Source organism: Zootoca vivipara, chromosome 6 (genome assembly GCF_965207765.1).
Source record: "Zootoca vivipara chromosome 6, rZooViv2.hap1.1, whole genome shotgun sequence".
NCBI classification, from domain to species: domain Eukaryota; kingdom Metazoa; phylum Chordata; class Lepidosauria; order Squamata; family Lacertidae; genus Zootoca; species Zootoca vivipara.
This window is the reverse complement of record NC_142589.1, coordinates 31829824-31890771: the sequence shown is the minus strand read 5'-3', so window position 1 is coordinate 31890771 and position 60948 is coordinate 31829824. Positions and strand designations below refer to the sequence as shown.

General features: G+C 42.5%; 1 protein-coding gene across 10 annotated transcripts; it reads left to right on the top strand.

Annotated features, from left to right (window-relative positions):
• The first annotated feature begins 1970 nt into the window (after positions 1–1970).
• CYLD (CYLD lysine 63 deubiquitinase) lies at positions 1971–36736 on the top strand. 10 transcript variants are annotated; one of them, XM_088671921.1, is made up of 17 exons: positions 1971–2025; positions 7587–8268; positions 8595–8762; positions 10144–10249; positions 13501–13596; positions 15366–15482; positions 17474–17853; positions 20015–20180; positions 21239–21380; positions 24267–24389; positions 25406–25497; positions 26687–26753; positions 28056–28188; positions 28281–28389; positions 29897–30015; positions 30197–30413; positions 30824–36736. In XM_088671921.1, the coding sequence occupies exons 2-17, from the start codon at positions 7795–7797 to the stop codon at positions 31006–31008; spliced, it is 2694 nt and encodes an 897-aa protein (XP_088528047.1). In that variant the 5' UTR covers positions 1971–2025; positions 7587–7794; the 3' UTR covers positions 31009–36736. The 10 variants fall into 10 exon arrangements, with proteins under 10 accessions (XP_088528047.1, XP_088528045.1, XP_034974356.1 ...); XM_088671919.1 differs by having other exon boundaries at positions 8595–8897; positions 13501–13578; XM_035118465.3 differs by having other exon boundaries at positions 8595–8897.
• The last annotated feature ends 24212 nt before the right edge of the window (positions 36737–60948 follow it).

Genomic DNA, 60948 nt, shown 5'->3' with positions numbered 1-60948 from the left:
GGCAGCCCTTCAGGCCTCTCTAGGTGGCCCTGGGGACTCTTCCCAGGCCACATCCCTCCTATTGCAATGGTCAGCAGGACATAGAGACCTAGGAAACATAGGGAGCCAGACCATTGGTTCATTGAACTGTAGTCCCTTCTAGACAAGCTGTTCATTGAAAGATTGCCCTGATTTGCTTGCACAAAGTTCTCAGGGAAGTTAGGCAGCACCAGCTATTTATTGAGCATTCATCCTGATTTGTTTAGATCACATTTGCATCAAGCAAATGTTATCCTACACTTTGCAGTGCAGTTCCATCACTTTCCTTATTGCAAAAGTCATTTTTAAAACAATAAATAAATAGGGGAAGCAGGTTTGTTGTGCAAGGAGAGCTCAAAATCGACTCCAGTTGCACAATGTGAATTTGCTGGTGTGTGATTGAATGTCATCTGCAGAATAGCAGTAGTCTGGAAATGCCCTCAGTACTGGGACTTGCAGCAGCAGCTTTCTGGGGTTCACCTGGGAATCTTTCCCCAGTCCTACCTGGAGATGCCAAGAACTGATGTTTTCTGATGCAAAACATTTATTGGGAGACAGCTGTTCATTTGAACATAGGAAGCTGCCTTATAGTGGGTTCCACCATTGCTCTTCTTCTTTTTATTATTTTTCTGTTACAGAATTGTACACAAATCATAAAACATGACATTGACAGAAAATGGATCCCTGTGTTGGGGATAAAATATTAAACATATTGTTTTGCAATACAGAATAATGAGATGATTACAGTAAACCCACTTCAGTGGATTCTTCAAAAAATCAACCCTGAAAGCATAGCATAATAAGAGTGAACTAAAGAGTATTGCCTACTCATTTACACCATATTGCAATGCCAGTTGTAGGAATTTCTCATCCATGTGTTGTTTCATCTGTATATTTAACCATACCATACAGTGTAAAAATGATATTGTTTTTTCTCTCCCCTTGCCACTTCCAGTTTTTGCAACAACTTTTCCAATATGGCTGTTTGCCGGAACAGTGAACAATATTCATTCATTGCAAGGTTTTCCAAGTTCTGGCTATCCCTATTCTGGCTGAAGTTAATAAATGTGCCTTACTTCTTAAAATGCATTGTTCTCTCCAGCTCAGTACTGTCAGCAGTGACTGGCAGTGGATCTCCTGGGTTTCATTCAGCTACAGCCCTTTGCAGTGTGTCACATTGTCTAGGGTAGAGAGATGGGCTGTGGGGAGGAAACCTGGGCATGTAGAGGCATGACAAACCATTATTATTATTATTATTATTATTATTATTATTATTATTATTATTATTATTATTAAAAACTCTCATTATTAGGCTGCCTGGCTTGTTCTTTTAAAGTACTGATGTTCAGGTGTAAAGAGTTGTAAAAGCAGTTTTTTTAAATCAATCTCTCTGTTTCTTTCTTTCTTTTTTCTTTTAGAGTTTGGAACTGGAACAAATAAAGAGCAATCCGTTTTCGCACCTGTCTATCAAGAAACCAGCTGTAAGTCCAGCTGGAGAAACGGCACAGACGGAGCTCACCAGCCATGCCCTTTACGTACTGAAAGGCTTTCTATGCCTCCCTATTGCAGCCAATCGCTAGCGGGGGCTAGGCAACATTTTATCCAATGAAAAACCACCCTCGGCTCCCCACTCCCCACCCCCGCCACTCTGACAAAGACTAATGGCAAAGGGACGTAGGCGGGAGCACGGGTGATTCAGCCAATTTAACCTTCGCATCTTTCCGCTTATAGGTGGGAGAGGTGCACCCGCCTTCTTTCCAAACAACCACTGAGCAGGCAAAAACCCGCCAGCTCAGCCAATCCGAGGGGGCTCTTTGGTTTTTTATTTATTTATTTTGCTGCGCCTGCAACCAAGCTTGGCCTTGGAAATTCCCTCCGTCGGCGGAGAGCAGGGGGCGGGGGTTGGCTTGGGCCAGTCAGCCAATAGGCAGGAAGAACCGGCGGCGAGCGGCAGGAGGCGGGAGGGAGAGCTGGAATGGCAGCATCAGCGGCGGCGGCAAGAGCAGGGTAGGGTGCGCGCCTTGAAGCCGCTGCCTGCGCCTCTGAGGGGACGAGGATGGGGAAGGCGAGGAGGTGGAGGAGGCGACGGCGGCGGGTGAGGAGGAGCCTCTGAGGCGGCGGCGGGGAGACGGGAGAGGCGAGGGGCAGCGGCGGCTGCGGCCTGAGCCGCGAGGGAGCAGCAGGAGGATGGTAATGCCGGCAGCGCCGCTGGGCCGGAGGCGGAGCAGTGGTTGGGGTGGCGGCGGCGGCGGGGAGACGATTGCAGCCTCTTCTGGGGTGGGGCTCCGGCGGCGAGTAGGAACGTAATGGAGCGCCCATTGCGGGTCCCGGCAGGGAGGGAATACCTGCGCTCCCTCCCCCTTCATATTTCCTTTCGCTTTCTGTATTATCCTTCTTATTACGGGCCAATGTTGGTCCTACTCAGCGTAGGCGCATTGGACGCGGCTGGCAGAGAGGCTCACGGACTCCCGCTCTGGACCAGATTCTGCTCTTGAATTTTAGCCAAGTGCAAATGTTTACCCGTGATGCTGCTGCTGCTGATTATAACATTATTATAGGCTTCTTAGACGGTCTTAATCCTACTTGGCCTAGCCCTAGACCATAAATGGCCATGGTTGGCATAGCAGGTTCATTGATTTCAGGGAGTCTTCTCTGGAATAGAGAGTGGTTGGGTACATATACTGTACAGTACTGGCCATTGTTATTTTGTTATTACCAGTATAAAATCATTATTGGATGTAGACCAGACTAGTTTTATTACCAGTATAAAATCATTATTGGATGTAGACCAGCCTAGTTTTACTCAGAAGGACACCCATTGAAGTAAATGGCCATGACTGCCTTAGGCTTGTTAATTTCAGTGGGTTCATTCCGAGCTGGAATTGAATAGTTGGGTGTGGATATTATATATTACAATCAAATTATTATTGCTTGTAGACGATTTTATTCCTGTTCAGACTTGTCCCATTGAAGTAAGTGGACATGGCATAGGTTCATTAATGTCAGTGAGTCTACTCTGAGCTAGAACTTAGTTGGATACAAATACTACCTATCATCCTCACCATCATTGGGTATAGACAATCCTAGTCTTATTCAGACGACAGAGGACGAGATGGTTGGACAGTGTTCTTGAAGCTCCTAACATGAGTTTGACCAAACTGCAGGAGGCAATGGATGACAGGAGTGCCTGGGGTCCATGGGATCACGAAGAGTCGGACACGAATAAATGACTAAACAACAACAACAAAGTCTCATTCAGAGCAGATCCATTGAAGTAAATGGACATGGCTGACAAGTTTTATTAATTTCAGTTGATCTGCTCTGAATAAGAACATAGTTGGGTACAAATACTACTCATTATTATGTAATTAATATTGGCTATAGAAAATCCTTGTTCTACTCAGCCTAAACCCATGGAAGAAAATGACCACCAGTGGCATAAGAATTTAGTTGGATACCTCAGCTCCCACTTCCCTTCCGTAGTGTTGAATTTTAAAAAATTGTACTGTATTTAGCACATTAGCTGGCCGCCATGTCAACAAAGGCCTCTTAGTGGTTCACACAGGCTTCAGGCAATGTACAATTATAGCATTAAAATGCTAAAAAACACTTTTAAATGGAGGCATCTCAGGGCAGGGACCTGCCCTCTTGCACTTTGTAAAGTGCCATGCACACTGATGTTGCTGCTTCATGATCATTGTAGTAGTCATATTGGCAACAAATATTTGTTGTTTGTGTTCTTATTTGAGTTTTATTTGGGGAAGAAGTTCCTTATTTTTTCTTATGTAGTTTGGCAAATGTGTTCTTATATTCATGTGCTTTTTTGGGGGGAGGGGGTATTTTTCATCTGTCTTCTGCAGTATTTAGTTATCTTACTTTGGCAGCTGATATCAGAATTAAATGAAAAAGAATCACCAAACAGCTTTTTCCATACAGCATGCATAGTTCACTTGTTTGAAGGGGGGTAGCTGTATTTGCGTGTGTTGCAGAAAGCCCACAAAATCGAGTCATTTTTCACTTCAAAAGTCTGACATACCAGTACTTGTTGTGGCAGAAGCTTTTGTGGACTGGTCCAGATCCCTCTTTGTAGGATGTGTGAACTGTTTGTCTGATTTGTTTATTTAGTTTGCATTTATATTCCACCTTTGCTACAAGGAACTCTCCATTCTATCATCACAACAACCCTGTGAGGTAGGTTAAGTCATGGCTGAGTGAGGATTTGAACCCTGGACTTCCAGGTTCTAGTCCAGCACTCTAGAGCAGGTATAGTCAACATGGTGCCCTTCAGATGTTGTTGGGCTACAACTCCCATCAGCCCCACCAATTTGACTAAGGGTGAGGAATGTTGGGAGTTTTGATTTTGAATATTATAGCCTATGGGGCTGAATGTTTCCATCCTCTCCGAAGGTGTGCATCTATGTCAGGGGTCCCCAGACTACGGCCCGGGGGCCACATATGGCCCCTGAGGCTTTTTTATGCGGCCCCCGGGGACCCCCTCCGCCCGCTGCTGCCGCCCGCTCTTACCAGCGCGGTGCGGTGCGGCTGCCGACTTCCAACCTGGAAAAGCGAGGGAAATAGCTTGTGTGCATGCACAAGCGTCATTTGTGGTGTACTTTCGGGTCGGAGGAGGCTTCTGCACATGCGCACAAGCTATTTTCGGCGTTTTCCAGGTCGGGAGTGTGCCAGAAATAGCTTTTGTGCATGTGCACGCACAGCCACATGCTCCCACGCCTGTGCGCGCACTCCCCCACCCTCCGGCCCACCACACAATCGGCGCGGCAGGCATCCGGCCCAAAGCCGGGTAAGTTTGGGGACCCCTGATCTATGTATATGTGCATGCATGTTATACATTCACTGATAATGATACTTCATTGGATACACAAAGTGAGTTATTCTGCTATACCACAGTGGTGCCTTAGTGTTGCAGCTCGGGCTGGGAAGACCTGGGCTCTGATTTTGCCCTCAGCTGAAGAGCTGACCTTGAGACTCGGCATCTTTCATGCCAACCTCCCTCACAGGGGATAAAATGGACAGGTGGCTATGTTTGCTGCCTTGAGTTCTTTGGGGTGAGGAGAAAGAAAGGTTATAAATGTAGCTAAAAAAATAAATAGCAAAAGTGTATGCCACACAGCAAATCTTTAAGGAAATAAGACTCTCTGAGGAATTATATCCCACAAGGTGTGGTGATGGCTTGCCTAAGTGGTTATTTTTAAAAATTAACAAATAAAAATAGAATTAGGCATATTCATGGAGGAGGAGGAGGGTAGATTTATAACTGGCTGTTAGCTGTAGTAGCTAAATAGAGCTTCCATGTTCAAAGGTTGTGTACCTCTGAATAGCAACTGTAATGCTAATAAATAAAATGAGGTTGGGCTATTGCCTTCATGCTCTGTTTTCAAGTCCTCCTCTGGGTAATGTATGATATAACACAAGAGGGTGATGAAACCACAGTACAATTAAACATGATTCCAAAAATAAATGGAAGAAAAATATTAACGTAAAGCCTGTATAAACATCAAATTGCCAGCAAACAAAAGTTAAAAGGTAACTTTGCTGTACACTCCCAAATGCCCGTTGAAATAAACTTTCACCAGTTTCATAAAACTAACATTATGTCTGGCCTGCTAAACGTATATAAGGGAGAAAAATCTATAGTGAAGGTGCCTCTGGCAAAAAGCCTCATTCATACCCCACCCCCCACCCCCTGTCACTTGTGGTGTTTTCTTTTTAAACTCTTCTAACATACATGACAAGGGGAATAAAGAAAGAGTCTACTGTACTCACTAAACCACTTTATCAGTATGAGCTGCCCATATGTCCCAAATGCTCCCCAAACGAAGAGAGAGAGAAAGTCATAGTTCAGAGGCAGAGCACACACTTTGCATTCAGAAGACCTGAGGTTCGTCACCTGGTGAATCTGGGGAATATTTCTGTCTTAAACACTGGGTAGCCGTGGCCAGTCAGTTTACAGCACTGATGGGGGACCTTTGGCCCTCCAGATGTTACTGATCTAAACTCCCATAAGCACCAGTAAGCATGACCATGCTTGCTAGGGATGATGAGAGTTGTCGTTCAGCAACATGGGGGGGGGAGAGCACAGGCTCCCCATGTTTTGTACAGAAAATATTGAGTTAGATGGAACAGTGGTATAGGGCAGTTTCCTACGTTTAGAAAGAAACACACAGTTGAGTAGTATTTCTGCTCTAGATTTTCTCTGTTTCTTGTGTCAAAAGATTAAGAACTGTCTTGCTGTATCAGGCCATAATTAAGCATCCTCCTTCCAACAGCAGCCCCACCAGATGCTTCTGGGTCACTCAGAAGCACAGTGATGACCTTTCCCCATCATTTGTTCTCATCCTGCAGCCTTCAGTGGCCTCTGTACATTAAACCACCATGGCAAATTGGTGTTAATACGTTTGAGCTAGTGACTATGCACATTTTGTCATGTCCTGAGCTTGTTGGTGGAAGGTTAGGATGCATATGTAACAAATAACAACCAACTTTCCCTCATATAGCTCGCTACTACCCAGGGACATTTTGGGGGGAAGGAGCAAGTTGAAGGGCCAAATTTGACAGGTGGATGGAGCCACCCACTTGTCAGTCGCCAAATACCATAGTGATAGCAGGTGATGCTGCCCTTTGAAACCTTGACTGTTAGGTCTTCAAAGCAAAGCATGGGGTAATTGAAAGCCCTTTTGCAAACAGCCCCGCACAGCAGGGGAAGAGTCGCACAGACAAACTGAGCAGTTAAATAAGCATGTGTGTATAATTTATGCATGGTAGTGTGTGTTTAACAGTCTTGTAAGTTGGTGGGGGGGGGATCCAAACCTCCCTTGATTCTCATCTTAGAGGATCCTTTTACAGCCAGTTTAGCTGGAAGGCACCTAGAAAGAACTTTGGTGCCCTTTTCAATATCAAATCCCAATTCAAATAGTTGAGTATTTCATCTCTGATTTATTTTGTTCTGTGCTTGTTTGGGAAACGTCATACTAAGAACAACTTTTGACCGAATCTGAGGATGACTGTTGAGTTCACTGCCGCCAAGCTATTTCTGGAAATGGTTAATCCACTTGCTGCTTTTGTGACACTGTATTGTGAATTGCTTTTGTGTGCAAAAAAATTGAGCTGTACTTCTGTGAACTTGCATTGTAGTCCTCTGTGCGGTGATATATTTCTTGTTGCCTGTCTCTTTCCAGAACAATAAACAAATGAATCCTGTATATTGGGTTCATTCTTCTTAAAAATGGGGAAACTATTCTAGTCTGCAGTAGCACAGCAGAAACAGGTGTGCACTTGTTCAAGTTTTAAATAAGGATTATATAAACCAGATATCTCCAGTCACAATGAAGGTGAGGCTGCAAATAAAGCATTAGGTCAGTTTTATTATGCAAATGAAATCTTCAGCACGTTGTGGCTACCCAAGTATCTCTCTCTTGCCAGCTGGTTGCTGTCATAGATCTATAAAAACCTGTGTTGTTTCTTTTGAAAGTGGTTTGTTTTCTTTTGCTTTGTTCTTCCTATGACATCCTTCAGCTGCCACTGATACTATCTTTTATTTTTGTGTCCAGGTCATCCGTTCTGGATTTAGCTCATTAGGACATGGATGAAGAATCATTAACTCACGATGGGAAATCGAACAGGGGCCTTTTAGTAGGAGCATCTAATTCCTTTGCAGTTATGTTGGCAACTTGGCTTTCTTGAACGTTTCTTCTTTGTATTCATACAAAGCTTGAACCATATTGAATCTAGGTTTGTGGAATTAAAAAACAAGGCAGCATGTCCTATTGGGAAGAGCGTATATTTTATTTGCTTCTCCAGGAATGCAGCATTGTAGACAAACAGACTCAAAAATTGTTGAAAGTACCCAAGGGAAGCATTGGCCAATTCGTTCAAGACCGTTCTTCAGGAGGACACACCAGAAGCAACCCTGCGTCAAAAAGCAAAAAATTGCAGATAGGAATCAAGATTTTAGAGCAGCCCCATGTGGTCCTCTTGGTGGATGAAAAAGAAGTTGTTGATATAGATGAGAAACGAGCAGAACTGCTGTTGGCAATTACCAATTGTGAGGAGAGATACAGTATATTTAAAAGTAAAGGTAGACTGAGCAAGGGTCTCCACATTGATGTCGGCTCACCGGTGAAAGTACAGCTGCGATTAGGAGATGAGAAATATCCTGGAGTTGTTCGCTTCAGAGGACCATTAATACAAGAAAGATCACTCTCTGGGATATTTTTTGGAGTGGAGCTTCTGGTAAGTTTTCTTATTCTAAGGCTCTATGCATTGGGTCAGACACTGTTGCTGAAAAGGTGCACAGTATAAGTCTTTTTACTTAGTATATTTGTATCCTATTTCTCCTCTGAGGAGCAGAGGCCGAAGTATATTGATCCCCACACCATTTTATCTTCTCAACTAACTTGTGAGGTAGGTTGGGCTCAGAGTGTTGAGCGACCATCTTAAGATCTGGATGAACCTCCTGACCAAGCATAGGTTTTAATCTTGATCTCCCTGAAGACCAACATTTTAATTACTCCTATGACAGTTCTTAATGAGCTATGCTTTTTTCTCCTGAAACCTAGGAAGAAGGCCGTGGTCAGGGTTTTACTGATGGACAGTACCAAGGCAAACAGCTGTTCAGATGTGACGAGGACTGTGGAGTGTTTGTTGCACTAGACAAACTAGAGCTGGTGGAAGATGATGACAATGAGCTGGAGAATGACTATGCAGCTCCAGTTGACTCAATGCAGGTAGAACTTCCTCCTTTGGAGCTCAACTCCAGGGTTTCTGTGAAGATAGGAAAGAATATAGAGTATGGGACAGTTATATTCTGTGATGTCTTACCAGGAAACGAGAGTTTAGGATACGTTGTTGGAGTGGACATGGTAAGAAATTAACCTGATTCTTAACTTTTTGCATGTGTGTTAAATAGAAGTACATGCAATAGTGGTGGGGAGAGGTGGAATATTGGCAAGCTACTTATGGCTCTCGATTGCTATGTATAATTGCCGCCCAGCAGCTTTTTAAAGCATTGGGTAAAAATATATTGAGTTAGGCTTGGGAACAGCCACTTGCCTGATCATGCATGGCAAGAAAGAATCTCCTCCAGAGGATCAGATGGTGCAGCTTTACTAAAGTTTTATTTCTCCCTTGCTGAGCCATAAATGGATTGCCCATGTGTATCCACATTAGGCAGGCTAGTAAATTTATTGTATGCACTAGTAACTTATGTGGGCTTATTTACAGGGCCTTACTAAATCTTACCGGACACTAGCCAGGCAAAATACCCATTTTCTTGCTTCTAATGACCAGCCTGCTTTGCTAAATAATGTTCCAGGGTTGGCACTACTGATCTTTTATAGTTTTCTTCTGAAAATACAGCCACGTCAATTTTTGCCTGCAAGGAAAATGCGAGGCTCTGGCGTAATGTAATTCTGTATGTTGAGTGCAATTCTCAAGCACTACAGTAACATATGCTGATCCTCGTCTTTCTCCTACTTGTGTTTTGAAACCAGAAGACTTACTGAGGCTTGAAATAAAGAGAATGAAACTGAACTATTACATCCTTAGAATATTAGTAGGCATTCAACATGAAAAAAATTGCACCTTAATGTACTTGTTCACCCTTGCTCTTTGTTAAGGAAGTAGGCAAGTCTTCCCAGTGCTGGAAGCTGCCTCTTAATGCCAGAGAGATGAAATATATCCTTCAGGCATGAAAGCCATTTATGTACCTGTTGTGAATGGCTTCAGTTGTGAAACTTCTGGCTTCAGTTGTGGAACTTCTGTGCTGCTGACAAAACTTTGCTTGGCTTTTCTCCCACCACTTGGGAGGAGTGTTTTTTGTTTTTGTTTCAATGTTGCCATCATCAGTGTATTAATGTCTGTGGCACATTTGTAACCAAACAACATTGCAGAATGCAATCTGTTTCTCTAAATGTGGAAGACGAAATGACAACACTACAAGTGTGACACTTGAAATGTTGTTGCAGAGCAAGTGTTTGCATTTCTTGTGAAAGCTCGTGCTTCCTGTCTGGGCTGCATGTAGCCAAGAACTTTAATTGAACCATGTAGATGGTTTCTTGAATATCTTCACTTGGGCAACGTGTAATTGTGTTTTAAAATGATTTTTAGGATAATCCAATTGGAAATTGGGATGGAAGATACAATGGACAACAGCTCTGCAGTTTTGCAAGTGTTGAAAGCACACTTCTCTTGCATATCAATGATGTTATCCCAGGTACAATTTGTTTATTTTGTCTTTTAAAAAGAAAAGTGAGCAAACCCCAGTTCTTAACACACATCCTTGCATCTAATCATAGTTTTAATGTTGCCCAGGATTCAATCATTTTGCTTTAGTCTTAAACATATATGGGGATGGGGGTGAGTCCACTAAACTATTGATTGGTTATATTGTTACTTTGCTGCCTTGTCTTGCTTTATTTCTGGATATGCTCCTGTGACTCCTATATGCTTCTGTATATGCATCTCCCTTCTTTCCCTCTCACTATGATGTGCCATAGTGCTGTCTTTTGGTATTGGTGGTTCCTTGGTCTTTTCCTGGAGTTAGAATTTAAAGATTGAAGGCTTATGGTCACTGCAATGTGGCACTGGGTTTTCTCAGTTGATGAATTTTACTGCTGTATTGTAGTACAGTCATATCTTGGGTTACAGATGCTTCAGATTGTGCATTTTCGGGTTGCGCACCGCACTGAAGCTGGAAGTACTGGAACGGGTTACTTCCGGGTTTCGGTGCATGCACAGAAGCGCTAAATTGTGCGGCGCTGCGGGTTGTGAATGCTGCGGGTTGCGAACGTGCCTCCCGCACAGATCACGTTCGCAACCCGAGTGTCCACTGTATTGTATGTGGTAGGGAATAGGCGTAACAGTTCTTATTTGCCACTAGTAACTGAGTCTACATAATTCTGTGTCTGCCTGTCAATATTTTAAAGGCCATATATTGATAGTGAAAAATAGCACATAAATGCCTTTCCAGGTGGTTCTGCATTTTTCATGCAGTAATATTTGCTTAATCAGAAGGGCACTGTGCACTGGATTGTTTTCTTACACTTTCTTCAAAGGAATATGTTCCAGCGATGCCCACATATGCTCCGACAAAAGAATTGGCACTTGTGAGCAGTGCTTGGAGCCACAGGCAATCTGTTCCTTCTTCCCTGTTATTAGAGTGCTGCATTTTCTGTTCAGAAGCTCTTGCTGCATGGTCACTTCTATGCTGCGTATGGGGCTACAATATGGAAGCTTTCACTGCTTGGCATTTTTACCATGTGGCAGGGTTAACAAATGCCCTCCCTGAACAGGGAGAGATTTGGTGGTTTGCCCAGTCAGGATCTACTAAGGGACGAATAAGCATAATGCTAGTTTGCTGGACAGGCCTTGTTTTGACCCTTGCACTAAACAGAAGTCATGGCTAGGCTGCCTCTGAGGTTCACCAGGGAAAGGGGAGTTGGGATTTACCGTATTTTTCGGCCCATAAGATGCACCGGACCATAAGACGCACCTATTTTTAAAAGGAGGAAAACAAGAAAAAAAAATCTGCCTCAAACCTGGCGGTGGCGGCTGCAGAAGAGGAGAAAGCAGCTTTTGGGCTGCACGTTCCTCCTCCGCAGCCGCCAGCAGCAAAGGGGTGGGCGGGACGTTCCTCCTTCCTCCCCTGCAAATCGCCCTTATGCTGTGCACGAAGCTAGCGGTTCTCCCCCCACTTACTTTAAAGCCAGCTGGGGAAAATGGACAGACCATAGCGTCCTCTCCTTCTCCCCAGCTGGCTTTAAAGCAAGTGTGTGTGTGGGAGAACCACTAGCGCTGTGCAGTTCTCCCCTTCCGGGCCGCTAGGTCCTGCCTCCCGCCGCCTCCTACCTCTCGCTGCGTTCAGTGAGAGGCGGGAGCGGGGGACGGAGGAGGAGATGTTGCTGGCTCCTCTCTGCTGCCTCTGTTTGCAGAAGCAGGTTTTTGCAAACGGAGGCAGCGGGGAAGAGCCAGCAGCATCTCCGCCGCCGCCCACTTCTCGACACTTGCTTGACAGGGAGACTTCGCTCCATAAGATGCACCAACATTTTCCCTTCGTTTTTCGGAGGGAAAAAGTGTGTCTTATGGAGCAAAAAATACGGTAAAAGGGAGGCCAGGCTGCTGTCTGAGCAGAGTTTCTTTCTTGCAGCAGGAAGTTGCAGGTGCAACTAATGCTGTTATACTTGAGCTAATACCTCTTTGAGTTAACTGAGGTGGATGGGTCACTGTGGTGTATTACTCAAGTGATAGGATGCAGCAGGATCTGTGATGTACATGAACTTTAGAGAACATGAGAGCAAATATTAACTTGGAAGGTTTTTTTTATAAAAAAAATGAAATAGGACTCTTAATTGTAAGGCAGATGCTATAGACGGGTTGCCATTTTAAGCATAATTGTATTGTACAATCTTGAAGCAGTGCTTTGCTCCTGCTACTTCTCTCTTAAAAAAGCCTACTAGGACATTTTTTTTTCTTGAAAGATCAGTCTTTCGAAAAGACTAGAGATGAGCTCCAGCGAAAGTAACTGAAGTGTTTTAATAGAGTTATTCCCCAGGGGCAACTTGGTTAAAATGTAATTGAAGAGCTATATTCTGATTATGAAACATAAGGACCCATTTCATTTGAACTCTTTAATGGATACATGGCATGGTTAAAAATCCTCAGATGTTATGGAGAGGAAATGGCAATCTTCTGTGTGTATGATAACCATACTATTTTGGTGAGGAGTCCAATTTAGCAAAAAGCACAATATTTTCTATTTGAATTACTGCTTTTAATGCATGCCTTTCTTCTCCCACCCGCAATCTTTTTATTATTGTTGCTGTTATTGTTGTTCAATCTCATCTCCAGCAAAAAGGTTTTTTTAAAAAGTTTCAGTATTGGCTGCTTTTTATCTTTTTTAAGTTTGATAAGTATTTGCTTCTTCCAAACCGCACATGAAGCAAATAAACTTAACATGAAGCTAAAGACCACTTTGGAATTTTTCTTTGGCTGCGTTATTTCTCAGTACAGCATTTTACAATGTTCACCATAATTGATTGGGGCGGTGTGGGAGGAAACATATTCTAAAACTCCTGTGAGAGCAAATCCAGCTTTTTTGCTTCAGTGTCAGTAAAATTGAGCTATGCCCTGAGATTTTGGAAGAGGAAAAAGGTTAGGCTAGATGTCCCATTGTGTTTTAAAAAGTATATATTAATAGCCATCCTTATTTAACAGTTTTGTATGTGTCCCAAGAGATGCTCTCTTCCATATTATGGTTCCTACTTATGTGAGTGTTCCTGCAACTGATTAGTTTTGTCCAAGTGACTACCTGAAAGAAATTCTGGATTTCACAAGTATTACTGTGACTTGCTTTATATCCTAAAGGTGTGTCTTTTTTTGTACTAAACTGATGCTTTAAAGCTAATGCTATCTATACTATGTACTGTGTGGTGGTGTAAGATATCTTAACCTTCTACTCTATTTTAGAGGCTGTGTCTCAAGACAGGAGACCTCCCAAACTTGCCTTTACATCTAGAAGTGGCTGTGACAAAGGATTCAATCACAGTAAGCCAAAGCCTACAGGTACTTTTACTCAACTGCTATTTAGCAAAATGCCAGGTATTTCTACTGTCCTTGTACGTGAGAATTGCGACATGCAGTCCCTTTGAGTTGTGGGTTCAGAGGCGGGTTTCCACAGAACTGATCCCACATGTTTTGTAGAACAGTGGCTCCCCTATAAGTGGAATGTGTAACAAGATACTACATTTGCTTGCATAGTTAGCATATGAAGGAGGTTAGATTGTACATCTTGTGAAACATTTCTGAGGATTTTCCTGTCTTGCACTTGTTTTGTAAAACTGTGGGAGGGATTTCTCTTCCCCCAGACTGAGTGCATGAATAGCCTACACATGGCTATGGAAGTAGAATTTTTTGCTTGGTTTCAGTCGGCTCTGACCACAGTGACATATGCCTTAGTTAAATATTGTTTGTATTACTGTAACATGCTACCTGCAACTGCCTTTAAAGAGTGTTCAGAAATCAGCTGATTCAGAATGCTGCAGCTCAGCCTGTTGACCAGGGCTGGGTATAGGGAGCATGGAATTCCCACGCTACAACAATTTTGCTGGCTACTTGACTGTTTTCTGGTCACAATACACAGTGCTCATTGCTACATATAAAGCCCTACTTGACTTGGGGACCAGATACCTGAACGACCGTATTTTCCTATTCAAGCATGCCTGGTTTTTAAAAGATATTTGGTAGAGGTCCCTCTTCCTGTCTTACCAACATCTTAAGCACATCCGTTGGTAACTCAAGAGAGTGCTACCTTGGTGATTGGTTCTAGACTTTGGAATTCTTTGCCAAGGGAGGCCTGACTAGCCCTTCTCTGGTGACCTTCTGCTGGGAAGCAATACACTTTTATTCAGACATAACATTTAGCCTCATAAGTTGACTGTTATAGCCAAGGTAAAAGTTGCAGTTTGAGCAACTGGCTGTTTGTGTTGGTTTTAAGGGATGTTTTTAAGCTTTGTATTTTTTCTTGTTAGTCACCTTCAGCATCTTTTGATGGAAAGGTGAAATATTAATTTAACAAATAAAGATAATAAATGGATAAAGCACTTTGTTCCATTGCTCTGGAAAGCATTAGAAGTGGTTATTACTGCAATTTGCAGCATGTTAAAGGCTAACAAATGTATTATGGCAGGAGCTTATGTGGGCTAGAGTCCATTTCATCAAATATGTGAACCTTATTCTCACTTAGGAGGTATATGGAGGAATCTACAGAAGCTGATACATTAAGAAATGTGTTCATTCCATCGCAGCAAAAAACCCACAAAACTTTGTAGCATCTTAAAGACAGCTACTTCTCTAAGAGCAGAAAGGCCAAGTAATTCTAACCTAAAGTGGCCAATTTAATTCTCCATGTACCTTCCTTTGGAAGTAAACATTCTGAAGTGAAAGCTCCATATTTTTGAATTGTTCCTGCAAGTAATAAAGGGAACAGAGTTCCACTGAATAGGAGATGGAGGAAGTTAAAAGAGGTACAGTTAATTGTTTGCAACTTGAAAGGTTCTCTCTGTGTAGCTTGAAAATGCAAGCTGAGAACATTAACAATATGGGTGCCAAAGGTTATACCTTTGTTGCAGAGATTGGACCAGATGATTGGCAGGTTTCTTTCTTAAAGTTGTACAAGTTAGACTCTGGTAATGACATTTTTACAGACCCTTCTCTTAATAAGCTTAGCAGGAAGACTTGGTTTAAGGACTGTAAGGCTTGTTTTTTCCATAATGCAGCATTTTTTATGTTTTTCCCTCCCCTTTGTCTCCTTTATGACATGGTTTGTGTCTTAGGTGCACTCTCAGACCCTGGAAATAGAAACAGATCAGAAATTTTCTACACTTTAAATGGCTCTTCAGTAGATTCCCAACCACAGATGAAATCAAAAAACACATGGTGTATTGATGAAGGTAATGAGAGACTAGACATTAAGTTTGATCACAGGCGTAATAACAAATTATATAATGATGAAATATACTGCCTTCAGATTATTCTGGCCACATTTTGTGTGTACTCCCTAACAAAATACTTTTTAAAGGGCTTACTTCAGTTGAGATGTGTATTATTATCCTGTGTAGTGGCCAGAATCCAAAGAACTACTTAAGCTCACATGAGGGGCTTGGTGCTAGCCCAGGGGAATTTATTTTACTGTCTCATTTGCACAGCTGACCCCTATACAAACTGCTTTTGAAAACTGTCCTCTTTTTCTGAAGCAGTTTGCTCTGGTTGGGGGCTCTGAGAAAAATGAGTGGGCTCATAATGTTAGTTTTCTTTCTTCTTTAGATCCTGGCCTAAGTTTATTGAATAACTCAAGGCATTTTACTTGGCACATCTCACATAGTAACTTGAGCTTTTCAGCCATAATAGATAATTCCTTAGGCTACATTCTGTGCACATTTGAGCCTAGCCTTCTTATTAGACCAGCTGGACTGTAGGCACAGGATGCAAGATGCTTATAAATAGTAACTTACCACTATCACAGCTTGTGACCTCATATGCTGAGCATTGACTCATGATTTATTTACATATCTTCAGGTAGCGTTGGTGACTTTATTATTTGGAACCTCTGAGTTGACAGGTCCTGCCTTTGCTAGAATTAGGTTGGGGTGCAAGCTTACGTTTTTGAATTACAGACTTTTCCATTACAGAGTGGCAGCATTCAGTTTTTTCAGACCCAGGACCTAGCTAAGTCTAACATGCATAATGAAATTCAGTTTAAATCTTTCTGTTGTACATGTTTTCCCCAGTTCCTTCATTTTCTTTCTCTGAGAACATTTACACTGGACACATGCTAAGTTTGCTTCTCCCCAGGGAACTTTGGGAATTGTAAATTGGGGATGGAGGAAAGAGAACAGTACTTTCTAAGTGAATTATTGTTGGCTGTGCTGAATTACAATTCCCAATATGTTTTAAGCCACAACAGTTAAGCAGGTGTGTAACCAGTGTAAATTTGTAGTATAAATGCATTGTTTTCCATCTCTTCCCATCTGGGATTGTAGTTAATGAGTTGCCCAATAGTCTAAAATAAATAAATAAATAAATAAATAAATAAATAAATAAATAAATACTGCCAACACAAAATGCAGAATCCACCCTGGAAGTTACATTTTGAAGAACATAGAACAGTGGTCTCTACACTTCCTACGTTCAGAGAACCCTTTCCGTGCCAGCTTGTCTTCTGAGGAACCCATCTGCCATAGGAACCCTGTGCACTGGAGAGGAGACTGGAGAGTTTTATAGGGTGTATGTACAGTTCATACAGAGCAAAGGCCAAACTTGTATGGTACTTATGATGCCTGCATGAACGGAAAGCAAGCAAGAACCCCGACAAACACAAACATTGACGTGCAGGTTGGGATCAACACGGAAGATTGGTAGCAAGAACACCAGTTTCATAGAATGTAGTTCAAAAACCACTCCTTTAGTTATAATTAAAGTAACATCCTTACATTGCAGCTAAACGTTCATCAGTTTTGTTGACTGGCAAATTAAAGAAAAATCTGATTTCCTTCTGATTTTTCTGCTTCCTCTGAAGTTTTCTGTCAGAGCATAGATATTCACTCGGGAGTAGGTTCCATTATATCCAATGGGGCTTACTCCCATAAATGGATGTAAAGGGTTGTAGCCTGAGTCTCTTCTTTCTCTCCCCCATCCCTCCCTTGGAAAAATGATTGTCCCTCGTTACCTCATCTCGCTTGGCTTTTTCTGAGCAATTGCCAGAGTATGCTGTTTTAAATATAAGTAGGTCATTCTTTCAGAATAGAATTTGGTGCAAGAGAGAGATGCCATGCATATTTTACTCCTTTTGTGTAGAAAGAACACAACATTAGTTCAGACACTTAGTAAATATTATTCTAATTCATATGCTTATTTACTGTTTTTTTAAAAAACAATCCAACAGTTGCTGAAGATTCTGCAAAGTCCCTTAACGACTCCTCTACTGGGTTTGGGCACTCTTCGCCGCCGCTGCAGCCTCCCCCAACGAACACTTTATCTTCCGAAAACAGATTCCATTCCCTGCCTTTCAGTCTGACTAAGATGTCCAGCGGCAGCAATGCTATTGGACACAGTCCACTCTCTTTATCTGTACAGTCGGTTATTGGAGAGGGGAACGCAGGGGCCACCCAGGAGAGCACACCGCCGATGGTAGCGCCCATCAACATGCATGGGCTAGAAGCAGGTTCCTTGGCGGAAGTAAAGGAGAACCCACCTTTCTACGGAGTAATCCGTTGGATTGGGCAGCCTCCGGGAGTCAACGAAGTGCTAGCGGGGCTTGAACTGGTAAATAACATTCGTTTCAAAAGTTTGCCACTCCTGCCCATTTTATGTCTGGCTACTTCTTCTTTTCTTTTAAGAGACCCCTGAGCCCTATTCAGGTGTTCCTCCCTCTGCGCAGTTACCATCACGTGGCGATTTGGAGAGCAGGGCGTGCTTCTTGTTCCTGCCAACTCTGTCTCGCAGTCACCACTTCCACAGTCCTCCAGATCATAGTTCTAAACTGCATGGAGCCCTCATGAATAGAAACATCTCCCTGCCGCAGAGGCTTGGGGGCTGTTGGCAGAGTGGGGTGGGACACAGAAGCACTCCCCTTAAAAAGGGTGGAATTGTGTGGGGAGGGGGACGACACCTGCAAAGGGCTCTTGTTTCTGCTGAACTTTGTAGTTCAAACTTGTGGCAACAGTAGAATCTGATTCTTAGCAGTGTGAAAAGTTGTAGCGTGGTTCACAGCACAGATTTACCTTGCCACTTCTCTCTTCAGATAGATGCTCAGTTTACCTCTTGCCTTCCTTGTCAAGTAAGGCAAGTAACAATTGTGTTTCCAGGCAAGTAGAAAAGTGGCAGAATTGCATCTCTCCTTTCCGTGCTGCCCCTTTGGCTTTGACTGGAAATAGTAGCATGAAATATCCAGGCCTGTCACAATGATAAAGAGGTGAATGAGCAACTGGAATAGTATGGATCTGGTGTGTGTGTCACTCAGTGATTCCATGACTATTTGAAAAGCTGGGATTCTTGCCTTGCTTAATTGCCTTGAAGTTGGAGTTGTCTGACTTTTACTGTTCATGTGGCAAGAAAGTCTAAAGGAAGTGCTTTATGCCAGGAATTCTAGGTTAAAGAACTGCATTTTAAAAACTTTTCTACTTGAGGGATCCCTTTCCACATCAACATTGAACCCCTTGCATGCTGCAGAAGCTTCTGGGAAAAGGCATTCAAGAAGTGTGTGTGCAGGGCACTGGTGAGATCAGTTGGGCCTTGCTGCCATCCTGCATCAACTGGGCATGTTAGAAGGTACACTTGCCAAGCCTCTGCAGCTTCATATTGCTGGGGAAATATAAGCAAGCTGTTTTCCAAAGAAGCTTTTCTGCCATTATTGGATCTTCTCCTTCCTGAAACCGTTTGAAAGCCACTAAGGTACTATTCCAGCAGGATGATAGTATTTTAGATGCTGGATACACTCGCAATGTAAGACTTGTTTAATTATCACAGTTTACATGTACTCAGTATCTGCTTTCTCCCTGTAAAGAAGCAAATTACAACAGGAAATGTAAACTGGTGTTGCAACCTGTTGCTTGTATATGTATTGCTGTATTAGTAAGCTATTTTCTTAGCAAGTGGCCCAAAAACTTGGGCATAATGAATTGATGTTGACATTAGAGAGAGATTACACTGTGCAGCATCCTTAAAATCATTGCACTTTCGAATTAATAGCATGCATGCTTAACTCCCGCATGGCTAAACAAATGTTGGTACCTTTGCATACAGTAATTCCCCATGGAACATGCTGTGGGCTGATGTGTTTTGTGGGAAGGAAGCAGAACAATCCATCACTACACTTGGAAAAAAAATGGGGTGGTGAAAAATAGAATGCACTCATATTTAAACCCCCCCCCATCACCTACAATGGGCTAGCAGACTAAAAATGAAAGTTTTGAGCTACCTATTCAAAAGGTACACAAAGCACTTGGATTTGCTCTCTCCAAATGCCTTATTAAATTTGCATTTTCAGTTCTATGTTGAGCTGTCCATGAGTTTTGAGTGTTTAGATAGGTGGTCTCTTTTTCCGTTCTTAGCTTTTCCCCACCAAAATAGTTGTACAATTGTAAATAGAATTTTCAGAGAAGATGGCGTTGCTTAATGTGGCTTTTAGCATGATGTTGCTGTGGCTTAATCAGGTCAACCCTTTAGAGCTGATATGGCAGACTCGGCACACACAGTGCAACCTTGTCAAACACAGCTGTTGCTTGACTGCCATTTGTTTTGGCCATGTGTGGGCAGAGGCTCTTGGGGAGACTGGAGAATGCTTACAGGATTGCACCCAGTTTATGGCTTCATAGCCAAAAACTATTAGGTGTTTCAAATATGATATTAAGGAATAGCTTCCAAGGTGCTGCATGTGTTAGTTTTTCCATTAAGGCAGGTAAGTCTGCCTGTTTGCCTTTTCCAGGAAGACGAATGTGCAGGCTGTACTGATGGAACATTTAAAGGAACTCGATACTTTACCTGTGCACCCAAGAAGGCTCTCTTCGTTAAGTTGAAGAGCTGCAGGCCAGATTCCAGATTTGCTTCATTGCAGCCTGTGTCCAACCAGATTGAACGCTGCAACTCCTTAGGTATTGCTCTTTTCTTTCCCTCTGTTTCCTATTTCTATCTAGCCATGTAAAATTAAGTCTCTTGATTAGGAGGAAATTTAATACATTTCCATATCAATTTATTTATAGTTAGCACCTTCAAAAGGCTTTTTCAAAACAAAACCTATTTGAAATGGGTAACAAATGAAAAACTCTTGAACAAGCAGATTATTATTTTATTGTTTACTAAATTCCCATCCTGCCCTTCATCCTGAAGGAGCCCAGGACGGTAACAACAGCTCCAGGATCCGGACAGGTTGATGTGGGAAAAAGTGCTCTGTCAGGTATTTCGGACCCAAGTCAATTAGGGCTTTATATGTCTGTGTTGAACACTGGGCTCAGCAGCAAATTGGCAACCAGTAGACTTTATTAAGTAAGAAAAGACTGCAAAAGAAATGCTAGTTTTCATGCTGTTGCTTCCTATACTTAAGGCATCTGAAGTATATTTGAAATTAGTGTCAGATATAGCTAGTATTTGGAAGGATCAGCACGAAGATGGCCTCTGTGGTTTTAGATCCTTGTTTTCTATGGATATTGAAGATGAAAAGTACTACAGGCTTGGGACATTTGAGCTTTTTGACATGTATGAACTGTCTTCTTTAACCTCACCCTAGCATCTTCAGTATTGGTTTGTTATTGCTAGCAGGTTTCCTTTGTTCTGTGTTGGAAGAAGTTATTTTCATGTTGCACAGCCCCCTGCCCTATCCGAAAGCAAAAAAAAAAAAGTCTGGCAGGGGGAGGCGCTGGAGAAAATTGCAAGAACGTCCAGGCACAAAGGGAGGCAGGATGATCAGATATTGCTTGGTTGTATGCGTGGGAGAAATTAAATTGCCAAAGCCAAGAGGGTGAGGTGGTGGTGGAGGAGCAGGTAGCTACTTCTATGCAAGCCATACCAGTCAAAGAACCCCTGAGGCCTCACCATCTGCTTCTCAGTTCCTCCAGGGACAAACTTTGCCACTTCATTCTCCCTTGCTGCTGCAGCTCTTGGAGCCACGAAGGAGTTTGAGTCCCTTGCTTACTCTCACCCTTTTGTCTTTAAGCTTTTGGGGGTTACCTAAGTGAAGTGGTTGAAGAAAACACTCCCCCCAAAATGGAAAAAGAAGGTCTAGAAACAATGATTGGAAAGAAGAAAGGAATTCAGGGTCACTATAACTCCTGCTACCTGGATTCCACCTTGTTCTGGTAAGTATTTAAGGAGCTTTGCCTACATAAGGAGAAAGGACATGAGTGCACAGCAGACAGTGCAAATATTTCAGATGAAAGTTCAGTAGAGTGACATTAGCTGTCTATTGTGCCTTGCTATGCAATGAATGGAGCTCAATGAAAGTAGCTTGACCTGTAAAGGTGAGGAATTCAGTGTGGGTGATTTTTCTCAGTGAACCTGGTGCTTTAATGTTTCACCTTGATCTGTGTCAGATTTCTTTTTGGGGAGGCTGGGAAGCACCTCACTGCCTCTCGCATGGCTGGATGAGTGGATGAGGAGGAGGAAGTAGTGGCAGGTGAAGGTCCATGGGGAAGGTTGTGAATGTATCAAATGAGGTGACACCACTGTGGTTCTGCTGTGGCCTTGTCCACAGTATGGGTTGTAACATAACCAGCCTCTGTATTTATATTGCACTTATAGAATACGTAGCTCTTTGTAATAGACGACCATTACAGTGGCCAGAATTTGCAAAATCAACTGCTTTGTTGTGCTTCTTTAGCACAGCAAACACACCTGTCTCAATAACGTTGGAGAGCACCTGATCCTTCCCTGTCGTTGTCTCAATGTCTTCTACAGCAAGGATGGGGAACCTGTGGCCCTCCAGAGGTTGTTGGACTACAACATCCATCAGTCCTTATGGCCAGTGGTCACGGATGATGGGAGTTCATCAGCACCCGGGGGGCTGCAGATTCCTCATCCCTAAATCTTTCCATAGGGTGATGTAAGGGTGACTCCCTACAGGGAGCAAGCCCCCATCATCCTAACATCCACCTCGCCAAGCACAGGGAGCAGCAGTGGGTCTGAAGCAGCCAGGGGGGAGGGGAAAGACTCAGAGGGAGAGAGAAGCCAGTGTGCGGAACCATGGGAAAGCTCAGGGGAGGAGAGATGTAGGTAAGGGCTCAAGGATGCTGGAGAGCCCTTCCACAACCTTGACAGGGAGGAGACTGAGAGGGCATCGCTCCTTCCGGCACAAGCGTTAAGGAGAGCACCGCGATGCAGGTCAAGGGGGAGGCGTTCTGGGGTGCCCCGACTACTTTGCTGGCGTAAGAACAGACGTACGCCACTGACGGATTCTTATTCGGAATGAGAGGTCATGTTTTAAGCTGTCTCTGCACTGTAAATACTTTGTACAATAAAAGTCTTTAAAGGCAAACTGGATTCAAGCAGAGTTACTCTAGAGTAGCCACAACGACCCTCTGACAGGTTTAGACTTCTTCCCCTCCACTTTCATGTAGGATGGTGGTAGCAGAGCCACATCTGCTTGCTAGATCGCATAAAATTGTGATGTAGCATCCAGCCCCTTAACCAGCTGTTCTCTCCAGGAAGTAGATGACTGTGAGTTCTCTGTCATAAAGCTGTCAATAAATAAACATAAAAATGAAGCAGGGTGGATTTGATTTAAATCAAACTGATTTAAATCACGATTTAAATCACGATTTAAATCACTAGTCAGTAAGGCTTGATTTAAATCATAGTTGATTTAAATCATAAAGACTAATTCTTGCTGGTATAACTTTATTATGCAAGTAGATGAAGATTTTTAGAATAACAACTTTTCATATTAGTTTTTTTATCCCCAGTTTAATAGGTTAATCATTCATATTTGGACAACTTTACTGTTGTACTAAGGAAGGAGAAAAATAATCATTACCTTAATAATAACAATTTAAATAGATTTATTCAACTGAAACAATAACATTTCAGCAAATGTTATTTGCTTAAACAAACATCCATGTTTGTTAACTAATTTGGCTAAACAAAAACAATATATATATATTTTAAGAAACTTAGACTGTCAGCCCAGCCTACACATGAAAAACTTAAATACTGTCCAAACAATCAGAAAAATATTGTTTCTATTCTATTCACTGAACTTCTTGAAACTTAGCACTGAAGGGGTTGCTTCTGTATTCATAGGTTTGTAGAACAATAGGATTAAGGTCTTTTTCTCAACTCTGTTCATGTTATAACATTTTTGCTGTGAAGAAGAGGCATGTGATCTCTGTTGAGTCAAATTCAGTTTTGAGAACTGCAAAAGTAAACCAAGCACCTGTGATAATATCTTGTAGGCAGAGAAACTGCCCAATAATCTTACAAAAACCTCTGGAAGAGGTGAATGGATTAATGGAATTTATTTACCCCATAAATTAAACATATACAACCTTATACTACATAATTAAAAAAACTAATCTTTATTTCATCATGGAATAACCTTTGGATGGTAATATTCTTTCCTCAAAAAGCATTTTATTTAAAAAATCCAATTTAAAGCAAAAAAATCGATTTAAATAAAAAAAAATCCGATTTAAAGCAAAAAAATCCGATTTTTTTGATTTTTTTAAAAAAATCATTGATTTTTATCCACCCTGAAATGAAGGCAAAACCCTCTCTGCAGGCCCTCATTTCATTGTATGACAGTCGTATTGACTATCATAATCACTTGAGAGTGGAATTGCACTTCTGGCTGCTGTTTGACAGCTTTAGCTCAATCTGGTGTCTTACAATCAAAACTGGCTAACCGTCTCTCCTACTTCTTGTCTGCTCCTTATTCTGCTTGCTGCCCCTCTTAATATTTGATGGTAGAGTTCACATTCTGTATACTATGCAAAGTGGCTCAAACTTCCTTTGTAAAATGTAAGGTAGTACACACAGTAGCCTCAGCTTTTGGCAAGACTGGAACAATTCCCTGCCAAACCTCAAATCGTCTTGCTGGCAGTAAGGAATAGTTCTAGTTTCTTCTGTTAGTAGCAGCAGTCCATAGTGGCAATGCAAGAGTGAGATGCCCTTCACAAGCACCTCAGCTTTAGGGTATCCTCTATTGTTGCTGTGTTTCCAGATTGAAATTAGCTTCTCCCCTCTTTCAGCCTGTTTGCATTCAGCTCTGTTTTGGACACAGTCTTGCTTAGACCAAAAGAGAAAAATGATGTAGAATATTACAGTGAAACTCAAGAGCTTCTGCGGACAGAGATAGTGAATCCTCTCAGAATGTAAGTATAGGCAAATGAAATGTTTCAAAATTTTCAACAGTTTTCAAAATGTATTCCTCGCTTAGCATTTCCAGTCTTCCCTGTACAATGTATAGCTACCCTGTTTCCCCTATTTTAAGACGTAGTCATAAAATAAGCCATAGCAGGATTTTTAAGCATTCAAGGAATATAAGCCACACCCCAAAAATAAGACATAGTGATAGGCGCAGCAGCAATGCCGGCCGCGGCAGGAGGAGGAGGAAAAAAATAAGACATCCCCTGAAAATAAGCCATAGTGTGTTTTTTTGAGGAAAAATAAATATAAGATGGTGTCTTATTTTCGGAGAAACGCAGTAGGTGGAGAGCTGGGTGTATTATTGACATACAGGCAGATGGTGAAGGCTTAGATATGTGGCCTGCACCCTAGAGCGTGATCCAGAATCCTATGTAACATGCAGGTATTTCTTTGGCAGGTATTCAAGGATTCCTTGAAAGCAGAAAGTTTAGAAATGACTGTGCTAAATCAACCTCCCCAGCTTCTACCTAGCCCTTTCCACTCTTTTCTTGTTTAACCCATGCTGCTTTTTTAACCCAGCTCCCTGGGTTTTGTCAGCAATGTGTGGCATTTCTGATGAGGAACTCAATATCATTTCTGCTGGGATGAGTGCAATAAGAAGATGAAAGGGCCCATTGTTTTCATTCCTAGAAGAGCGGTTGGAAGAATGTTGTATATATTCAGAATATGTATAGAGGCTTCGAAACAAGCTGGCTCTGAGTATAGCTGCATTGCCCTCAATTCAGAAAACCAATATACTACTTCAAAATGTGGAGCTCAGAAACTGAGAGCCCATTATTAGGTTACCTTAGGATTTTCTTTGTTGCTTGTTCTCATTCTGCTCTACTAATGTGTGAAACAAGGAAGTTTTATAGTTACCCATTCTGCCAGTTCTGTGTATCCCCATGTGCCTTAAAGGTCCGTATCCCTTTGAGGTTCACCATTTTCCTCTCTTCTCAGACTCTTCATCTTTTTATTCTAGATATGGATATGTGTGTGCAACAAAAATAATGAAGCTGAGGAAAATCCTGGAAAAAGTGGAAGCAGCTTCAGGGTTTACCTCTGAAGAGAAAGGTAACTTGATTTATTTCTTTTTATTTAAGAAGTTTATACACTGCTTTTCATTGTATATACCAAAGTGGATTACCAAAAGTAAAATAAAATGCAATTTTATTTGAGCTTTACCAAACTCTGAATTGTGAGTGATATTGAGAGAGATGGTTCTGAGCTGGTGCCGAATTTATTACTGACTGCCAGAATGTTACTATTAATCAGAAAAAAATCTGGAATACCACCCAGTTCAGAGTTGATCAGAAAAGTTTGGAACATGATGCTCTTGACTAAATTGATGTATTTTTCCAGGAGCTATTATAGAAAGCAAGCGGATAAGTTTGTGTAAATATGCTTCTACTTATTTATTATGCTTTAGAACAGTCTCCAAGATAAGGAAGCTGTGGATCCAACAAAGTGCAAGGATTTCCATTTGCTCAACAGAACTTCTCGTTCCTCTCCTCTCTGCTCTCTGACCCCACCCCCAATCTGTTCTGGAGGTTCCCCAGTCCTCCAGAGCTGAATTGGGATTGGCGCAGGGGGCATGTGGGGGGAGGGGGAGGGGGAGGTTCCATTGTGCAATCCTTGTGCTTATGGAATGACCTGATTGGATACAACCCAATCTGTTTCCGCCCTCAAAGCTCTGTGCTTACACTATATTTCTGGGTATATGGCTTTTTAAGAGCATATTTTAGAGACAATCCACTATATGTTTTGGAAAGTTGTTTGTCTGTTAGCTTTGCATTTGGACACGTCTTAAGGTATTGCAACCAAAGTTCCTGAAATCATTTGGATACCATTGGGTGCCATTTTGAATCTTTTGAAATGACACTTATTTCAACCAGTGATTTCATAACAGCTGGAGGGTTTTCTGCTTAGAATTTCTGAGTGATGTTGAGTATGAGGTGGCTAATGTTTAATATAGCTAGATTAATATACTATATTCTTTTGTGTGCATAATAATGTCTTTAGAATATTGGAGTTTCAGCTAAATTTGTATTTTTTTTCAGAATTATGATGGAGGAATTGAGTCTTGATAATCTTGACTATTTAACTGTTTTTAAAAAACTTTTTGTGTTCAACTGTTTATAAAGCTGAACTTTATAAACTTTGCTGTGTTGGTTAGAATGATTTTTTATGTGAACATTCATTTTAAAATTATTTGGGTTTTACATGTTAGTCTTTGTTTTGATATACAACTCTTTTTCCCCAGATCCTGAAGAATTCTTGAATATTTTGTTTCATCATATCTTGAGAGTAGAGCCACTGTTAAAAATAAGGTAAAATATTCCTCTGCTTAAGTCACTTTTCAAAGTGAAGTTTAGGACTTCTGGGAACATGAGCTTTCAGATAATGTTTGGTTGAATTCAAGGCTCTGGCTTTTTAGAGGTATAAAATTCTATAAGTCTGACTGCATTCAAGACATCGATTTATGATGGAAATGCTGTGAAAACTGAGTTGAACTTAATCCTTTGCCTGGTGATCATAGGCAACAAGGAACTTTACACAGGCAAGTGGGTTACAGGATGCCCGGGGGGGGGGCAGGATTAAGCACTTGGTCCCTCCTTCTGGCAGCCCCCTGCATTTCCATGTCTGCCTAGTCTACACCCCACGTAAAATCACAGCCTACATATTTAGTTTGCTATTTAAAAAATAACAAAACCCACCACCAGCCCCTCGTATCACTAAAAGCAGACTAGTTTTTTTTTTTAGGCATCTACTAACTAGTGGTCTTCAGTGTATGGGCCTTTAGTTATGCATCTCTTTTGATTTTGTACTACTGTTTATGACATTGAGGTTTTCCCCACCACCATCACCTCTTTTCCAAAAATTGCCATGATTTTGGGAGGGGTATCTGTGTGTTGTGTTGAATGGCTATACTATCCCCTACAAGCTCTCATATCCATTCCATCTTCACAGTCGTGTAAACCTTCCGTTCCCTGGCTCTCCCTTCTTAAGTATTAAATATGATTCAGCAGTACATCTGCTTGGGTACAAATAACCCTTGTTAAACAGCAGTTACAATCTGTATACCTGAACATTCATTTCAGAATTATGGGAGTCAACATTACTGTATTTGCTTTGTTATGAATGGTCTTAACTGATACATAATAGTGAAAGGGCTGTCAAAAAAAACACTGAAACCCAGGTAATCCAACAGGTATTTCTAAATCTCTTAGTTGCAACTTCATAGCTGATAAACTAGTGGTAATCTGTTGAGAGGATGACCCCATATTTAAACACTGTCTTGAACACTCATTTAGGAAAAGAAGGTTGGATCAAGACTAAATTACCGTAGTTGAACTTGGATCCCACAATGTGACAAATCATGACTTCAATCCAATTGAAAACAATGGGACTTGAGATCAACCAGCATAATCTGGATCCAGCTCTATATTTTTTTAATTGCCTTACAAAATGCTTAATCTTTCCCACTCGTCTCCCAAAGTTACTTTTTTTAGTTTTTATAACAGAAAACATTTGTCCAAATGGATGAAAGAATAGTTAAATGTCCTCTTGTTCATCATTAAGCCTTATCATTTTTTATCAAAATCTGTTTTGAAAATACTCTCTTTTCTTAGATCAGCTGGTCAAAAGGTTCAAGACTGCTATTTCTATCAGATTTTTATGGACAAGAATGAGAAGGTTGGAGTTCCTACAATTCAGCAGCTACTGGAATGGTCTTTTATCAACAGCAACTTGAAATTTGCAGAGGTTTGGAGGATATTATTTGCTTTCACAAAAAATTACCCATTGGATTTATAATTTCAATAAAACAGCTGCATTTTTTTCTTGGCTCTTGCTAGGCACCCTCATGTCTGATTATTCAGATGCCTCGATTTGGAAAGGACTTCAAAATGTTCAACAAAATCTTTCCATCACTGGAATTAAATATCACAGACCTACTGGAAGACAGTGAGCATAAAATATTGTTCATGACACTATGGCTGATCACAGAGTATTTAGAAATAGTTTTATTTCTTCTGGTATTTGGTGGTGTTTGGCTACTGCACAGACAAGTATTGGTGGTGCTATGAGCCACGTGTATCATATTTTATTTGGCATATTTTATTTCTGTTAACAGAAATGTCTAACATTCTGCTCAAAAAATATTAGAAGAACCACATTTTCTCTTTGTCATGATAGATGACGTTTATATACATACAAAACAGGACCCATTTTTTCCAGTCCTTGTTTATTTAACTGGTAGTCTTACCTGCCTTCAGGAAACTAGGAACATATACAGCAGGACCGGTGAATCTGTGGTTCTCCTGACACTGCTGGCCTCTAAACTCCCATTAACCCCTGGACAGTAAACAGGGACGCTGGCTATAATTTATTATCCACTCTTCGCCCTAAGGTTCTGGGTTGCAACAAGTAAAGCACAACATGAAAAACAGTTCAAAACAACTTAAAATCACAAAAATAAGGTGGGTTCTAAAAACGTTCACCTCAAAAACACATAGAGGTGTTTTTTTTCCTACAGTCAAGCAGTATATAAAGTTTATGAAATAAAACAAGTGTCAAAAGCCAACATAAAGTGGTGTTTATTCCGCATTCACCAAAGCTGTATAATGAAGATGCCAGGTGCACATTTGTGGGGTGGAAGTACCACGACTTAGGAGCAGCCACCGAAAATACATTTTCCTGGGCTGCCACCTTCAAGCTTTTGGGAGTGGTCAAATGACCAATAGGGTCTCTCTGCTGTTCTTAACACCTGAGTGGGTCTGTAGGAAATGGTAGTCCAGCAAATCTAGCGAGTCACAAATACTTGACTCTAGATGTGTATGGAGTTCCCTGGCAGTCTCCCATCCTATCCATTCTACTAAGTTTCAGAGGTAGTTTGGGTGCCTTCAGGTTCTTCTTTCTCTTCATCAGCTTATTAATTGTTAAACAGAGGGAAGAACTGAACTTAATTTATTTGTGCAGCCCTTTGGAAAAGTCTTTTCTTTTTCTCATCAAAATTATGAATGGAAGCATTCCATCCATTTTCTTCACCTTCCCTCAACCAACCAGTTGGGGTTTTTGGCATGAATTTAAGACTGAAGGAATTCTTTATGGCTTGTGTCTGCAGAGTAGAGATTTATTTCACTGATGCGCTCCTTTTACAAACATGCATGAGTGAAATATATGTGCTGTAAACAGGGCTGTTGTTTTTCTTTTTGTTGCAGTGTTGAAGAAATTCTTGCAGGAGTGTCCCCTTGTTCTGTTTCAACAATATATCAAACTTTGTTAAGTCTTTCACCCCACTTTTTTGTACACAGAATCATGATTTGCTATAAAATGCCCCCATCCCCCCTGTTTATAGTAAGGCATGCTTATATTTCTCTTAACATGTTCATGCTGACTAACACAGCTTGGACGGGATGGCTGCTTCCACTGTTCATACACAATTTTGATAGTTTCATCTTGCTAAATACAGCTCCTAGGCAGTGCCGTATCTGTGGAGGGCTTGCAATGTATGAATGCCGAGAATGCTACGAGGATACCGACATTTCTGCTGGGAAGATCAAGCAGTTTTGCAAAACCTGCAACACTCAAGTAAGTTACTCTTTCAGAATGTCTTGGGACTGGTGTCTGCTCAGAGCTCAGCGCCAGGAATCTCTCCAGGGGCAGTGGGTGCCTTCTCGGAGAACTGTGAGATTTGGTTTCCTTTGGAAAACAGTAAGGCAGAAGATGACCTTGCAAAAAAACTTACTCTAACCCTCCTTGTCAATTACAGGTTCACCTTCATCCCAAAAGGCAGAGTCATAAATTCAATCCAGTGTCTCTCCCTAAAGATCTACCAGACTGGGACTGGAGACACGGCTGCATACCTTGTCAGAAGATGGAGTTATTTGCCGTTCTTTGTATAGAAACAAGCCACTATGTGGCTTTCGTTAAATACGGCAAGGGGGACTCTGCTTGGCTCTTCTTTGACAGCATGGCTGATCGGGATGGTATGTCTGTTCATTTGGCCTCATTTCCTTTCTCTGGTGTTCATGTAGCTTTGAGTAACCGTAACCTCGGAAATACGCTTTCTTCAAAAGGTTCCCACAATTTTGGCCACTAGTGTAAATTGAATTAAACTTAACATAGTGAACCTTCTCTGTTTAATAATATGAATAAGCAGTGTTAATAGAAACCCAAAATATAGTAAAAAATAAGATTGAAATAGAGTTGTGAGTGTCAAGACTAGAGCTAGGGAGACTCACCTTCAAATCCCACTCTGCCATGGAGCTCAGTGGGTGACCTTGAACATAGCACTCACCTACCAATCCTACCTCACATAGTTGGCAGTGAATTGTGTGTCCCCCTCCCCCCTTGAATTAACTTGTCTGCCCTCTCCTCTTCCTTCTTACCTCAAAAGGAGGACAGAATGGCTTTAATATCCCTCAAGTGACTCCATGCCCAGAAGTTGGCGAGTACCTGAAAATGTCCCTTGAGGAATTGCATTCACTGGACTCGAGAAGAATTCAAGGCTGTGCACGAAGGCTACTTTGTGACGCTTATATGTGCATGTATCAGAGCCCAACCATGAGCTTGTACAAATGAAAAGTTGTCGTCTGGAAGAAGGGAAGCAGCTTCCCAGCAGCTTGACTGTGGCCCAAGAAGATTCAGCAGGACTGTCGGCGCACTTGCTCGTGCATCTGTTGCCGGCAATGGATGCTTCAAAGGGGGTGGAAAGCAAGCGTCTATGGCAAAAGAAGTGCATATTTTAAAGAAGGGGTGGAAAAAACTTCACAATGCAATGTTCTGTTGCTAAAGTACTTAATAAGCATTTTGCACTCTAGGAAGTGTGTGTGTGTGTGCGTGTGTAGGATTTTTCTAAAAAAATAAAAGAAGTCTAAATGTAGCTACTGAAACATTTAGGCTGCATTTTCAGAGGAGTTGTGTACATGGAGTGAAGTTTTATGTGTTTCAAAATTGCCTTGTGGAATTTTCTGCATAGACCTCATCCAGGGAACCACAAAGCCTAAGGGAGAGGACTGTATTAATATGTGTGTTTTCTCCAGCATTGTATAGGTTGTACAATCAAGGCACTTCACCTCTGTAATACACTGGATGCTGGCCTGAATCTTGGCACTGAGGCTTTTGTTTTGCTTATTTTGACCTGGTATAAGTTAAATCACAACAGGAACAAAACATCTTTATTGTGTTGAGTGAGTGTGCAAAACGCATTAGCTGTCTGTTTCCTCCATTGTATTCCCCTGGACCAAGAATGCTCAGTGTTCCCTTTGTAGCTAATGGTTGCCTGCTGGAAAACGGCGAAGATTAAGCTGGTGTAAATGTTTTGCAGCTACAAGTTGGTGTTTAGACTAATTCCCATAGCTGGAAGCATTTCGGTGTTTTCCTTCATCCACACAACTCACTCAGTCTATTCTGTGAACTGGATGCTGTTTGCAGGATCATCTCTGAGCAGGTTCTGTGGATGACTCATTCCGATCTCATGCTTCCATATTGGGCGCACCCACATAAATTCTTCTGAATATATTTCCATGCTTGCAAAGTATTACATTGGCACTGTGTTCAAGCTTGACTTTCAGTGGAAGTTTGCTTTTAAAAACTGCTTCTTATACTTCTACGTTTGGAAAACTCCTTAGCAAACTTCCCGCTTGTCTGCTTTTATGGATTTTTTCATCCCCCCCCCCCGACACTGCCTAGTCACTTGGAACTTCTGACTCCAGTGTAGTTTTACTTCTGAGAGTCAAAGACCATAATATGACTTGCAGCTGTGATTGGTAAAAAGAAGGTGGCAAAGTTGATTTAGAAGGGTTCCAAAACAGCAGGGATGTTAAAGAGCTAACCTTTTTAAAGTGTCTTTTTTATAGTGTGTGTGTGTGTGTGTTTGAAAATCAAATCTAGATTACATAAGGAATTCAGCCGTTTAGTATATGTACACCACAGTCTTTCTTTGAGGGAAAACGATGTCTCCACTGCCCGCTAGGCTAAGGCATTACTGGTGAGGACGTTCTGTTGCTGTGGTTTTCCATACGGTTGGTGTGATTGCCAGTCAAGGTAGTACAGAATAATAGGCTGGGGCAGCCAACATGGTGTCCTTCAGATGCTGTTGGACTACAACTTAACATCACCTGTCACCATCGGCCAGGCTGGTTGGGGCTGACGAGAATCCTGATAACAGTTGAAGTCTACCATGTCGGCTACCCCAAAAATAGTCTTTTGTCCTTATTCTGCTTGCCTGTGTGGGACTATCAGGTGCACCTTGCTTGTGAGGTAGATTTGAAAGTATTTGATTTCAGAGTGCAATACATACCTTCAAGTTGTTGGGATGAAATATCCTCTCCAGACACCCATGCCTAATATTAATAGGTTCACGGCACAAGCTTGCACCCTTGACAACATGTTCAGCTTTTTGCCTCAGGGAAGGAACATCTTTGGCTCAGAAGTCTGTAGTCTATAAAATGGAAGCTGGTGCTTATTTATTTTCTTTCTCTTTTTTTGAGATTGCTTACACATTTATCATCTTAAAAGGATTAAGTAAGGTCTGTGTGTAGACAAACCATTTGACTTGCTGCTCAGTACATATGGAGTTACTTGTTGCTTTCAAGTATCAAGTATTTAATATTTTTATGAACAACTGAGTCTAATAGTTCTCTGCAGTGGGAAAAATATCTCCTGTTGTAGTTGCCTTAAGTATTTCGTTTTTAAAAAGAGCAGCTAAATGCACATCCAATACGAACAAAATTTGAATGTGGGTGGAGAAATTGTACTCTTTTTTTCTTTCTTTAAGCTTGGGGTGGTCAAATGGGTAGACATTGTGAGTAGTCTTAGGTCAGGCTGCTGTTTAGAAACGGGAGAGAGTAAGAGACACTTAGGGCTGCTTTGGATGAATTTTGGCTGCAGTGCTTGCACCCACACACCTGGTAGCCTCATAAACATCCAGGCCTGCTAAACACGCATGGGATGCAAAATCTGCATCATCTACATAGGACTAAATTCCACTTGGTTTGGGATGCGAACACTGTATTCATTAAGTCGCATAAAATGAAATCGTCCATCTTCTCCCCACCTCCACCTTGTGTTGGTTCACTTTTAAGTTGCCACTTTGTTTTGCTGCAATATAGCAGAGGTGGCAAAAGCCCCTGGAGCTATGTAGTGAAATGGCTGGGACCCCTACCCAGCCCCCAATACCTGCCACCTGCTTTTTCAACCCCCTCCCTTCTGATTTTCCCATTCTGTCCTGCCATTTATTTTTCCCCCTAGTCCACAACTGTCTCGCAACTTCTTTCCTGCTACTTTGGAAGTGGCTGCTGCTTCCTCATTGGCTGCAACCCTCTGGGTGAGGGCATAAAGGAGGATGAGGCAAGGCTTCATCTTGAATAAGACTTTTTTTAAAAAAAGTTCCATTTTAAATTGCACTCAGTTTGCAGACAGTGGCTCTTAATTTGGAAGTAAAGAACAGACCTTCAGGCAAGTAATGGTACAGGCTCAGCTGCAGACGCAGGGCTCTGGCATCGTGATCCAGGAGTAAGGAAAGAAATTCAGAAGTGACAAAAGTTGCTCCAAGCTTTTGAAGATGAGGCGTGATTTGTTCCCTTGCCTTGTGGAAATGCAGAGTTTGCAAGATCCTGCTCCGTTGGGACGGTCGTCTCTCATCCCATCTGCAAAAGGAGCACCTGGTTCTGACCGGGAAAGGCTGCACCTTCCTGTTCAGGTGTTGTTCAGTCCTCACCACCTCTTGTTCAACTCCCCCCCCCCCCAGGTAATCAGAGCCTTCCTCTGCCTCCACTGAAACTTCATGCACCAGCCAGCATCCCTGCTCCCCCTTCCAAAGCAACTGAAATCTTCCCTCTTCTGGACCAAGTTCCCCAATTCCCCTCCCCACCCCATTTCTTCCATTTCATCCTCTGTCTGATCCCGACAGCATTGCAGGATCACCCAAATTTCTCTATTTAGTACCCAAGCTTTTTGAAAGCTGCTGTATTCTTTTGTTCTGTTTTGGTAGCCCTAATACAGATTTTGGGATATTTCTTATAGGCCAACATTTCTACCTTTTATACTTAAACATTTTCGAGTGTTTTTGTTCTCATTCATTCAGAACGAGATCACACCGTTTCCCCTTTTGCATCTATGCTGCTGTTATCTGAAAACTATTAACTGTGGCCCTAAGGTTTGTGTGTGTGTTTCCCAGCTTTCCTGAAGATACCGAAACAGTTTTCAAAACTACTGTTCCCGATAGAGACATTCATCAGCTTATAAAAATCCAATTTTATACACTTTCCACTGTTTTCACAATGCTCAGGGCAGCTGACAGTAAATAATTTAAAACAGTGCAGCAAAGAAAACCACCTTTGGCAAAATGTTCTCTTGGAGGTCGTTCTTGCAGGCCATTGAGCAGGTAGCAATTTACAAGTCTGTGCTAGAGGAGGCATGTGTGAATAGGGCCTGGCACAACACTGTTCAGATGTAAAATTGAATCATGGTGAGACAATGGTAAAATGTTAACTCTGACAAAAGTGAAGTGGATAGAGCATTTTAGAGCAGAAATGTATTGTGTTGGATACATGCATTTGGCATCTCTTTGATTCATATGTTTGAGGGAGGGAGAACTTTCCACTGCAAAAGTACACAGGGTTTGTTCCTGTGGATGCAACAGGCTACAAATTTAAATGCATGTTACAACTATACAGATCAAACACCTTTCATAAACCTTTGGGAAGGAAATTAAACAATATCTTGGGGTGGTTTTTTTTTGCAGTGGAGGAACTGTGACTTGTGAACTTGTCCAATTTTCTGGAAATGTTTTAAGTTTGATCCTATTTATAAAATCCAGACTACTTATTATACTGCAGCCATACATAATTATTTTCCCGGTTAGCCCCTTGATGCAAAGCAAACAAAACTCCCTTAGGAGGGACTGCTTCCCTTCTCCCCTGTTCTGTTGCAAAGCACCTTCCCAAGTCTGCTTTGCAATGGAGAGGAGATTACCTTGCCAGATATTACCTGTGGCTTGTCATAGTTTGGCTTTTGCAAAATATGTCTGAGCCACTTGCAGGAAACAATCGGGGATTTGGCTGCCCCATTTACCCTCAGCCCACATGGTCTATGAAAGGAGTAGAAAACCCCTTCTCTTGAACCCTCCTCTTCATTTGTAGCATTTTCTGGTTCTGTTGCTCATAATCCTGGTGTTTCGATACTTGTGTTCTGAACGCTGTTGCAGCAATCTTCCCCACTTTGCTTTTGTGGCTTCTGCTACTTGACACTATGAGAAGACTTAAATTTTTAAAATAAGGCCCACGTGGAAATGTGCAAGAGGATCAGAGATGTAGTTGAGGTGGCTAAGTCACTGTTTATGATCATGTAACTTGTGGAGCTTCTGCTTCTGTTCCACTGGCTGGGGAGTAGCAAAATTGAACGTATCTGTACTTTAGGGGCCTTGAATACAATGCCTTTTTTATTTTAAACTCAACAAAGCAACGAGAGCTGGCGTTGTGTACAGTGAGACAGCATGCATCCCAATGCTTGGGCTGCCTCCATTGAAAAGTGCTGTGTGTGTGTGTTGAGGTGTATATAATAAGCCCTGTTTTTTGTGGTGGTTTTTGATCTGTGGTGGTGGTTTTCCCATCTTCAAATCATCATCACTTGCTGTCGCAGTTCCTCCGTAGCATTTATGCATCTGTGAACTCTCCCTTCTGACTGTGATGTGAAATAGAGAAGAAGAAGAAAAAAAACTAGCATCATCTTTTCATATCTCATCCCCTCAAAAACAACCAAACAAAACGCTCACATTCTGATAGTAGTTTTGGCATTCTGATACTGTCCTTTTAATCCTCTCATCTCAACTGTACAAAGGTGAACATTTTAACACTTGCATATACGGAACGAAATGTCTACGGATGTGGAATCATTTTTTTTTCTAGGTCATGTTTCAGGTTTCCCCGCAGACGTTGCAACGTTATCACGGTTCCCAAACCCTGGTGTCGTGCTCCCAGGGCTGAGATGGTTACAGAAGAGCTGCGTTTGTGTGAACGTGAAGGTGGAACTTTTTATTTTTCTTCAGACTGCCTCTCGAGGTTTTGGGTTTTATTTATTCCGCCATTGTAACAAAGCGTGTTTTGCATTGGCCTGCACAATTCCTGGTGTTTTTGTTAAATAAACATCCTGTGCTCGAGTGCAGTCGTCTCCTCGGTAGATTGTCTCCACCAAGAGCTTAGAGAAGTGTTTTATATCGGGTTGCTGTAATTAAGCCTTAATTTCCCAGAGAAGAGACTGTACCATATCCTATTTCTGTATTAATATTTATTAAAACTTATCATTTTTATGGCTGTCTAAATTACTTGGGGGAGCTTTGAAAGGCACCTGATCCTGGAAAGGGGTTTATTCTGTGGCGTTTACATGATCTTCATTGGGTGGTTTATACACGGCAGAGGGGCAAAAATGTGATAATGTGTAGCACAGATGGGGAGCCCTGGGACCTTCCTGAGGTTGTTGGACCACAACCCCCATTCTTCTTTGACTTTCGGCATTGCTCACTCAGGCTTACGGAAGTTGGCACCCAGAAATACTGGAGGACCGCAGGTTCCCTGTCTGATGCATAACTTCATCACTCTTGAGACCCAAATGTTTGCACATGTGACTCTTCCTGTGTGAAGTCCCACGTTTGAAATGTACTCTAGCCTCTGTGCATTGGGTAGAGCATGCTCAAAGCCTACCTTGCACTGATGGGGGGGCCCGATCCTTCCCTCAAACCACACCTTGGCTCTAGTATTTTGTAATTTTATTTAAAATACATTTAGGCCTCTTAACAAAACACAGAAAAGAACAGTTATGAAAAAAAAAATTAAAAAGTAAAACTACAGCTCGGCAACTCACACAGAGTAAATGCACGTACTTTCAAGCAGAACATCACCAGGGTTGTGCTATGATGTAAGATTGTGCAGCAGGAGCTCAAAAATGAGGAATGTGTTGTGGGAAAAGAATAGCCGGCAAGCCCAGATTTTGTTTAAGCGGGGTTGTCTGCCCAGGGCTCTGGCTGTTCTGTAGCTTCTTGTGATGACGAAGCAGCTTGCTTTCTGACATGGAAAAGCTGCTTAGGAAACATGCTATGTGCCCTTGTAGTCACTGGCTGCTTTTTTGCAGCCCAACTTTAGGTCCATAGCGGGTACCTATCCTTTCTCCTATGCAGTAAAAGATCTTGGCCTATGTATTGCCTGTTGCATAAAGATCACCGGTTTCAACTGTTTCAACTGTAAAGTCTCCAGATATTATTCTCCTTTTCCTTAACTGTGGAACCATTGTTTCATTATATATCTTGAACTTGGAATGGCAAAACTTCTGTTTTTCAGTTTTGCCACCAGCTAGCTTCTGACTACAGGTAGGTAGCCGTGTTGGTCTGGATCGAAGTAAAATAAAAAAATTCCTTCAGTAGCACCTTAAAGACCAACTAAGTTTTTATTTTGGTATGAGCTTTCATGTGCATGCACACTTCTTCAGATACAGTGAAATGGAAGTTTCCAGGCACTTATGTAGAGAAGCCATCTCAACCCTTGCTTTTTCATGCAAAACCATTTGCAGTCGTTTGCGGTCATCAACAGCTATCAGTCAGTCAATCACCCATTTCCACCACCCTTCTGAGTGATCCCCCCTCCCCATCCCCATCCCTCCCCACCCCTTCTCTACATAAGTGCCTGGAAACTTCCATTTCACTGTATCTGAAGAAGTGTGCATGCACACGAAAGCTCATACCAAAATAAAAACTTAGTTGGTCTTTAAGGTGCTACTGAAGGAATTTTTTTATTTAGCTTCTGACTGAAATACATGCATCAGGTGCCATCTTGTGGCGAAAAGAGACAACTGCCTGCTTCCCCTCTCTGCTGAGATGCTCCATGAAATGCAACTAATTTGCATTAATTTTTCTTAAGTGCCAATTAATTTGTTCACATTATCCCAGTTATTTTACATACTAAAGCTGAACAGTAGTTATAATTGCTTGCATATATATATTTATGCATGTTTAAATAAGGTTTTAATGTGTATGAGTTAACCACATTTTAATCCCATGTTTTCCTACCCGGGAGCATAGGGTGGTATGTTGGGGGGTGGGCGGTGAGGCGTTAGCTTGTATTATCTTCATAACAGTTGTGCAGAGAGACAGAGCGATAGAAGTAGAGTCCCTCTGTAGCAAACCACAGACCTTAAGTAGAGATCCGTGTGTGGTCCACTTCTTGAACCAGGGTTCAGGGGCATAAACTGGATGCATAACTCTAGTGGACCTCTGTAGCACAACCCAGTTTCTCCCTAATGCCTGAAACTTGCTCTAATCACTGAACGATGCTTGCAGCAAGTCTGGCAGGGAAAGGTTGCCACATGGGCCAGTGGATGCTTCACCTGACGTTCTGATGCTCTCAGGTGATTGACAGGTGGCTGAATCCAAGAGTCAGAGAACAGGAAGATCTGGCCTGTCAGCTGGATCCAGCTCCCCACCTCTTGTTGAAACATGGATGATGTAATATGGGCATGGAGGGAGGGGGGGTGTACTTGGGATTAATCTGGATCACGGTGCTTCCCATACCTTAAATGTGGTTTACAGAGCATTGCAGAGTTTTGCAGTTTTGTGCGGGAGCTTGTGGGAAGCAAAGCTCGCGTCTGCAGAGAGGCATCCTTTGAACTTGACGGTTCCATCTCCATCCAGGGATTTTGTCTATTGCCCACCAACAGATAGATTAATCGGCACAACTGAGAAAATTACCCAAACTCCTCTGGATTTTGAAATGTAGTTCTCAGACCATAACATGGAGGGGGGGGGATGTGTATATTTTTTGGGGGGGGTGCAAAAATGTGGGTTTTTTTTAAAGAATAGCATATATAAATATTTGTTACAGGTAGGTAGCCGTGTTGGTCTGATGTAGTCCAAACAAAAAATTAAAAAAAATTTCCTTCCAGTAGCACCTTAGAGACCAACTAAGTTTGTCATAGGTATGAGCTTTTGTGTGCATTCGGGTAGCTGAAAAAGTGCATGCACACAAAAGCTCATACCAATGACAAACATAGTTGGTCTCTAAGGTGCTACTGGAAGGAATTATATATATATTTATATGCCCTGGAATGGTGCACAAATGCTTAAATGAGCATACAGTATTAGGAGAGACGTGCACAAAAGTGGGTGTGAATTTTTCATATTGATTTTTAATGTCACGAAAATGGGATGAACTGAAGAGGTTTTGCTTTTGGGGTGTGTGTAAGGCATTTTCCATCCTGGCTTGTGCAAAACTATCCTGTGAGTTTTGTTGGACCTTGTTTGAGCCTGAAATGGCTTCATCCAGACCTAATGTTCTTTTCACTATTCCACGGACTTCTTACTGCATTTTGGTTAACAACCACTGAACAAAGATAGGAGGACCAACACCCCATAATTCCCACTGGATCTCTTGTATTTCAAAACACAGGGCTGGGAGTCCCAAATATTGCCTATTTACAACTCTCCCCTACCCCACCCCCCACAAATGCCATTACTTAGCTCAACTTCAGAAATTTCCTGGGGTTTTTGTTTTGTTTCTAAGAGATCCTAGAAAAGCATCGGCTAGCTTTTGAACTGTGTGATTATTTAAAATAGGCCAATTTTGGGTGGGGGTGGGAATCCTTTTGATGTGAGCTACAGTATATTGAAGAGTTGGGCTTCAGGCCAGCTGCAGGTTTCAAACAATTCTTTAAACAGGAGAATAGGGACACTGCTTTTCCTTAACAAGACCTGCAGTGACAAAGCAAAATGTTAAAAAGAGTAGATTTATAGGTACATTCACCCGTTCTCTTCTGCCGTGCGCCAGGGACCCTCAAAGAGTGGGGAAGAGGAGGCTAGAGTCTCCCTAAGGTACTTCTGCATGGTGTGGCAGTGAGTGAAATTTTAACACCGTGTTCAAGCACAGGAATAGGTAGGCTAAAGGACCACTGATGGAACTTCCCACACCCAGCAATAGAGAGCGAATTTTGATTTGTGGGGCAGGAGAAGCCTTCCAAACAATGAGCAGCAATCCTGCATGGAAGACCTTCAAACTTGCCACTGCCTTTATGCAAAACTGGCTTATTGTTACCAGCTGTGTTTCTATATAAAATGCAACCTAACCTACCTTAAAATTGGTTTTTGCTCCACAAGCCTCTTCCTTTTTTTTGGGTGGTGGTGGAAATCTTGTGGAGTGATGGCTGACTTTTCAGGCAGCACCATTTGAACAACCCCCTTGGCCAGACTAGAGACAATTATTTTTGGAAGCTGGCACCTGATAGAGCTTTCCCTCAGGAATCAGAACCCAGCCATCAGTTGCATGAACTTGAAAGAGACTCATTGCGGCAACAGACTTGTACCGGCGATCCATAGCTGGTGGTTTGTAGCATTCATCGCTTGGGATTCTGTATAGGTTTGCTTTAAATAAACAGTATTTCCCCCCTCCAAACCAATACAAAATCCCAAATACCACAAATTCTATGAACCACCAACTATTCAGAAACTGGCTGCTTATCAATAATCCAAAGAGTATCAAGTTCATGCAGCTGATTATGTCGTTAGTGTAATAAATACAGAAGCCGTTTGTGTATATTTGAGTCTCTTTATTGTGGTGGATTTTAATCTGCCTGCGGCAGCAAAGAAAATACTGAGCCCGTCTTGCAGCTTAGCATTTTGGTTTCTGCGGACCCAGTTATGGAACCATTCCGAGGCCCTGCAGTCACTGGCAGGCCCATGCTCACTGGGTGCTCTGCGTCCCCTGCTCAATGGACATTGACAGAAACATTTGCTTGCTCTCCAAGTGTCTGGCAGACAGGAGCACTGGGATGCTGGCCAGCTGGCAGTGATTCCCCTCCTTAAGACTCAAGAAAGTTGGCTAATTAGCCAGAGGAAGGGCTTTGAAGTAGCAAAGGGGAGGGAGGGAGGGAGCTTGCTCAAGATGAGGGTAAGGACATAAAGTCGCTTCATGCTGGATCGGACATTTGCTCCACCGGATGCTCTCGTTTGTGGTTGCTCTCCAGGCAGAGGTTGTCATGAGTCCTGCAGATATGTCCTGGAGAGAATGGTCAGATCCTGAAGAGGAGGGGGAGGAGATTGTGGAATCTGGGACTGGATAGACATGGAGAGGGTCCCAGAAGGTTGGGGAGGTGAAATCAGGGCTTCAGGAAACATCCGAGCTAGACGAGAAAGCCAGTGATCAAGGGGAGAGACCACAAGGTGTTCTGCCCCTGTGTTATTGGACCCCCGGCCCTGGTCAGGCATCTCCTACAGTAGAGGCAGTGCTGGCTCCTAGCTGTGAGGAGCCTTCCCCTTTAGGGGTGGTGACTGGGAGTAAGATACTGAACTGGTACTGAGGACACCAACAAACGTCACAGGCCCTGCCCACTCAAAGGAGTGTTTGACTGCTCGCCTAGTCCTGCAACTCAAGTCGTTTGCTGTGTGAAGAGCTGTGGCCCACCCCATTCTTCAAGAGGAAGAGGAAGAGCTGTATCAAATTGCAGCTGCATCTTCTTTCTTCGGCTTTCTTTCCAAACTTGGATCTGTTTTGGTCATCTCTGACAGAAGAGTCATAGCTCAGTAGTAGAGCATCAGCTCTGGACTCAGAAGGACCCAGGTTCAATTCCTGGCACCTCCAGGTAGGGCTTGGAGAGAACCTAGCCTGAAATCCTGGAGAGCTGCTGGAAGTCAGTGTAGACTATACTGAGCTAGATGGACCAGTGGTCTGATTCTGAATAAGGCTATGTCCTATGTTCACTCAATCCTTTTTTGATGACACATTCCTTCTTTTTTAATGACAGTCGTGCCTGCCCTATTTTTTGTGTTCACTGCTGCACATCTGCGAAGCAAATGGGAAGCTTACAGTGTGTGGATTGGACCTCAGACACAGTCTCCGTAAATGCAAGTGGGGAACCTTTGACCTTCCAAAAGTTGCAGTTGGCCATCCTTGCTGCAGTTGATGGGAGTTGTAGTTCATCAACATCTGGGGGGGGGGCTAAAGGTTCCTCACACCTGCTGTCAGGCAAGCTATGAGGGTTGTGTGAGATGATCATTTATGAACCTCTGAGTATAGAAGTAATTAAAACCTAGTGTATATTAATGCGCAGAGCGTGTGTCAATTCAATTCATAGCCAATGACACCAGAGCTGAAAGAGTATTAGCCCAAATTGAAAGGGAAATCATTTTATTGAAACAGAAGGCTGAAGATATGCAGTCTTGGTCATGAAAGCAACAACGGGCCTATAATGAAGTTGCAGCAGTGGTGACTCTCGATGGCCACACATCGAACCTCATTTGTACCTGCTGTGATAATATTGATTTTCCTGCAATTATTTGACAGTCATGCCTTTTTTTGTGTAGTTCTTCCATTATTGCATGCTCCTACTGAGAGGCGTGCCTGTTGAACCTCTGTCTGCGATGCACCTTTTAAAAAGCAGGGGTACTCTGCCAGGAAAATAGGTTTTCTATTTTTGCATGGTTTGTATAACTTAGGTTTTCCATTCTTTTGTGACCTGATGTAATCAGGATTGTATGCCCTTAATGCAGGGATAGCCAAGATGATGCTGTCTAGATCTTCTAGGCCTACAGCTCCCATCATCCTTGACCAGTGGTTGTGTTTGCATAACCTCATGGGAGCTGTAGTTCAGCAACATCTGGAGGGTTCCTAATTGGCTATCCCTGATTTAATCTGTTAGGAAGCAGGAGGAAGGAACTCACTCAAGTGTGCTGCGTGCAGAAAGTCCCAGATTTATTCCCTGGTGGAGCAGGGACAACCCTTTGCTAGAAATCATGGCACACTGCAGTTGCATCTAGCATACCCTCCAACATTTCTCCAGTGAAAATAGGGACGGCCCATTCCATAATGATAATTTTATTATTTATACTCCACACATCTTACTGGGTTGCCTCAGCCACTCTGGGCAGCTTCCAACATACCGGTATATAACAGATATAAAAACACAATAAAACATTAAACATAAAAACTTCCCTATACAGGATTGCCTTCAGACAGCTCGGGGGTCGGATAACTCCATACCCTCCAATATTTCTCCAATGAAAATAGGGACATCCTAAGGAAAAGTGGGACATTCCAAGATCAAATCAGAAACCAGGGCAGCTTCTCTAAATCACAGGCATCCCTGGAAAATAGGGACACCTGGAGGGTTTGGTCTAGGCCAACTTCATGTATTTGTAAATGTCCACATCACACATCTGAAAGGACCACCACCACCTTGGGGGTACCTGGACCTGAACCTTACCCGGACCACCCCACTTGTGTCTGCATAAGAAGACCAACAGCTGAATGGGATAGCCACAGCTTTTGCAATGCATGGGCTCCCGGCTGTATTGTTTATATATAATGAATAACTAAACTCAGGGGTGGAGCACATGCCTTCTAAGTCAGGCATCGGCAAACTCCGGCCCTCCAGATGTTTGGGACTACAATTCCCACCATCCCTGACTACTGGTCCAGTTAGCTAGGGATGATGGGAATTGTAGTCCCAAACATCTGGAGGGCTGGAGTTTGCCTATGCCTGTTCTAAGCAGGAGGACCAACATCCAACTAGTCAAGCCTCCTCTAGTGTGGTCTGGAGCTGAAACTGGGACCTTGGGTGATCACGGCACCTCAGGAGAGAGACTGTGCTTAATGAACTGGGTCTCCTTGGTAATGTCCAGCCCCTGATACCTCCAGTTTTTAAAGGATCAAGGATGATGATTATTCTATCTTATTATGAATCTATGGATTACCTTTTTCATAATGCTCAAGGGGATTTGCAGTCATACAATGAAAACCATTTAAAAATGGCTTAGAAGCAATGCAGAAACAACTAAAGGTGGTTTGGAAAACAATACAAATAAGCACCCAGGCCAGAAACTTTAAAAAATAAATAAATCATTGAGCCAGGAAAGTTTGTCAAAACAAGAATGTCCTCCAATTATTTGCTGTAAGCAGAAGTAGTGGGTACCTGTCCTAGCTCAGCAGGGATGCTGAGGCAGGTACACTGAAAGCCCTGCTCTGAGCTGCTGTGAAGTGGCCTTCTGGTATTTGGGGGACTGCAAGGAGACAGACGCCTGCAGGATGCATTGGGTGTGTAAGGGGTGAGGCAGTCTCTCATGTAGCAGATATGATGTCAAGACTGCTGTCAGTCAGAGTGGATCATACCTTGCTAGATCGACCAACGGCTTGGCATCGTGTAAGGTGACTTCTCAAATAAACTAATTTCTGCATGGAAATTAAAGGTGAGTAAATTTAAGAAGGCAGACACTACATAAACGTAGATTTACTTGTGCAAGGTCTTCTTGTAAATGAGCTGGCAGATGGGAGCCTTAACTTACCCAAATGTATCGCAAAAAGCTACCTTGGGGTTTATGCTCTGTGCCATTTTCTGCTGTTATATATTGCTCTTCCTTTCGGGGGAGAGCATCTGCTCTGCATGCATAAACTCTCAGGTTCAATCCCAGGTGCTGTGCTTTAAAAAAATTGGGGTGGGGGGCCTGTGGTGCAGAATTGCATGAGATCACGGCAACCGAAATGGCTGCTATGCTCTTGCAATAGAAAAGCAGGAACATAAAAGTTAGAATTGGAACCCGTGGAGGGAAGGAAGGAGGTCTCAAGGTTTGAAAGAACATCTTTTTTAATGTGTGAAACTGTTATGTTTATGGTGTATAACCTTTATGCAAAACTAATAAAATTATAGAAGAAGAAGAAGAAGAAGAAGAAGAAGAAGAAGAAGAAGAAGAAGAAGAAGAAGAAGAAGAGGAGGAGGAGGAGGAGGAGGAGGAGGAGGAGGAGGAGGAGGAGGAGGAGGAGGAGGAGGAGGAGCATGGTGTCTCAGATTTTGGCTTCAACGTGTTGGAACATATCCCATTGGACATGATAGCTGGGGGTGGTGGGAGTTGTAGTTCAAAATATTGGAGGGCTCTAGGTTGGGGAAAGCTGATCCAGTTCATTTCTCTGCAGCAGGTATAATGAGCCTTTCTTGCCCCATTCCTTTCTGGGGGCCATGTGCTGGTGGTGGGTGGGACCAGAGGCAACAGTGGGTGGAGCAATGAATGCAAAGCACATCTCTGTGCAATAGTGGAGTGTCTACATACATTTGCATACCCCTCTCAAGGGCCAGCCCACCCAGGAGGCAATGTGGGGTGACTGCCTCAGGCAGCAGGGTCCGCAGGGGCAGCAGATCCTGATGCAGATTGTTATTCTCCCTGTTGTTCCTGAAGTAGATCTTCATTCACCCCTCCTTCCCTGGTGGGAAGGGAGACTCCATTTTGTGGTTTGCTTCAGGTGCCAAAATGTCCCTTCCTCTCTCCATCCTCCATCCAGGTGAGAAAGAGGCATTAGCAAAGTTGCGAGTGCCTCACAAATGCACTCATGGAGGATGTGAAGTGAGGCCAGTAAGAAGGGGAAGGGGTGGTCCTGAAGTGAATCTCAAAGGCCTAATAGAGAGACCTGAAGAGATTCATTTGGCCCCTGAGCCTGAGATTCCCCATCCCTTGTCTAAAGTAACTAACAGCAACTCTGCACAGTTTCAGACAGCTTTTCTTGGAGATGCTGGGTATTGAACTTGGGATCTTCTGCATGCAAAGCAGATGCTCTGCCACTGAGCTACAGGCCCCCCCCTCCCCAAATCTGCATTTGGAGCTCTGGCTTTAGCTGTATAAAAGACACTTATGCCAGCTATTTGGACTCACCATGCCTATCATCCACTGGATTATCTGTGCTGTTTTGATATCAAGCCTATGGAAGCAATTTGCAAAGGTACTTCTATTCCCAGCTCTCAATTACAATAAATTAGTGAATAAGTGGCGCATAATGCTGCATTTAAATGTATAATGATATGGGCGGCAGCAGCTATTAATCAATGCAGAGCAATATGCCCAAAGGTGGATAAACCCTTCCTCCCTACCCCCTTCTTGCAAGTCAGGTGATGATCTTTCAAGGACGGCGAAGCCAAGCAGCTGTTGGACATGTAAATGAACTTGCATGTCATATGGGTGCTAACCATAATACTCTTCTCCAGGCCACATTATCGCATCCATATCGGTTCTTCCACGCTTTCTTTTCTCCCTGAATAATTAAGATGCAGGAATCGGTAATTGATTGCCTTCAAAAGGCAGATCCCTGGGAGTGAGATATTCCCTAGGAGTCTTCCACCCAACTCATGTTAGTAGATTTGCATAACTCCATTCTTGTACAACAGTTGTGGTGAGAGGCTGGACTAGGGAATGGTAGCAAGACTAGGAAAGACCTCAGCAATGGTGTTATTTATTTATTTGCATTTATTAGTTGCTTCCCTGCTCCCCCCTTCTAAAAAAAGTCACCTAAATTGACTTACAAAACTTTTAAACTAAATATAAAAACCAAAACAAAATGAGAACCCAAGAAACAGATCATGACATGCATGAAAATGTGGGGCAATATGATTTCAGGTTCTTGAAAGCAATGTTGGAAGGAATTGCTTGAGAATGCAGGTCCAGAAAATGAAAAAAAGAAAATAAATGTAGTTACATATTTTAAAATTTATATCCTGCCCTTTTTCAGGAGACCACGGGGCAGTTTACAACATAGACCATAATAAACAATGTGACATAATTATGTAATGTAATGCAATGCAAAAAACAGCAAAACAATTCTATGGATATGATTCAAAAAAATAAGCCATACATAGTAATAGATAATACATAATGGCGCATCATCCATAATGAGCAATACACGCTGAGCCACATATCAAACCATGCACATTGTCAACCCAGCAATAACCTCCACAACTCAAACCCTTCTGAAATACCGAGCCTCATAATGCATTGCCTACCCATCTCAAGCACAGCTATAAAACATAATACATATCTGAAAATAAGAGCCTTCTGAAGAATAAGAGAGGGCAGGAATGGTGTACACAAATCTCTGTACAAAACTAGTTTTTCCTAAGTTTCAGCCAACATCTTCCCTTAAACCCATTAGGTCTAATCCTGTTCTGAGGGAGGGGGAGAGGAAAAGTGAAGCTGAAAGTTGTGGCTTCCCTAACAGATATTTGCACTAGAGAAATCCTGGCTCTCACTCATGTTTGCCCAGAGGTTCCGCTGGCTTCAGTGTGTTCTGTCATAAATGTGCTTAGAATTGCAGCCTTGGCCATTGTGCTGTAACTGCTTTCAAGATGCGCGTAAGGATGCTAAGGCGAAAAAATAAGTGAGTTGCTGAGTACAGTTTTAACAGCAGGCCGTAACCTTTCAGACTACAAGTTGGCAAATACTATTTTTTTTAAATGTTCCATATCAGGTTGGGGTGCGGAGCACTTCAGGAAGGATGTGCTAATCTCTAATGTGCTACTTTTCTACCTCCATTGAGTTGTTGTTGTTGTTGTTGTTGTTGTTGTTTGTTTGTTTTCATGCACCTGCCGTCCTGAAGTGGTACAGCCTCCTCTCCAAGCCCAGCACTCTACCACATTGTTCTGCAGCACATCTAAATCTGGACTGTGATGGAATTTCAAGGCAGAGCGCATCAGGTGCAGAGGAATGAAACCATTACGCGGGGGAAGGGGAGGCGGAAGCCACCCTCGGTTCAAAGTAAAGAGAACTATGATAAATAGATCTGTGCATATTTCTTTACCCTCATTCTTCACTTGCCAAGTCGGATGCTATTTTCATTAGGTCATGTTACCCAGCCGTGTCATTTTATGCCAAGCTGCCGTATATCACGACTGGGAGGTAGAGGTGCTTGTAGTCGGACACGAATGAGCTTGTAATGGTCCATCTGCTTTGATTTTATTTAGTGATCCCTCAAGGGCTGGGAGCTGGAGTGAGAATAACAATGCTGCAGCCCATCTGCTATTGTAGTATCAGCCCCAGTTTGAATTATCACATGTTCTGAGTGGCTGGCATATGCTGTCACATAAAGCTACAAGGAAGTGTTGCTCTCCAGCTGTTGTGTTGACATACTTTTGAGCCAGCATTAACTTCAGCTCAATAACCGGGCTAGTGGGGTGGGGGAGGAACAAAGGGGGAACCACCACTAAAAGTTGGTTATTATTTCTTAAGAATTGCAATCCGAGGCGTGACTGTTTCGAGAAGTAACGATTGTGTGGTTTCTCTCGTTTCTAACTGACGGTGTCGAACAGATGAATGAATGAATGAAAAGGATGGGTCACCTGGTTCTACCAGCTGCAGGTGTGCTGATCAAGGCAATCACCTTCCTGTGAGTGAGGTGTTTGAAAATGGGCAGTGCTTTCAACAGCCAATGGGTGAAGTCCAAGGTTTGCATCTCCAGTTCCATGTATTTGGTCAAGGTCTGGAGGAAGAGGAGGAGGAGATTGCATTGGCTGGGTCCTGCTCCAAATGCCCTGCTCCTCTATTGAATGCTTGGAGCTGAAGGCATCTAGGGGCCGGCTCTAGGGTAGGCAGGGCGCTGTGCGGCGAAGCAGTGCGGAAGCCATGCTGCGCCCTGCGAGGGCGGGGGCGCTGGAGCGATCCCCGCCCCTCAGCGCCAGAGCGGTCGACCTGCTCGAGACTGCCCTGGATGGCCTGGTTTGTATTCGACGTTGGGAGCTGTGTGAGTTCATGGTCCTTGATAGTGAGATTGTGCCTGATGCAGAGAGACTGGGAACAGAGGTTCCCAGACTGGGAGGTGTGATCTTACACCTCCTAGTGCAAGAGTCTCTAAACTTTTGGGGGCCTATGGACACCATTTGCAAACAGAAGAAACTGGCCGCTCACTGCAACCAAGCACACCTGTACAATTGGCTACAATAGAAAACTTCCCTCATACCTGTAACTGGCCACCTATAATTGCCTCTAGGAGAGTTGCTTCTAGGAGAATTTCTTCTAAAGGAAGAGCACATGCTCAACTGATTTTCCTCTTCATTCATATTCTGCCTTTCCAAACTAGGCTCAAAGTAGCTCACAAAAGCATTAAGCAAATCAGCACTCAGGTATATAAGTGTACCCCTACAAAGTGAATGGACTGGAAAGGGACTGTTCCATCCTCCCCTCCTCACTTTGAAGATGGGCATTTTGCTGGTAAGATGTTGTTATGAGCTTTGGGGCTTAACATCTTTGGGAACCCTATAAAAGGTGCTGAAACATTGAACCAGGTGGCAACCAGGTGGCCTTCTGGCCCGCTCCATTCTCCCAACTTTGGGACTACGATCTTCTGGGAGGTTGTCTTGCAACAGTCCAGGAACAAACAAATGTAAGTAAAGATACCAGTTTTGAAACAAATGACTTAAGTCACTTCCAGATAACTATTTAGCACTTACCCTGATTTGCTTGTGAAAAGATTATACAATGTTGCACCCATCAATTGCCACCCCACTCCCACATTGCCCAGTGCATTTCGTCACTACTTTTGTGACGGCAAAAACTCAGATTATTTTTGGAAGTGGGTTTTGCTGCCCTTAATTTCCCAGTTGGGCATTAGATCCCACCTGCAAAAAAGTAACAGTCTGAAAGTGCCCTTAAAGTGGTTTCCTAAACACTGCTACTAGTGATGTGCTTGCTGCTAGCGACATGCTTTCCCTTCTCTAAGCCCTAGAGTTCTCAGTTGCAGGCCTCGCAGCCAACCAGCCATTTGTTACTTTACTTATTTATCTGCATCTATTGGCATGTCAAGATGCGAGGTCTTTGAATCCTTAAATATGACTTATACTTGCGTTTGCGCTGCAAGACAATGGAGACGAGTTCATGTTGACGTGTTGCAATTTGAGAGGTTTATGTTTCTTATTGTGTCCCAAGACCTGCGGGTAGCAGCTGCTTTTGGGGCTGTTCCCGCATTCTGATCCCCTGGCTAGCATATGAATCGTTGATTAGATTCTCTTTGATTCAGTTGATTACCATGAATAATAGGGCAAGAAATGCTGTCAGCATTTTGACTTTAACTATAACTGTTACAATTAATTATGGGTTTAATTAGCATGCATGTCTGGCAGCAGCGAATATAACACTTCATAGTTAACAGATGACCCTGCAGCTGTACCAGCATGTATGATAGGGGGCCCCAGGACAGACAGAAAGAGTTATTAATAAATGGCTCCTATTGTTTGACGTCCTTATTTATACAAATTAGCAGGCACTACATAATCAACTTAAACTGTATAATTTATAATAATTGATTTCATTTTGACTGACCACCGGTCAGTCTCTGGAAGAAAAATGGCCCTATTAGGATAAGTTTAATCCTAAACATAGCTAATGAATCCTATTACTTTAAGGTCATATTTGAAGCTTTTGTTAATTGTCAGAACCATTTTAAATTGATTAGAGTTAAATTAAATCAATGTAATGTTTAGAAAAAACAATATTTCTAATGGATGAGGCCGAGCTGACCTCGAATAAACATATATATCAACCGATTTCAGCGAATGAGAAGGCTAACAGCTGGGCTCATAATTCACAATTGTCTATAATATGGGAAATGTCACTATCTCGGCAATTAATTATGTCAGGTTATAAATCTGTTGCTTACCGTTAACCATTTGCCAGTTGGGAAGGCTGGCAGTCCTTGTAGCAAACGGGTGATGTGTTATGACCCACCCCTTGCTCAAACTTTACTCAAGAGAAATTTAAAACACACAGGGAGTTTTGTTTGTTTGTTTTTAGAGCAAAGCCCCAGACTTCACAATCTACTTTCCAGAAACATATTTCCCAAGCCAAAAAGCAGCAGAATAGTGTAAGCCTGAGTACCACGTCATCAACTGTGGCCTTCCATGGTCTGAGAACCCAGCAGGTTTCAGAGCATAGGAAGCTGCCTTACGCTGAGCCAGACCATTGCTCCATCTAGCTCAGTATTGTCTATGCTGACCAGCAGTGGCTCTCCAAGATTTCAGATACCTGGCCCTATCTGGAGATGCCGGGGATTGAACCTGGGACCTTCTGAATGCAAAGCAGGTGCTCTACCATTGAGCCATGGCTCTTCTTAAGTGGTGAAGGTGGCAAAGCTTCTCTAAGGGCCAGCCAAAGACATTGTGCCACTGGAGGTGAAGGACAGAGGCGCCATCTTCTCGGGATGATTGAGGGGGCCCAATGCATTATCCTGATGTTGTGCACGCAATGCTGTGAGGAACCAGGGGGCAGAGCCAAATGCCCTCTGAACATTGAGGGCGCCAGCATGGGGGACGATGACACAAAAGTGCCTCAGTTCCTAGGAGTTGGCACCTATGGTGAAGGATGAGGTGGGTGCACCTCCCTTCTTTCCATGCATAGAAGCTGAGTAGACGAGCAGTTGAACGTAACATCAACACTGTTAATGGGCCAAGGTCCTCCACCATACTTGAGGGCAGCAGACTACTTTATAAGGAGTGAAAGGCAGGCCGTGTGGCCATTCTCAAATTGTGTGGAATGGATTTCCTGAAAATATGGGAATTGCCGGATGCCGTCTCCTGCGGTTGGTCGTGTTATCTAGGGGATGAGGAACTCTGTTAGGTATCCTGGTCCCAAACTGTGTTGAGCTTTGTACACCAATACCAGAACCTTGAACTGAGCCCAGCACAAGGTGATCTTGAAAATACCCTGGTGCTAGCCTCTTTTACACGGAAACTTCCTGCAATGGGCTCCAACTTCTTTAAAATGTCTGTGTCTTCTGAACCCCCGCAGGCCCTTTAATCCCCACAACCCAACCTGCAAAGAATCCACAGGGTTCTTCACCGAACTCATCAAAAGTATTGCTCAAGTTGTATCTATCATAAGTCAAACACATCAGATCCCAGAAACTGATGTATTTTTTTTAATAAAAACACACACACACACAAATGCCTCTCCTCTTTAAGATCACAGATACATTATTACAGTACTGGCCTCATACACAACAGTCTTGCATGTCAATCCACCCCCACTTTAACCTTACTAGAGTGGTCCTTGTGTTAATTATAGTAACTCCACACCACGATATTAAAGTGTTCGATTCTCAAACATATTCTTATTTATTTTAGGCCTCTTGTTTTTTTCTCCCTCTCCCAGGTAATGAAATGTCAGAACCCTACTTTTTCTGGTTTTGTAGTATGTTGATCAAAGTGACCTTTGCTTGGCAAGCAGACACAAATCAATATCACGCGCCCGCAACGTTTGACAGAGAAAGGTGCAACATATAATAAATGACAATCACTGACGAGGGGAGCAAGAAAATACCTGCCAACTTCAGTTCATACCGGCAATTTTCAGACAATGCCGCATGTTATGTTCAAAGCGAAATTCATTTGTCCATCTAATAACAGAGATGGGGAGATATTAAAGGCCTCGGTTTTGTTAAAGAAATGTTTCATCTCACGGTAATAATTCAGGGACCAGCCAGGGTCTGAGTCACTGACGTGCAGGTAAAGTTATTACGTTTTGAAAAGCAGTTGAGAGTAGCAATTTTCCACCGGGTAAAGGGAAAGCAAACTTTTGTTCAGTGAACCAAATTCAACAGACAGTTCCCAGCCCATTTGTGCCCCTGCTCCCCCATCTGCACAAACAGGCCAGTCAAGTCCTACTAAAATTACAATCCTAACCAAGTCTACTCAGAAGTAAGTCCCACTGAATTAAATTGGGTTTATTACCAGGTAGGTGGGATTAGGATTTCAGGCTAAGTGTATGCCCCACCCCCTCCAGATGTCCATTTTATTATGCATTCATGATTATTTTTGTGCATGGTGGTAAGGGTAATTTTTAAAATGTTTACAAATTCGTAATAGAAATGGCACAACTTATTTATTTTTGCACGCAATTAGAAACTGAGTTGTAAAGATAACGAAGCTCTGCCTCTACTGCGACCCTCTTGTATTTGGGACGACGTGCTACTCCATTTTCTCTCCTTTTCCTTTTCCCTCTTTTACTCCCCAATCAGCTACAGCTAAATCCAAGGTACCTGAATTATTTTCTTTGGGACAGCAAACATTTATCTACAAGGGTGTAGACCAGGGCTGAGGCATCCTGTGGCCCTCCAGATGTTATTGGACTCAAACTCCCATCAGTCCCCAGCCAGCATGGCCAATAGTCAAGGATGATGGAAATCGGACTACAAGAGTTGGAGCCAGCTAGAGCTGGACCTGCAATGGTTGCTGCATTAACTTATCTGAAGATCTGTCCACAAACGGGAAGGCACAAGCGTCAATGCAACGAATCATAGAATTACAGAATGGTAAAGCTGGAAGGTACCCTGAGGGTCATCTAGTCCAACCCCCAGCAGTGCAGGAATGTCAACTAAAACATCCATGACAGATGACCACCCAACCTCTGGTTAGAAACCTCCAGTGAAGGAGAATCCACCACCTTTTGAGGGAGTCCGTTTCATCTTCAATGTGACAGCCCTTTTAGATATTGTGGAGTTGTTTATTTATTTCATAAAAGTTACGCACAGCTTGATTGTAAACAAAAAAAACTTGAAGTGGTTTGCAAAGAGAATGAAACAATTATCAATTACCAGTTAAAAACAAATATTTAAAACATTTTTTTACATCACGGGTCGGAGTGGGACAAAATATGCAGAATTAGACAAATTAACAGAAAGAATGAGAGACAGGTCGAATCAAACCTTTATTACAAAATGGGATGGATTTAAGAGATACCTTAAAGAGTGTTGTAACAGTATGAAATCCATGACATCTTTTGAATAGCTTCCGTATTACATGGATTAAGTGATGAAGATAAACTATTAATAATATTTTACCAATATGATTGTGCAAAATGTAAATACTTGTTTAAACTACGTATGGAGAAGACGGGAAGTCGATTCGATGCTTAGAAGACCTAGCTGAAAATGTATTAGACCGTGACAAACTTTTACGTTAATTATGTTATTTGATTTTGTGTTTGTCTTTATAGTTTCAATAAAGCATTAAAAAAAACTTTTTTAAAAAATGGGGAAAAAATAAAACCAGCAATAAACTAAAAACAGATGAAATACACATCAACCATCTATATGTCTGGGTAGGCTTGTTTAAAGATGCACCTGTCTGATTTCAATAGGCAGGGAGTTCCAAAGTGTAGATGCTGCCATACTAAAAGACTGATGCCTTACGAATGTGGGATGGATATTATATGTGGTGCCCATGCCAGTTTCACAGATTGAAGTGGTTGAGTAGAGCAAGGTGATCTTGCAGGTAAACTGAGTGAGGGACCAGGTCTGCCTTAGGATGCTCTTGTCACCCGCAGTGAAATGCTCCGGTAGTGCTTGTCAACTTGAGATGTGTTGTTTATGCACAACTGGGAACTTTTTCACATGGTTTATGGGTGTCCAGAATCTACAACTGCTCTACTCTGACCACGTAGGTTAGTTTACCTAAACTCCATTAGGGCCACCTTGATCTAGGGCAGTTTTAAAAACCAAAGCAACACGCCGCCCTGTCTCCTTCTCCCAAACATCTGCTCGACTGAAAGAGTGCGCAGTGCATCTTGTTCTACCTGAGATCACCTGGGGTGTGCACCACAGCTTGCACAGCATATGGCTGTGCTTATGACATCAATAGCAGAAACTGAATAGTGCAATTCTTTTCTGCAGTCATCTTTTATTACTATCATAGGTCCGTCTAGCTCTCTTTGTTTCTCTAGGCCTCCTGTAGATTCCGCCCCTCCCTCCCCCCGCCCTTATTAATTATATTGACAGCATGATTGAATTAGCCAGTGGGCTTTGCCGAGAGATACCAGATTGCTAGCAGTTAAGGGCCTTTTTCACAAGAGATGATAACTTCCTGTTGTTGTTTTTTTAAAAAAATTTCCCCATCTCTGTAAATCCAAAGAGCCACATGGTTCCAAAACAATGCACATTTCTTTATGCTGTCCTGTGCTGCAAAACCACAAAGATGTGTCTGGGTAGCCCACATTCTTCTACCTTGTACACATCATGCAAACGAAGGATATCTGCCTCTAACTTCTCTCTTCTCTCTCTCTCTCATTTTGCACAACCTATGCTCCAGTTTTGGTTATGCTGCACAATTTTTGACTGATTGTGCTAGCCAAGAAGATTGGTAAGAAGCTATATCCATCACTGAATCCCTGCCCTTTGATCCATTCATATTGCCATTAGCAGGCGTTAACCACATACTTCCAAGTACATCTCTGCAATCATAAGGACTAGGAACTTACCATTTTAAAAAGAAAAGAGAGCTGACATTTTCAGTTAATCCTGCAGCTAATGCCACTACAGCTTTTCTCTCTGTGTGTTTTACATTCCAGTTTCCCTCTCCTGATCTAAAGCCAGGGTGGGGAAGCCCGTGGCCTTTCAGATGTTGGAATCCAAGACCCACCAGCCCCTGCCAGCATGGCCAATGGCCAGGGATGATAGGAGTTGTAGTCCAGCAACTTCTACTTCACTGCTCCTGGTCTAAAGCAGGCTCTCTATTCCATTTATGTTATTGAAAGAACTTCAAAGGCTGTTTCCAAATGAATTTGTTTCCAAGGATCCTGATCTATTCTTTCTGGCGAAGGTGGTTAGACTTGAAAAGAAAATGTCGCTGGGGCTGGAGATATGTCATCAGGAAAACATGAAAAGAACAGGTGGGCTGCAGGAAGAGGCAGAGAAGCCACTCTTTCTCAGAGTCTCCATTGACCAAGGAACTAGCAGTAAAATGACTCCATGGCTGAGGATGGAACTCATTCCGTCTGTGCACAGGTGTTTTGCTTTATTTCATTAGAGGTAATATTGTCTTTGGAAATATCAGAGCCATTCTGTTAGAAATTATGGAGAGAATTAATTTTGGAAGCCAAGATGGAAAGAATAAAAATAATAAGAGTAATAAAAATAGGGCGGGAGGGGGCAAGAGGATTTGAATTACTGAGCTGGTGCATTAGTAACGTCACTGAGGTTTGCCTCTATTTTGATGCCTCCCGCATCTTGTGCATCTGAATGTCTTTAAAAACAGCTTGCTTGATATCAATTATCCTGATGTCAAATCAATTGTTTATGACACTCTCATGTCCGGAGGGTGGGTTTCATTTCTCCAGGCTGGGATGATGGATTGCGACTTTAAAAAAAGAAGAAAAGGCTTATTTTAATTGGGACTATGATCATAAATGCCGCTGTTTTGCCACTTTGTCTTATGCACCTAAAAATAATAATGTTTGTTTTAGACTTTTAGATTGCAAACTTCCTGATGGCCGAAAGGTGCTGTGAATTAATGCGGCAAAACATCAGTGAGTCTATAAGAACATAAGAAGATTCTGCTGAATCCGGCCAATGGCCCATCTAGTCCAGCATTCTGTTCTCACAATGGCTGACCAGATGCCTGTGGGAAACGCATAAACAGGACCCAGGCACAAGAGCCCTCTCCTTCCCTGAGCTTTCCAGCAACTGGTATTCAGAAGCATTACTGCCTTCAACCATGGAGGCAGAGCATAGCTTTCATCATAGCCTTATGTTCCATGAAGTTGGCCTACCCTCTTTAAGTTTCAAACTAATCCTGAATGCAGAGGCGTAGCAAGCCCAGGTGGTACCCGGTGCGGATTTTTTTTTGTCAACTCCCCCCCCCCCCCAGCGGCTCTGGCTCTGGTGAAAAGTGAAAAACATGAATTGCAAAAAAACTAGAGCTTACAGAACAAAACCGACTTCAGATATGAAATCAGCATTGAAAGAACATATAAGAACAGTTGAAAAATCTCATGCAACAGAAAATAAAAAAATGTTCCCCATATTTCCTTGCTTGCATTTCCTTGCTTGCTTCCTTAGCCAGTCTGAAGTCAAAGATTCCAAATCTTTTAAAAGAGGTGCACTCTCAGCCCACATTTATTTTTTTTCTGCATGTGACATTAATGCAGCTGGGCCCTGTGTCAATCATATGGTATTGACTCTCCGACTTGTAAACAAAGACACAAGACAATTATACAGGTTCAATAATATCATTGGCTCTGCCAAGGCCTGCCGATTATTCTTTATGGCTCAAGAGAAAAAGACTTGCCCCACAATAAAAAGAGGCCGTGCTAAGTAAATGAGTTCTTTTAGAGCTGAAGACGACGATAAGGGGAGAGAAATTAAGGCAAAAGGAAAGGCAGCTTTACGATCAGAATAAATATGTGTTGTTCTCTTTTAAAAGAAAGCAAAACTCTCTTCATCTATGCTGCTTACTGGGTGTTTTAGTGTAAGGTGCTGTCCTTTGCCCTAGCCCTGCCTCACAAGGCTGTTGTGAAGATAAAATAAGTTGATAATTTTTAGAGGGCTCTGTAGTCCAAAAGACACTTTTGGAAAGAGGAAGAATAGTGGGTGAAGTAGGACTAACTTCTTCTTTAAAAAAAAAAATCTTTATTTAAACAATAATAATTTTACAAAAAGAAAAAAAATTATATCAGATCAAATACATACAAATCAAATATGTACAACATATAAAAAGAACAAAGAAGGAAAAATAATAATAAGAATAATAGTAACATTAAAAAAAACCCTCCACCCCTCCACCTTGTGGTGACTTCCAATCTTTTCTTTATTTCGGTTTGTATATCCAAAATTCTCTGTATACCTTTTTACATATTTCCTTCCATTTTTGTTTGAATCAATTGGGCCCTTCACCTGTCTCCTAAGAGGTTAGCGTTTTCCACATGGCCTGCCATATAATTGTTAAATTTACTCCAATCTTTACAAATTTTCTGTTCTGATATTCCTTTGCTTTCTACTATTTTTTGCGCCATATTTTGATATCTTAGCAGTTTGATTTGCCAATCCTCTATTTTCGGAATGTGTTTCCAATTTTTTGGCGATAAGGAGCCTGGCGGATGCAGTTGCATACATTATTACACATCTATCATTTTCCTTAATGTCTTCACTTAGCATCCCTAATAAGAAGGTTTCGGGATTTCTCTTAAAAGAGAATTTCAATATTTTCTTCATTTAAGTAGGACTAACTTCTAACCATCAGAGCTCACTCCCACAGGAGGCAGTGATGGCTGCCAACATGGATAGTTTTAAAAGGGAACTGGACATTCAGGGAGAATAATGCTATTATTGGCTATTAGCCATGATGGCTATGCTCTGCCTCCATAGCCCAATGCTTCTGAATTCCACTGACTGGAAGCCACTCAGGAAGAGGGAGTGCTCTTGCATTGATGTCCTGCTTGTGGGTTTCCAGGTTGGCCACTATGAGAGCAGGATGCTGGACTAGATGGGCCATTGGCCTGATCTGGCAGGCTCTTCTCATGTTCTCATTGGCTCTGAAGGAATGTTGGATAGTGCCACAAGCAGCTCTCTTGGGGGCAGGGATGTGTGCATTTTTGGTTGTTGCTCACACATGGACAGTGCTGCATCAAACGCCATCATTTTAGCAGATCCGTTTATGAATTCAAATGCCATGATGGAGCTATCGTAGATCTGCAATGTATGGATATGGTCCCCCCCTCCTCTCCTCTCCCCTCCCTTCTGGAAAGCATGTGATTTTTTTTTTATGTGCAGTTTCCCTCCTCCCTGCATGTATTAAACAAATTGCACAGCTGAATAGCTTTTCTTAAAAACTGGACATTCACCAGAAAGTTTGGCAGCATAGACAATTAAGCTTTCTTCTTTTAACAATGCAGTGACTGACTGGCACATTTGAAATGCAAGCGAAATTTTTCCCCCTCTTTGTTCCTCTCTTCGCCCTTTGAGCTGATAAACAGGAACAATGGGAAACAGCTGGGACAGGGAAGCGTTGGAGTTTTAGATTTCCAAAGCCAGCAAGAAATATGCGTGCCAGATCGCATCTTCTGCCTTGGGGGTAGTCTACAATTGGGTTGCTGTTTTTTTTGGGGGGGGAGGTGATTGAAGTGGGGGAGGAGGAAGAAATACTATCCATATTTTTTAATCGAACATTACATATTTATTAATGTGCAGCTGTCCCATTGTTGTGTGCAATTGTTACACCCTCCACACCCATCGGATGTGGTGCGTTGTGTCCATCAGGCAAGCACAGCTCTATAGCTGAGATTCGTCTCTAAGAAACAGAGAGCTGGTCCGACTAGAGCATCCGACGGGAAAATGGCTCTTTTGGTATTATTTGAGACACGTGGGAGCCATCTGAAGTCCATGCTATTTTCAAGTCCATTTTGATGCACCTGTGATGTGGCAGACAAAACTGCATCTTCTCTACACCCCAATTTTGCAATCCAGACGGGCACAGAAAAAAATGCATGCAGTTCTTAGGAAAAAATGTCTCTCTCTCTGTGTGTGTGTGTGTGTTAAGCAAAGCAAAATGACAAAGATCAGTTAAATTCAATCTCCATCCCTTTTATTCAGATGAAACTTTCAGCAGCGCTTTGCCGGTAGTAGCAAAGGTTTGGCTGTTCATTAGTTGTGGGGTTTGGCCTTGTCAATTTCCATTGACTGTTGACTAAAAGGCTCACTTTATCATCATTTGTCTGCCACAGAGACGCTCTTTTATTCTGCCTTGATTCCTCTCGGGCCGCAGCTGTCATAACTTCATTGGCTTTATAAGGGCGAGTCCTGTTTCACGAGCCCCCTCGGTAATTGCCTAATAGACTTCGTTCGCCTTTTAATATTTGTTATGCTATGCGGAAAGCTGCTGACATGGAAGTGCACAGAGGGGAGGGGTATGCAGACCTTTTTGCTTCGTGCATCTCAAGCTTTCCTGCCTAACACGAAGGCAGAGGCAAGGGGGCAGTGCTTTTCAAGGGAGAATCTGTGGGCAGCAGAGGGTTGCTTAATGCCCATGGTGGCTGGGGCCCATTGGAATGCATAATAGGGTGGAAGGCAGGGAGATCAGCAGTTGTGGGAGGCAAAGTTAACAGATTCTAGTGCCCACCCCCTGTCCCTGCTGAGATTGTCCAAGGCAACAGAGAGGCAGTGCTGCCTCCTCCTGGACTGGATGGAGGTAAGAAGGCAGGCAGGTTGCTGCAGGCTGAGGTGGGTGAGGCTATGCCCCATCCATCCTGATGGATCAGTCACTACTGCTTAACGCCTTCCCCACCTGTTGCTCCATTACCTGCAATATCTCTTCCTGGGTTGCTCAGTTAGGGATGGGAGCCCTGTTTAGGGAAGCTTTTAATATTTAATGCTGTGTTGTTTTAACATTCGATTGGGAGCCGCCCAGAGCGGCTGGGGAGACTCAGCCAGATGGGTGGGGTATAAATAAATTATTATTATTATTATTATTATTATTATTATTATTATTATTATATCTATTCTGTCCTCACTTAAAGGTAAAATTGCTTATTGTTTCAGAAAATGTGAATTAGGTAAACTGAAACGCAGCCATCCCTTGAAATTCACGCACTTCTGAATTTTGTAATGCTGTTCTCCAGACAGATTAAGTGTACAAATATGTGTATCCTATGGTAAAGTGTGCGCAGAAATGCACCTATGTGTGAAAACAACATGCAAAAAAATGCATTTTATTGGGGGGGGGATTGCGTTGCAAAAAAATTCGTGTTAGCAAAATTGCGTACAAAAATATGTGTCTTGGGAGAAATTCGCACGATGTGGAAATGCGGAGAACTGAACTCAAAATTGAAAGAATGGAAATGGGGAAAACCAAAAGGTACAGTTTTGCTCATCCCTAGCTGTTTCCCACCTGTTGGGCTTGCCAGAATCTCAGATCCTGGCTGGGGTTTGTGGGGTGGGGAAGTGGCCAAGTAGAAGCTGGGAAGTTAAGCCTCATTCC

What these genes read in the sequence shown, in the direction of transcription:
- CYLD (XM_035118465.3), top strand. Translation starts at nt 7,795, where the DNA reads ATGTCCTATTGGGAAGAGCGTATATTTTATTTGCTTCTCCAGGAATGC. An exon ending in CTGGATTCCACCTTGTTCTG is followed by an intron (nt 21,381 to 24,266) that starts GTAAGTATTTAA and finishes CCCCTCTTTCAG; the next exon opens with CCTGTTTGCATTCAGCTCTG. An exon ending in GCAAAACCTGCAACACTCAA is followed by an intron (nt 30,016 to 30,196) that starts GTAAGTTACTCT and finishes TGTCAATTACAG; the next exon opens with GTTCACCTTCATCCCAAAAG.